This window comes from Peromyscus californicus, unplaced genomic scaffold (genome assembly GCF_007827085.1).
Source record: "Peromyscus californicus insignis strain IS unplaced genomic scaffold, ASM782708v3 Scaffold_12__1_contigs__length_115047231, whole genome shotgun sequence".
NCBI lineage: Eukaryota > Metazoa > Chordata > Mammalia > Rodentia > Cricetidae > Peromyscus > Peromyscus californicus.
Window position 1 is genome coordinate 72,384,601 of NW_026294413.1, and position 61,928 is coordinate 72,446,528.

The 61,928-nt window shown below is 44.9% G+C and overlaps 3 protein-coding genes and 3 non-coding genes across 7 annotated transcripts; 5 read left to right on the top strand and 1 right to left on the bottom strand.

Moving 5' to 3' along the window:
• Window positions 1-1,778: 1,778 nt before the first annotated feature.
• On the top strand, window positions 1,779-1,851 carry Trnat-ugu (transfer RNA threonine (anticodon UGU)). The gene has a single exon. It is a non-coding gene; the product is annotated as a tRNA-Thr (tRNA).
• Window positions 1,852-2,142: 291 nt separating this feature from the next.
• On the top strand, window positions 2,143-2,214 carry Trnap-agg (transfer RNA proline (anticodon AGG)). The gene has a single exon. It is a non-coding gene; the product is annotated as a tRNA-Pro (tRNA).
• A 1,549-nt stretch (window positions 2,215-3,763) lies between these two features.
• Window positions 3,764-3,845, bottom strand: Trnal-aag (transfer RNA leucine (anticodon AAG)). Its single transcript has one exon. It is a non-coding gene; the product is annotated as a tRNA-Leu (tRNA).
• On the top strand, window positions 3,766-11,784 carry Rnase12 (ribonuclease A family member 12 (inactive)). 2 transcript variants are annotated; one of them, XM_052733362.1, is made up of 3 exons: window positions 3,766-4,129; window positions 8,139-8,305; window positions 11,237-11,784. In XM_052733362.1, exon 3 carries the CDS (start codon window positions 11,275-11,277, stop codon window positions 11,710-11,712), a length of 438 nt encoding a protein of 145 aa, XP_052589322.1. In that variant the 5' UTR covers window positions 3,766-4,129; window positions 8,139-8,305; window positions 11,237-11,274; the 3' UTR covers window positions 11,713-11,784. The 2 variants fall into 2 exon arrangements, with proteins under 2 accessions (XP_052589322.1, XP_052589321.1); XM_052733361.1 differs by having other exon boundaries at window positions 3,766-8,305.
• A 7,016-nt stretch (window positions 11,785-18,800) lies between these two features.
• On the top strand, window positions 18,801-23,196 carry Rnase11 (ribonuclease A family member 11 (inactive)). The gene has a single exon (XM_052734310.1). It carries the CDS (start codon window positions 18,885-18,887, stop codon window positions 19,449-19,451), a length of 567 nt encoding a protein of 188 aa, XP_052590270.1. The 5' UTR covers window positions 18,801-18,884; the 3' UTR covers window positions 19,452-23,196.
• An 8,789-nt stretch (window positions 23,197-31,985) lies between these two features.
• Rnase9 (ribonuclease A family member 9 (inactive)) lies at window positions 31,986-33,359 on the top strand. Its single transcript, XM_052733363.1, has one exon. The coding sequence runs from the start codon at window positions 32,377-32,379 to the stop codon at window positions 32,950-32,952; it is 576 nt and encodes a 191-aa protein (XP_052589323.1). The 5' UTR covers window positions 31,986-32,376; the 3' UTR covers window positions 32,953-33,359.
• The last annotated feature ends 28,569 nt before the right edge of the window (window positions 33,360-61,928 follow it).

Sequence of the window (61,928 nt, forward strand, 5' to 3'; positions counted from 1 at the left end):
CCAAGGAAACCACGCATCAACCCCTCAAAAGTCAGAGCGAGTCTGGGAGGAGGGGAAACACTGATCACAAACCAAAACGTCAGCCCTAGAGGATGGGGACTTGACTAATGACCAACGGCCCCTCCAGTTACAAGTGATGCCCAACTAAGGAAAGGCAAAAATTACAATCTGAAACACGTAGGGTGCCTTCATCAGTATAACTCCTTCAGCTTCGTGTGCCAATAGTCACAGCAGACCCCAACTCTCGTTCTTAGACGTCTGCTAACAAGCTTCCACACTCTCGCCTGCAGCTACGCCCACCAATGATGGAGGCCGGGCAGCCCGCTGTCTTGCTGGACCACATTCTGAATGTTTTTTGTGTCTCCCTGTTTAGAAGATCTTTGCTTATTTCCTTTACTAGGATTAAAGTATTTCAGGATAAAAATGTAAGGGAAAATGGAAGCCAAACAAACAAGCAAAAACGTAATAAAATATTCTTGTGATTCCCAGCTAGGAGTCAAGTTGCTCAGCGGAAGCTTAGGATGTCCAGGCACACTTGGACACAGAGCGATGGCGCTGATCTCAACCGGAAGGGGCCGAAGAAAACGGTGAGCTCTGGTCGGCTAGGAAAACGTGGGAGTTTGGCAAAGATACTGGTATGATTCCTAGGAATAGGAAAGGCTGAATGTCGATAGGGTCTACTGGTGAAAAGTTTATTTGTTTTGGCAGACAAATGTCAGGCCCGTGGTTATTGCCCTGACTTCTTTTTTGGAATGTTCTTTTAATTATTTAAAAATTCTCTTAAATATGTAACAGATAATCAGTAAAGGAGAATGAATCAGTCTATGTAGAGAATGGAAATGCGCCCACCAAATTGTGACCAGGGGAGGGTGAAGGAATATATTCTAGGAAGAGGAGAGGCGCCAAGAACATGACCAGAGGATGATGAGGGAGAGGGGAAACAGCGAGGAGACGCAGGTCCACGTGGGCCACACAAAAACCCTGCGTGCCCTACTCTGTGCACAGGCCAGCTTGGTGAGGCCTCTTGGACTCAACCCCGGATCAAGAACTGCAGATGCCTTATTTTCCTAATTAACGGAGCTCATTCATTTCTTTAAAAAAAAAAAAAAATTGGGGTCAGCAGCATCATTTACACAAGACAGGAGGGAGGTAGTGAGTGTAACAAGTGGTTGTATTTTCCGTAGAGAACAGCTGTGGAGTTTTTCCTAAGTTAATGCATGTTTCTGTTCTTGTTTACCGGGTTATACAAACAAGGATTTGAAAAAGCTTCCAAATGCAAATCTTATTTTATTCTTTAAAGCAAAGATGTGTCAGTGTGCCCTTAAGGAAGGGATAAACTTGTGCAATGCACCGATTGCTCCTGCTCCTGAGCCTTCCAGGGAGGCATTCACTGCAAAAAAAAGCAGGGCTAAGCTTAGGTTTGCTCCATCCAGACAGGCGGGCGCGGGCTGAGCCTGGCCGCGGTCCTCGGGCGCTGCACCTCCTCGGGGTCAGTCCCCTCGTGTCCTGCAGCTCCCGTGAACACTGGCCGGGTCCTTTCCGTGCACTTCGGGAGGCCCCGCTTCAGTCACCAAGACTGAAGACGGGATGACAGTCTGAGGGCGGCTCTGCTCAAAGCAGAACACGTCAGGGACGAACGGGACAAGAGAACGTTCCCTGTGTTTGCATCGGGAGATCTTGGAACTTCCCTGGTGACGAATCCCGCTCAGTCCTGCAGACGGACAGGTTGACAATGCATATCTATAAGAAGAGGAGTAGGAAAGCACTGCTCAGGTGAGGGCTCCATAGCTCAGGGGTTAGAGCACTGGTCTTGTAAACCAGGGGTCGCGAGTTCAAATCTCGCTGGGGCCTTCGACTCTCCTTTTGTTTTCAAGTCAGTGCAGGGGCCGCCCTTGAGCAAACGTGCGTCCTCCGCCCGTCCGCCCTGCACCCGGGGTCTGCGGCTTCTCAGCCTCGCGCCTCGCGTCTGCCGCCGGAAGCAGCGGGGCCACCCGGCCGGGACTCCGCGCGAGGCCGGCGGTTAGCTTTGTAAGCGGGACCCGGCGCTCGGCCTGCCAGCAGAAGGCGCTGCGCCACCGCGGATCCCATTACCTACGACCGAGCATGAGCCTTGGGGTAGAAGGACAAACCCAGTGTGCCGGCGGCTCGTTGGTCTAGGGGTATGATTCTCGCTTAGGGTGCGAGAGGTCCCGGGTTCAAATCCCGGACGAGCCCGATTTTTGAGTCGTGAAATCTGGAAGTCACTCTAAGCAATCAACAATGAAAACTAAAGAGCAATCTACTTTTCTGGGTAAAGCCGAGTTACCGGCCTCTCCGAAGGGGCCGCTGTGCTTGTCACGCGTTAATGGGCGCCTGTCTCCGTTCTTTTGTCCACGACAACCCCTTCCCCTTTTCTTTTTTTAGCTCATGAACCGGGTCCCTTTCCTCACTGTCCCCGCGGCTGCCGTCAGCTCTCCACAGACTCCGCAGAAGCCTTTTAGCTTCGTCTCCTCAGGCTCTGTTCTCCATTCTACAGAACAACCGTGTGTCCCATTAAACAAGGGAAAAGGCAACATTCTGTTCGGATCTCCTCACCACCTTTAGAACAAAATCTGGGAATTTTGCCCTAAACTCCTGACACGCGCCCCCAATTCTAGCTATGCTGGTCTACCCCCCCCCCCCACACACACACACCCGCTTTTCAAATACAGGAGCCTAAATATTTTTCTGTCCTAGATTATAATCCCGTCGCATATTTATATGATTTCTCTTTACTCCTGTGTTCAAACGTCACCGTTTTAGAGACACCTTTTTGGAGCACTCCGTTCCAAGTAGCCCCAGCTGTCACTGAGCCCTGTGATTTTTCTTTACGGCACGTATCACTGCTGAATACTATTAATTAGCTTTTCTTTTAAAAGGCATGGTCCGACAGAACTCAGTATAGAGCCCTGACCGGCCTCAAACTCAAAATCCTCCTGCCTCAGCCTGCCCAGTGCTGGGGTGTCTCACCATTCCCAGCTCACTACTGGGTAGCGTTATTATATATTGTTGTCCCTTTCCTCCAAAGCGCTGACTTGCAGTCCTCTCCTCTCTTTGGATAGAGCCCCACGAGACAAGCATTTTATTACGCTGGCTGCTGTAATCCTCACACTTCGCAGTGTCCCCGACACATAGTAGGGGATTAGTAAAGAACGAACACCTTTGCTCTCCTCCTGGTCCTATCTACTGGTTTCTACAAGTCTTGGGTAAATAGTATTGATCTTTGGTCTTTCGTTTTCATAGGTAGAGGCTGGCGTAGGGGCCGAGCGTAGGGGCCATGCTGTGATGGGCTTGCATGAAAATGTGGAAGCCTAAACCTACTCTTCCCGACTCTGCTCTAAGTACCGTGCACGTAGGTGTCGAATCGGCCATCGGAGGTTTGTGCTGTTCTTATCCCCACTTGACGAGGAGTGTCCTGGACAGGCAGTGTGTGTTAGTCACCTTCCTGTCGTCCTTACCCCACAGGACACTGCCCATGGCAGAGAAGGGCTCGGAGTGTGCTCCTGAGTTGGGTCGCGTCCCCTTTTAGCTCGATGTCTTTGGGAGACCGAGCATTCAAGGACACCCGGCGAGGGCGCCACTGTCTTTAAACAGTTTGCATTAGGAAGGACCAGGTTAAGAACGTGCGCTCAAAAGGACGCCCACCCACCCACCCACTCTTTCTGCCCGCTGGAAACAAGCGCTAGGCGCCGAGGAAGGGAGAGCAGAGTTTAATTTTCAACACACGAGTGCAAAAGAAATCTGATGGCAGCGGTGGGATTCGAACCCACGCCCCCGAAGAGACTGGAGCCTTAATCCAGCGCCTTAGACCGCTCGGCCACGCTACCGATAAAGTAAGCCCCTGCATTCTCTCTACTTCTCCTTTCCACCGACCACGGCGCACGATTGGGTGTTGTGCCCCTTTTTCTTGTTTGTTCAGCTTTCGCCTTTTTTTGGTTTGTTTGTTTGTTTTTTGTTTTTGTTTTTTTTAGCCAAAGAGTCTGACACTATGGAAAGATCGGCGACCCAGAGCGGGGAACGCAGCCCCGCGGAAACACGCCGCGCCCTCGGAGCGTCCGCGCAGACTCCCCTTCCCGCAGCATCTCCATCCGGATTCTGAAAACCCACAGAGGTCCCGGTACCGCTTCTTCCTGGAAGGATTCGGGGTTTCGGGGTTCCGTGCCTTTGGATTTGGGCAAGGAGACTGCAGGGACTTTTTTCCTTCACCAGGGGGAGCCCCGTGCCTATAGTTATCAAAGGAAAACTGAAACCATCGGCGGACGAGGCCGAATCTAGTTAAGGTCACAGTAAAAACGGCATGGTTTAGGATGGCTGCTTGGTCTAAGGTTATGACCCTCGTTTAGTGTGCCAGAAGTTCCAGGTCCTCCTCTCGGGGTCAGTCCTCTCCGCGGTAAACCCAAACGTTTCTTGAAGCGAGACAAAATCATACTAAATAGGAATAATCTGATTTAGTGTAACCACGACGTAACAACTATGTCAGACGCATGTATTTCATCTTTAGGTAAACTCTCTTCCTGTGAATTAATAGCGAGAGTAACTACCAGACACTACCACCCACCGTTTATACACACTCTCGAGTATCGTTACACTGCAATCAACCCCCATCTCTCTTTTGCAGTTTTCAGAAAATGTTTTCAGGACTTTCTTAGAGAAGCGAGTTTTATGTCAAGGATTTCACCATGCCCTCTGATTGCCTCAACTGTGGTCGGAGCGAGTCATCTTTGAATACTGGAACATCAGGAGGCAGCAAATGGGAGGCGTCATGCTACAGGAAGCCTGGGCTTCCTCCCTCCCTCAGGCCCTTTTGTATGGGGATGAAAGAGTCCTAGGCAGTGTCGCTCCTTGGAAAGAGCTCTCACCAGAGCTTTCCTTACGAGGATTTTTAACCTCTCAATGCTGGAATTTCTGAAGCAGGGGTTCTGGGCACAGTGCTTTTTTCAGAGCTCTCTGGTGTGCTTAGGGGTGCCCGCGGAACTAAAGATGCTACCAAGTTCCTTGAAGCCACGCTCCTCACTGTACTTTGCCTTCTCTAGTTGAGTTCTAGGCCCAACCCTCAATCCAGTTTAGTTTCTCATTGAGACTGTAGTCTCTTCCCAAACCACAGAAATGCTGGGCCACGTCTCTTCCAGGTGCTAAACCAATCTGGATTCTAAGCCTTTGTGGGCAAAGAAGGTACTGTTCTGAACCTCCCATGAAAGGCCCTGAAGGGGTCTAAGTGGTCTGCTACGTTTTGCTCATTCCCCATGTGCAGGAAGTAGGAGTGGAATTTACCAGAAAGGATGGTCATACAATTAGATAAGTGTGTGCCTGTGTGTGTGTGTGTGTGTGAGTGTATTTTGAGTGTATATTTGTGAGTGTATGCATGTGTGTGAGTCTGTGTGTGTATGCATGTGTGAGTGTATTGTGAGTGTGTGCATGTATGTGACTGTGTGTGTGTGTGTGTGTGTGTACTCCTTATTAAGGTAGACCGCATTACACAGGCAGGGAGGGAGAACAGCACAGAGCTAACAGCTATAACCAAAATCTCTAAAGGGTTGCCAGCAAGTCAAGTGAGGGATTCAGAGGCACAGTAATCAACTTAAGGCCTTGCAGAGTGGGAAATCAACATGTTTCCCTCCTTGGTTTTGTTTTTTGTTTTGTTTTGTTTTAACTTTCTCATGTTATGAGCGTACAATGCTGGAGGATTTCATCAAAGCAATCCTCCAAAAAGATGATAGTAAAGCCCTCAGGGAGGCTCATCATCGGGGAAGTTGCTGATGCTAAGCCTGATGACCTCGTCCTGGGGATCCACGCAGTGGAAGAAGAGAGCTCTTACACGTTGTCCCCTGACCTCCCCCCAATCACCATGGCACAGGCACCACCCTCTCAAGTGCTAAATTAATACGTAAGATTTGAAATTATAAAATGGGCTGGAGAGATGCTTCATTCGCTAAGAGAGCTTGCTGCTCTTCCGGAGGACCCGAGTTTGGTTCTTAGCTCCCAATATAGGTGGCTCACAACTGCTTGTAACTCCATCTCCAGGAGATATGACATCTCTTGGGCACCTGCACTTAGGTGCACGTGCACATACACACACACACACACACACACACACACACACACACACACACACACCGAATAAACCTTAAATCCTGGCATGGTGGCACATGCCTTTAATCGCAGCCTTTAAGATGCAGAGGTAGATAGATCTTTGTGAGTTTGAGGCCAGCCTGGTCAATATATCTGATGTCTTCAGACCTAACAATATCAAGCTCCATGTCTGTCAGGGTTATATAGTGAGACTCTCTCTGGAAAAAAAAAACAAAACAAAAAAAATCAAAAAACAAATATCAGAAATTCTTACAAATTAAAAATAATGCAAGTACAGTTCCTTTAGACCAACCATTCACATGTTCCTCATGCAGTTAATGTTTACTGAGCTCAGGGGTCATAGCATCAGTTCGTGGGACAGGAACCAGTTTTAATGATTCCCAAGTGGCCCTAGTGGGTGCTGATGAGCCGGGAGAGATTTTTATTTGTTTGTTTTGTTTAAAACATATCTGGATTTTCTAGAGCCATGATGATTATTCTAGTTCATCTTTCCCAAGGATTTATCTTATTTTCTGCTCCAGAGAAGAAAGCAGACCCCCGGGAGTGCACAGAGGGAAGAATGCCCTGGGAGTACAGGGAGGAAGGTGGCTTTAATGGTCCTTCCATTCAGAAGGCTTGGGCGAGTGCCCAGGCTGCTGGTACAGAAGAGAAGCCAGGTATGATGTGATCAGAGCACCTCTTGAACTTGAACATAGAAGGGACTGTCCTACCCTTCGAAGGGTAGGCTTTGGGCAATTTCTCCTCATCTGGTCATTCTTGGGTTATTAGCCTGTGGCGGTCATTATAGGAACCCAAGGAACATCTTGGGACAAGAAATGCCTGCCCCTCCCACGGAAGGAATTTGTGTGCACAGCCTGGGGCTCTAACTGTTAAACCCAGGTTGACTGTCTCCACCTCAGAACACCATCGGTCTGAGGGCTGGAGCAGACTGCTCTTGGGTGTTTGCGCGGGGGCCACTCTGTTCACCTTACGAGGCCCTGGGAGGGGAGTTGGAATATCTCCCAGGAGCTTGTAGGGGGATCATCTCTGAGGAGGCGTCCCTTTGACCACATTGCCAGTTCCCTAAGCTGTTCCACAGGAATACTCCTCTACTCCCAAGTCAGACCCCGCTTTTGGATCCGGACCTAGCAGCTACCGCCATGCTTTCTCATTGCTTGTTTCCAGGAAAGGCTGGGAGGCACAGAACACCTCACCTCTCCTTCCTGGATAGCCAGTCATATGAGATCAGCCTGTGCCTGCCTTTAAATGAAGCCCAGTAACCTTGGTTTGTAAAAGCAGATTGGAGTCTTACTGTCATGCTTCTTTTTTCCTAGCACTCCTGTCGGAGATACAGAAATGGAAACCCTGGAAAGTGGCGTACATGGCTTCTCATGCTAACATAGGTAGCTGATGTCACTAAAGGGACAAGACATGACTTCTTTTACCCATTTGCCTGTTGTGCCCAGGTCGAAAGACCCCCAAGCAAGACCACCACAGAGCCAATATCCGATGCAAGCACACAGAGGTTTTTATTAACAAAACAAGCAAGCTTGGTCCACCATCCAGCATCCAACACATTGGGTGGAGGAGAACGCCCCGACCACTCACTTGAAGGGGTTTATATAGGAAAAGTTTACATGCAGCTTGGGATTGGATGAGGGGGCTAGGGTGAGGTAAGCATAAGGTTACTAATTGCTAACAGGATTCAGGGTATCTCTAGAGACATAAATTTTTATTCCCCATGTCCTGCTTTTGTTGACACATTCAGATTTATTGTTGTAGTCCTACTCTGTTCTAATGTCAACTTCTGGTCAGTTGAGTCCATTACTCCCCATATCTTGTTTTGCCAAGTCCAGGATACATAGATTGATTTTCCCAGCCTTAAGTTCAACTTCTGATCACTTCTAAAACTGCTGGTCAGCAAATGCCTTTGGAGGAGGGGAAGAGGAAGCATCTCTCAAGATGGCTACTTTCCCTTTCAGGTTCCCCTATAAACAGGTGATCTTAGTGGACACTGTGCTAAAGATGTGCTCTCTTCTCCATATGTGCAGTTTGTGGAGAGGAGGCTAGGCAAAGCCTCTGCAACACCATGTGGCCAGTCATCCACAGGAAACTCACTTCCCCCAGCAGTGACTGTTGAAGAAGACCCTCCAGGCCGGGCGGTGGTGGCGCACGCCTTTAATCCCAGCACTCGGGAGGCAGAGCCAGGCGGATCTCTGTGAGTTCGAGGCCAGCCTGGTCTCCAAAGCGAGTTCCAGGAAAGGTGCAAAGCTACACAGAAAAACCCTGTCTCAAAAAAAATAAAAAAAAAGAAAAGCCAGAAAACCCTAGCCTTAGGAGTAGCTGAAAACTGGTGCTGAGGTCATTGGCCTTTCCTGATTAAACTGTGAAGTTCCCCTTCGTTAGAATTCCTAGCCACTCCCCCAGCTACATGACCATGTGCATGATTGCACACACCCACAGTCCAGTAGCCAGGCAAGATGCTTAGTCATCCTAGGGCCTTACGTCCTACGTAATCCGTGTGCTGCATGCAGTGTGATCACGTAATCTATGCATGTGTGGCATAGCTACATAAGCCCATATGCGCATGTGCAGGGGGGCGGGACCTATAAAAGCAGGCTCCATCTATTCCTTCCCTCTCTTCCTGCACGGTCACTTCATAGGCCTAAGCACACCCCCTCTCTATTCCCTTAATAAACTCTTATAGTGGGTTTTGTTCTGCCTTGTGGCTTTTCTTGCATGGTAAATAGTGCTGCTTAATAAATAACATCACACCACTTAATATATAACACCCCTTCTTTCATATGGATAGCCGTGTATTTCAGTTTGATGTGAACTGATCAGATGAGGAATCTTCAAAAGGAGAGTGATGAGCCCTTAGCCCTTCTTAGGGCACGATTTCCATCCCAGGTGCTCTTAACCATTGAGCCATCTCTCCAGCCCAAGACCTGGCAAAATCCTAAACAACATTGAGATTTGTTAAACAGAAAGAAAAGGAAACTATTAATTTTCCAGGCCTACTCTGATTGTCCCATGTAAAACTGCACAGCGCCCATCTTCTAAAAACACCCAGTATGTTTACTTTTCATTGTCGATCAACATCTACCAGATGTAAACTCCACAAGAGCAAGAATTTAAACTTTTTACATAAATAGCTGCAGATATATATACAAAAAAAATGGAGAAAGGATGATGGATCCCATCATACTCGTTGTCTAAGTTATTTTTCTGTTTCTGTGCTAAGACACCATGACAGAGGCAACTTACAGAAGAAAGAGTTTACTGGGGACTTAGAGTTTCAGGAGATTGGAGTCCGTGGCCATCATGGTGGGGAGCATGGCGGCAGGCAGGCAGGCATAGCACTGGAGCAGGAGCTGAGAGCTCACATCCAGGTGGAGATGATAGAGACAGAGGCAGAGAGAGAAAGAGAGCTGGGAATGGTGTGGGCTTTTGGAACCTCAAAGCCCACTACTAGTGACACACTTCATAATCCTTCCCAAACAGTTCCATCAAATGGGGACCAAGAATTCAAATATACAGGGCTGTAGGGACCATTGTCATTCTAATGACCACACTTATCTTCCTAAAACAACGTCGTAGGCTGGAGTATGGCTCAGTGGCAGAGCAAATGGTCAGCACATATGGTGCTTTTGATCTTTTGCCCCAACCCCAACAGACTGTCTCTCCTTCTCTCTCTCTCTCTCTCTCTCTCTCTCTCTCTCTCTCTCTCTCTCTTCCTCTCTTACACACACTTAAACATTTGTGTATACACACTAACACAGACACATACACAATCTCACATAATACATACATTTACACACATCACACACATTTACAGTCACACATACATATACAATAACACGTTCTCACATATATGTACAACACACACATTCATACACACTCTCACACATGTACATTTTCACACATATATACCACTCCACATACTTATAGTCATACACACACATGCACCCTCACATAATCACACATTCTCACATACATACATCCATACACTCAGATACACATATACACATACACTTACACACACATGTTCATTCGCACACTCGAGCTAAAGGCTCAATGTCAGAGCAAGACTACATCAAGTGATGTTTTCTACCCCCACCTGCCCCCGCCCCACATCTATCCATCAGACGTTCTGAGATGGACGGTGACACAGTTTTTTCTGTTGCCTCAGTATCCAGAACCACACGCCTTATTAAGTGCTCATCCACTAATTCCCATGTGGAAGCTCATGGATGATTTGTGTTTTGTTTGTTTTAACACCTGATATGTTTCAAAGATTCAGCAGAGTCTGGGAACTGTTGCCACACTCTTCAGAAGCCCAGAGCTTTAGCTAGATGAACGCTCAGTCCAGAGAACTGATTTTACCCAGTCCCAGATACCATACGGGAATCAAACGTGCTGAAACAGGTGTTTGGAGCTGGCAGGATGGAGCTCTTGCTATGCTTCCTGATTTTATGTCCCTACCATGACCCGTCTAGAACTTCCATCTCTATTAGGGAGGAAAAGCAGCAGCTCTTTCACAGAGTTGTAGTTAGGACTGATTAAAAACTTAGATGATGGGCAATACTGTGGTTGGCATACACCAGGATTAAATGTTTCCACAGAGTCCACAACTGCTCACTGAGAACCTATCCTGGACCGGCCTCACCAATGTCTCACTTTGAAGGCAAAGCCTCTTCCTCCCCGAAGGCATCCAAGCACACTGTTCCACGGGTTCCTCCCTTTCTGCCCTCTCCTCTTCTGCCCTCCCCACAGTCAACAACTCCTTACCAGCTCTTGTCTGGGGACTGTGAGACGCAAAGGATTTCCTCACATACATGATTAAAAGGACATGTTACCTGTGAGAGCGAGAGCAAGAAGGGCAGGTGAGGGGAGCTAGCGCCACAGACCGCAGGAGAATCCGTGCAAGGGAAAGAATCAGAAAGAACAGATTATAGTAGATAGTCTGGACAGCGTGTGGAACTGGGTGGAAAGGAAGCTGATCGGTAATAGGATGAGAGCTTTCTGACGGGCAGCCCTTGCAATGGGGTCTTCCATGGCCAGGGTGATTTTAAGTAGCAGGACAGGATAATATATCCTGGGGGACTCTGATCACCCTCTGCTCCTTTCTGTTCCCTTTGTTTACTAGGAGTTAAAGCCAGAGATGTGAAGGGAATCTTGCCCCTGATGGTACTAATGGTGATCGTTTTCCTGCTGCTCCTGTTCTGGGAAAACGAGACGACTGAGGATGTTATGCTGACCTCCATAGAGCATTTGCACGTGGACTATCCTCAGAACTCTGCCCTTCTGAGGTACTGCAACTACATGATACTACAGAGAGTCATCAGGGAACCTGACCACGCATGCAAAAAGCTGCATGTCTTCATCCACGAGCGGCCTCAGAAAATCAACAGCGTTTGCACTTCCTCCAAGAAGATGACGTGCCCAAACTATTCTGACAGTTCCTGCTTCCAGAGTGAGACAAGGTTCAGAATGACAGTCTGTCAGCTCATCGATGGCACCAGATATCCTGCCTGCAGGTACCAAATTGCCCCTATAGAGGGCTTCGTTCTTGTCACTTGTGATGACTTGGGGCCAGTTAATTTTCAGGGATATATTGAATAGCTCGCCAGCAGCACAGAGTGTGTGAACTTCTCTCTGGTTAACCCGAACTGTGTGGCTGTGGTGTACTGCTGTGAGCGGAATGGGGCGGGGGGGGGGGGGTGGTGGTGGGGGGTGGTGGTGATTGATCCTCCCAGTGTGGCTGAGGTGCCACCACTGATTCTGTGTCAATAAAAACATCTTTGCTGAATTAAACCACAAACTCCGCATGTGTTTTCAGTTCTTGCTCCTTACTGGTGAGTCATTTAATGAGAACTGACGGGCATCTTGTAGGACTGGGTGAGTGAGTAGGAGTCACTTAGGTTTAACACTCAAGGGACCACCAACCAAACATCAGACAACCAGAACCCAATTATTAATCTATATAAACAACAGTAAGTCAATATTCTGAAAAGTCAAAATCATAGCAAAAATCCTTTTTGTGTAAAATATCTTTATCTCAAAGATCCAGTGTGGTAGGACAGGATTGGGTGAGGCAGATTATATGAACTTATCAGCAGAGAATTGGATCATTTTGTTTAAAAATTTTAATTTTGTGCATGAAAAATTATATATGGCATAAATTTTTTGAATCACGTTTTTATTTATTCTTTAAGAGTTTCATATTATGTCTGTTGTTTGTTTAAGACAGCATCTTATCTTGTAGCCCTGGATGGCCTGGGATTCACAATGTACAACAAGCTGGCCTCAAACTCATGGAGATCTGCTCTCCTCTGCCACCCGAGGGTTGGGATTAAAGGCCTATGCCACAATGCCTGGCTCATACAATGTATTTTGATCATATTCATTCCCCACCTCCAACTTTTCCTAGTTCTTTCTGATGTTCCTACCCAGCCCCCTAATTGGTTATCCACTGCAAAGTGATCAGCCTTGAAACTATATAGACATAAACAACAACAAAAATGACTCACAGCAGGATATATATATATATATGTGTGTGTGTGTGTGTGTATATATATATATATATATATATATATATATATGCGCAGTAATAATAAAAGAAGAGCCTATCAGTTTGAGAACGAGGAAACATAGAAGGGGTTGGAAGGAGGGGACATGGCAGGGGCTGGAGGAAAAGGAAGAAGGGGGAAAAGTGACATGATCCTGTTTTTATTAAAAACGGATTAAAAATATCAGCTTCATGTTCTTTCTTTCTCTTAAAAAAAACAAAACAAAAAAAAAACAAAACAAAAAACCAAACCATGGAGTTCAATTTGGGCTGGCCAACTACTCCTGAGCTTGGGGCCTGCCCTGAGGTATGGCTGCTATACCCAATGGCACTCCATTAAAGAAAACTGAGATTTCCTCTTCCAGCAGCAATCAATTGATAGATTTTTGCCGGGGTGACGGGGGTGGGGGCTGTCTCCACTTCCCCTTCAATTTCCTTGTTTTATTTTGTGTGTTTGTGTCACATTCACCAGAGAGGTGAAAAGGGACCCTCTAACACCCTGACACTGGAGTTACAGTTGGTGTGAGACTTTCCGTGAGTTCTGGAAACTGAACCGTGGTCTCTGCAAGAGCAGAAAGTGCTGTTAACCTCTGAGCCGGATCTCCAGCCCTCAATTTATTTTTTTTAAGAGAAAGCAATTGGGGTCACCTCTTAGGAACTTTTCTCCTTTAATATATATATATATACTTTAAACTTCTTGTTTGTTTTTATCAAATCCACCCAACTCGATCTCCTCCAACTCCTCTCATGCCCCCTACATCTCCACCCACAACTTCGTGCATTCTTTTCTTTCTCAACACAGAGCCTACTTTCCTGTGTGCCACAAAGTCTAATCAGAGCCATGTGTATCACCCTGAGTTTGGAACTAACCGTCAGAGCCTGAACCTGTGGGTTCCCAGGATCGGCCGTGTGTGGTATGGCCCATGAGTCCTTTCCCCTCCCTGGTTGACTGTTAAGAGGGCCTGACTTTGGTGCACCCATTCCCAGGGTGCCAAGCTGCAGTAAGTTCATGGTTGCCATAGCCAAGTTGTGTACAGAAGGTGGTATTTTGCAGTCCCTCTTCCTATCCCATGGCCCTTAGACTCTTTCAGTCCCCTTTTTCATAATGCTATGTGAACCTTAAGGGGTGATATAAATGTCTTGCCTAGGGATGAGCGTTCTTTATTCCCAGCATCTTGTTCAGCCATGAGTATTTGTGTGTACCTTTGTTCACCGCAAGGAGTGAACAAAGCCTTTGTTTAAGGAAGAGAGTACCCTTTGTCTGTAGACAAATAACAGTAAATAACAATAAACAGAGCTATTCAGAGGGTGGTTTGATGCTATGTTGATTCAGCTAAGCAGCCCAATTAGGGTCCCCTCCAGAGTCAAAGACCTTTTCAGTTGTGGTTTACAGTATTAGGCAAGACCAAAATCCAATCAGGAAGCAGTGGGTTACCCCCATAACAGTCATGCCACTGTTACATAGATAGGCACATCTTGCATGGTAGGTTGGTGTGTCAGTTCACATCAGTGTTGACTCATCAATGCCTTTGCCCCACAGCACCCTGCACAGCACTGTCTGGCACACTGAGAGCCAGCCAGCAAGGGAGAATCTTCCAATCAGTTCCAACTTAATTTCTCTACAACTTTCATCCAACAACAAGTATGTGTTGTCTACAGCAGTAGGGTGGGTAACCAAGAGAAGTGACAGGAGCCTATATTTTGTGTAGAGGGGTACTTCTGGGATCTTTAAGGTTTTTCTAAATATAGATTATATGACTTATACTGCATCTGTTCCTGTTTATCAGGTTCTCCAGGTTGCAAAAGAAAAGAAAAGGAGATTGGAAGGCACCTGACTGGTCAGAAACCATTTCCCACAAAGACTGTGGAGAGATTCAGATACCAATGTCCCAAGGAAGGACTGAGCCTCTCTGAGCTAATGTTTTTCCTTTTCAAAGTTTTGGAGGAAACAGAGGGGGCTTTGGAGCAGACTGCCAGCTCCTTCCCCTTTTGGTTCTTGCTGTTAAATCAGTGTGTAGACACCCCATGTTCAAGTATGGACATGACAACCTTACAGCCAAAGGAGAGAGGAAGACAAATAGAGGCATCCAATTCCGGAAATTTTATCAAATCTTGATCCTTAGTTTCCTGTCATTAGTCTTCTAGTTGTTAGTTTTTCCACCTATAAAGCTAGGTAAACTTGGAGGTTGTTTCCAAGTCCATTATCCTATAATTCTATTTCTTAGGTAGTGCAGAAAGCAGCTTTGCTTGAGGGAAGGCTTGGGGTTGGAAAACAGTAAGGAATATGGGCAATGGACAAGTAGGGGCCAGTTTCTGGGGCCATTAATTCTGAGGGATGTAGTTTCAGTCCTGTATGTGAGAAGCAGGACTCAGACAAGTGAGTGGGCCGGAGCAGGGTGAACAATTCCCAAGCTTTAGAGAGCTCGTTCTGTCCTGATCGTCTCAGCTGAGAGACTTCAGCTGTTGCCTCAGCCATTTGGACTTAACTCAAGGTCGTATCAGAAGAGGAGGTACATCTCTGTGGGCTGCTAAGCCTGTCTTTTCAAGACGTTAAGTTATAACTGAGTAGGTGGGTTGATGGGGAGGAGGGCGACCATCCCAAGCGAAGCACACTTCACACCCGTCTCATGGCTTCTTCCCCACGGGGCAGTCCTTCTCCAGATGAACATTATTTCCTAGTTCTCTGTTGGAACCCCATCGTCTTGGCTGCCCTGTGGAGTTTTGAGTGCTACCAAGTGAGCAGAGCGCTCAGCGTCTGAAGAGAAAGGGAGCCGCAGCAGTTGTACTGAGAAGTGACGTCCACAAGGGTAGCCTCGCCCTGAAGCAGACAAACTCGTCTGTGCTGCTGTTTTCTTGCGCCATCCCTAGACTTCAGTGTCCTTCCCTCTGTTCTCATCACATTTTCTTCCCTCCTTTTTCTCTGACCTACTTAAAAACAAAATTTGAAGATAAATAAATCCCCTTTACGCGATACAGGGATGGCATCCATCTATAGGAACCCATCTCATAGTATTTTCATTCAGTGGAAATCAAAGCCAAATTCAAATGAATTATGACATTTTAGATTGTAAGCGCCTGCACTTACTTACTGGGCCAACATCACCTGATATGGCTGAGAGGGATGAAATCAGACCAGGCTGGAGGGGCCGCAGCACAACTGAGGCTATGACAATTTTATTGAGAGCAATCCGACTTTTTATATCTTTATCAGAAACAGACTGTAATGCCAGTTTCCAGGATCGATACTGCTGCAGTTGCCAGGATACAGTGAAGCTTACAAGTCATACAGAGTACGCAAGATTAATGTCTAAGACCAATTGTCTTCTCGAGCTCCCATGCCCCCTTGACTACTAAGGGAACATACAGAGAAACACAAGGCAGCCTGAATGCTTTGCTACCTTAGGGAGTGCATCAGTCTCTCAGGAACCGGAAGGGACACTGTGCCCCGAGGAGCTATGGACTCTAACCTGAAAAACCTATGACAGAAGCCTCTCAAGGCAGCTAGGCCAGGCCAATTCCATGATTCCCTACATTAGATGCTTTACTTTGGGTGTCTGTGCATTTTTTAACGAATGTCTAATAATTTGAAATCAAGCACAGGCAGCTGTGAATCCTGCTCATGTGAAATACGTGTTTCACAAGGACAGGATCTCTGTACTGCTCTTCCTCATTACCTTTCCATTTGCTAATATCAGCTCATTAAGAAAGGCCAAAGCAAAGGATTTAAAAACATAAGAAAAACAGAAAAAAAAACATAAGTTATTTACAAATTCTTCCTCTATCCAAAATCTACCAAGTCTATGCCCAGAGAACAGTCTCAAGGAAGACATGTGGACTGAGTTCTTAATAATCTGCCAATGGTTGGGTGTTTTAGCACATGTCTATCATTTCAGCATTCTGGAGGCTGAGGCAGGAAGATCAATTATGGATATGAGACCAGTTTGGGCTATTTAGCAAGTTCCAGGCAATCCTGTTTTAAATAGTGAGGCCCTGTCTTTAAAGACAAGTGTGGGGCTGGGTTGTGACTCAGGGGTTAAGAGCACATATTGACTGTTCTTTCAGAGGAACAGAGTTCAGTTCTCAACACCCATGTCAGACTGCTTACAATCTCCTGTAACTCTAGGACTATGGAGTCTAATGCTCTCTTCTGGCCTCAAGGGCACCTGCACTCACGTGCACACAACTATGCACACACACACACAGAACTAAAAACAGTAAAAATACATATTTTTTAAAGTGAGTTATGAGAGATTCACAGAAACGAGAAATGGATTTGGTAGGTTTAAAGATGTGTCAAAGAAAGAATGCAATCTGGATTTGGCTTTGGGGGCTTTCAAGAGGCAGAAAAGGAGAGACCAAAGAGGGAGACACATGGGCTGGAGAGATGGCTCAGTGGTGAAGGGCATTTGTTGCTCTTTCAGAGGACCTGGGTTTGCTTCTTAGCACTCACATCAAAGGGCTCATAACTGAATGTCACTCCAGCACAAAGGGATCTGACATCCTCTTCTGGCCTCTGTGGGGACCCATATGCACATGACATATACAGACACATACCCACAAATACAAAATAAAATCTGGGGGGAAAAAAAAGGGAGAGGTGGAGGCTCCTGGTGTGTTTGGATAAGAGTTGGTCACCCTGACTGATTAGGGCAGGTTTGTTTAAAACACCTCCGAGCCTGGAGTGGGAGGAGAGGAAGCAGAGGCTTGGTTTGTGGGCCTCCATGGCTAGGCTTCCTCTGGTCCTGGAGCCAAGAAGAGACAGTGTTGTTCAAGTGGGGTTTTACAGAATTGGGGGGGGGCACAGGATGGTGATTACAAAGGAGCTAAAGTGACCCCGTGGAAGACACATGGCTGAGGGGAACTTTTTTTTTTTTTTTTTTTTTGGTTTTTCGAGACAGGGTTTCTCTGTGTAGCTTTGCGCCTTTCCTGGATCTCGCGCCGTAGACCAGCCTCGAACTCACAGAGATCCGCCTGCCTCTGCCTCCCGAGTGCTGGGATTAAAGGCGTGCGCTACCACCGCCCGCCCGGCTGAGGGGAACTTTTAAAGTGGGGAAGAAGAGAAATGAAAAACCATTCCAGTGTGAGAGCGTTATCGACGAATAACCAACTGTGCGGGGACTCTCGAGAGCGTTATCGACGCAAATAACGAACTGTGCGGGGACTCTCGCTGTGAGATGTCCAGCACTGACACTACTAAAGGGTTTTCACCCTGGCTAGACTAGCCATGCTCTGCCTCTGGCAAACGCTGCCGAGGAAGTGGTGTTTGTGCGGGCCCCTGTGAAGCTGTGTCTGCTGGCAGTGGCCAGAAAGGGTGTTTCAGGATCGGGGAGCTGTTAGCCTCGGACCAGTGTTCGTCACACGAATCACCTAACTAGATAGAGAAGATGAGATGTAACTGAACACAAGGAAAGGTGTGCAGTAGGCTTTCAGAAAACAAAAACAATAAAACACTCTGGGTTTGAGGAAATGGTGAGATTTGCAGAAGAGGAAGCAGGGTGCTTCTTGGTCCCTGATTCTGACTGCCGCACGCACGTTCTGTCCGGTTCCCCCTGAGCGTCCTTGGCTCCTTGCTTCCTCATCAAACCCACACACATCTCTCTACCCCTTTCTTGCCCCTCCTTCCCTTGGTTAGATCCAATAGCAGAAACTCGGAGTATGAGACACAGTTTCACTGCCAGCCCAGTAAGAAGCTGGACTCTTTCTCTGCAAGATCCACTGGCCAAAGGAACTGGTAAAGATGGAGATTTTGTGACTGAGAATGAGTGGGGAAAGAATTGGGAGATGGAGAAAGGTCACCGCCTGTGCTTTGTTTGTTTACGTGGCTGTCGTGTGCTGGGTCCTGTGTGGGCAGTAAGAGACAGGGATAGTGAGAAATGTGGTGGGTGAGATGACTCGGACCTACATGGAGACTGTAAACCGCTCTAATAAGAGCAGACAAAAGAAAAGTACTTGGCTCCAGCACGTTAGATTTAGCTCAAGTTTTGTTTTGTTTTTCTTCAGTTGGGTAGACTAGTGTTGAATGAGACAGACTGGACTGGTTGTAGCTGGAGATTTTAGCCTGGGTGCTCAGGCTCCTCAGCTGATTGTTATTTTACTATATCATATTTTGTTGATATATGTGTAGGAGTCTTATATCTGAGGGGTCATTACTGAGAATAACTGCCATAATGAAAAGGAAAACATCCTGTTTTATCTTTCCTGCAGACAAGATTACAGTGTGCATGAGATGGCGATCTTTGTGCTATTGCTTGGCCTCGGGGTGGTTCTCATAGCGCCTTCAGAAAGCACGGTGAAGGGCATCAGAGAAAAATTTTCACAGGAGGAGACGCATCCTGCTGCAAAACAGACTCTTGGGGAATCAGTGAACTCAACCCTGTCAGATAAAAATATCAGCCTCAGCATATCCAAGAATGGGATGGCTACCTCACCCCCAACATCCAGAAGGTTATATTTCCTCATCCCCAAGGGAAACACTTTGAGTAATGACCAAGACTGTCTAAACGGCCCGAGAGTCTGCAGAGAGGTTTTAGACACGAATGAGTCGTGCCAGTTGGGTAGTAACTTTAGGCACGGGTCCCCCAATGGGATACACGGAACTCTCAAGGCCACCCGCTGGAAATGTGGCCTAAGCTCCTGTGAGAGCCTAGGACTGGAGCACACCATGTGCAAGGTCACTGCAGGCCAGCGGTGCCCCAGGTGCCAGGAGCACAGTGTCACCTCCTTAAAGAGAATCTTGACAGTGCTGACAAGCCACTCCCTGATGAGCTGGCTAGTCAGCGGCTCTAAAGTGTAAATCGCGGGGCTTTGAGGGTAAAGAAGGACAAGTTCACGATCATTGCTGCTTCTACCCTTCTGCGACACACGTCTGTCCCCTGGTACGCAGTACACACTGTTTGTGCTAAACTGGATAAATGGGGGGAAATGGCCCAGTGCAGCACAAGTCAATTAAGAATTGTAACTGATCCTAGAATCCAGACTCACGCTCTTGCTCTCACTCTCTCTCTCTGGATGCCTTCCTAGTTCAGTTATAAAGCTGTCCCAACGCTGAGTCTAACCCAAGTGGACAAAGGAAAGAAACTCCAAGTCAGATAGTGAATGAGGGTGAGACGTATACTCAGTGCTGTTCCTCCAAGAAGTGTGAGCATAAGTGTGAGCATATGTGTGTGCCTGAGTGCAACTGCCTCCCACCAGTGGGTTGGTTGCCCGTCCTCCAGATGTCTCTGCAGCACTGTACCATCTGCATTCCTCCACCAGTATTCCTATCTCAGGGCTGCTGCAGAGAGATGAAACACAGCTCCTCTCGCAGCCAAGCAACGTCTTGCTGCTCCAGAACTTCGCCTGCGTAGTGGCAAACGATGGGAAATACAGGAGGTAGCGACGGAAATATGACGTTTCTGCCGAGTTCCAGGCAGGGTTGTCTTCGGACTTGATGCTTTCTCTGCCAATTTTAAGTCCTCGGAGTTAACAGAGCATGAAGCACAGACAGTTATCATTATTTGCTGTTGTGCAAATGTATGCTCCTGTTTCCCCTCTTATTTCTTTCCTGCATCCCGATCCCACTCTTTTTTTTTTTAAATGCTTAATTCTAAATAAATGCGTGCAAATGAAGGCCATGTTGTTGTAATGTTTTTCTTGCAGTGCATGGTTCGTTTTATCTTGATATTCCCAATGTTTTTACACTGATACAGAATTCTCAGACTATGGAGACTACAAGAGGCTGACAGTCAACCAGTACAGACCATTAGAACAACATTTGACATCTGGGGGCTTTTTAACTGGATTCTCTTTGTCGGCATGATGGCTGCTTAAACACTGCCCACACTCACTGTTAGTTTGGGTCACTGGTATACAATCAGAGTTCAATTTGTATTTGGCAGTAAGAGGAGAGTGACTTAGGGAAATGCCTGGGTTCTGAACAATAAATGAGGATATAGGTTGGCTGAGGTGCTCGCTCAGTGAGTCCATTCTAGGGTCATTTTCATGTGGCAGGTCTGATACTACACTCATTCACCACATAGAAGAGTGGATTCTCCAACAGCCCAAGTTGTCTCTTCGTGGTTCACATTCAGTTCATATATTAGTAACTTCATTTTTACACCATTCATTTATAGTAGAGGGGCCAGTCAGCCCTAGGGATAACTCGCTTTTGTTGTTTTATTTTGTTTTACAATATGCAAGAAGAAGCCAACCCATCTTAGCACGTATTGCTTCTCTCATCAGGAAAGAAGAGCAAAGACCCAGGACAGTAGCTCTTTTTCAGGCTGGGAGCATCTTCCAGAGAGGTGTGATCAAGAACACACCATCCACCTCTCTGAAGGAAGCAGGAACTCTGGCTTCTAACCGGTTCCTGCGATCTCCCAGAATCTATCACTTCATCATCGTACTGTGGTCTGGAAAAAACAGAAGTGCCATAAAGGCACACGTTTCTGACTCCAGAGCCCATCACTTCTTTGATGTATGTGTCACAAGGTTCCTTGCGAGGCGTTGAGCGGGGAATTTGAGCTTTCAAATATTAGGTTTTCATCACTTCCCATTTCTGCTCACCAAACCTGCAGGGGCTCCTTTGGTTTGGTTTTGTGGCTTTGTATCTAAGTTGATCAGGCTGGTTTTCCGGGCTCCAGAGTCCTCTTTCACCATCCCCAGTCTTCCTTCCTGCGTCTGTGGTTTTGAGGCTGCTATCCTCCTTGGCCATTGCTTCCCTCCTACAGAAAGGGTTTGCTCCCTGCCTCCCCGTCCTTGCTTTCTTTCCCTTTTCTTACTTATCTTAACCCTTGAGCACATGAGCCACACCTGCTAAGAACCAGTCCCAGCATCCCTGGTACTTGTTAGGGAAGTAACTGAAAAGTAAATATGCCTTTGTAGTTGAAAGGAAAAGTGAGAGGCAGATCCGATTCCGAAGCAGCCACGGGAGGTACCCAGAGAGCAGAGAAGGGGTTCAATATCCTTATCCGTGCAGTGTGGATGTTGGATGAGATCTGGCCCTGGGCATTCGTGAGGATCATTGTGGAGGAGTTTCAGGTCACCCAAGCCAACTCTCCTCACTGTCAGGGCACCCAGCCTCACTTCCTCTCTTAGGCTCTCTGAGCTGAAGTGATGTGAGCAGGGTCCGAGTCCAGGTTTCATCACAATGTACTGAAACACCTTGTCATTATTCAATAACTAGATCCCCCACTGGACTGCGTCTTCACTTAAATATTTTATATAATAACGATAGTAATGGCCCAGGAATAAGCTGAATTCAGAGGGAACCATGTCCCTAACAGCTGTGCTACGCAGTTGTTCCGCCCACCTGCTGTTGACAGGTTGTTATATGAGAGGGGAAAAAAGGGTGTGTTTTAAAGCCCTGCTCTCTGAGATTCCATCCCGTGAGTTTGGCCTTCACATAACAAACTTCCTAATTATAGAAACTGTTGTTAAGCGCAAGTCCCTAGGCTGGAGGTCTAGGAAGAACCCTGGGTTCTGTAGACAAAGGGCAGGATCGAGCGTGTGGTCATTTTGCAAAAAGCATCAGGGTTGCTGAAGGGCCCAGAGTTTCACTCCCACTCAGCCAGGCAGATCAAAAAGCTTTCTTCCTAATTCGAGTTTCAGTGAGTAGGGAAAGGTTGCTACTTATGTGTTCAGAGCCTTTGGGGCAAAATAATTCAGTGTCACCTCACATGCCTACCTCCTCGCCAGTCCCCCGGGGCAGCCAGGCAGTCTTTTTATCCTGAAAGCCTCTGGACAACCAGCGTTTCTGAAGGCAAACACAGGACCCTGGAAGAGCCACTCGCTTCTAAACAGTGAGTGAGAAGTTCAAAGAGAGACTGAACATCTGAAATGCAACTTCATTTCCCCCCAGGAGAGAGTTGGCAGCGCTGGGATAAGACAACTTGAAAACTCTTTCATCCTTCTTGTTTTGGAAGCCTGCTAAGGCTTTCAGAGTCACAACAATGATAATTGTCACACGATTGTTCGTGGCCATGGTAATTGTAATAACAGAACAGAGTACTTCCAGCACGTCAGAAAGATCTACAAATTCTCTTTTTACTCTCAAACAATCCACACGGAGTGGAGTCGATGACGTTACCTACAGACAGTAGGCAGTGTTGAAAGTCATGTGTATAACTGCTCTCCGCAGGGGCAGACAAGGACAGTTTGATTTCATAGGTCACCCTTCTAGCCTATCATCTGTATTTGATAGAAGAAAAACACACTTGTCAATAACTGTAAGGAAAGACAATTCTGACTGTTCCTGAATAAAATATACCTTACCACTTACCATTTGCTTTGACGATGAAATGGTAGCTGTCATCATTATTATTTTTATACAATTAGATTGTTACACTATACTAAGTAAACAACTGAAGACAGTTTTCCACATATTATTGTTAAGGGTTTACCATATATCTTAAACCTATAAAGCAGTCTGTCAGAAAGATGAAACATACTTACAGAAAAAGATAATCAGAAGACATTATCTGAAAATTAGCCAAGGAAGGAATAATCATTAAACATTTGAAAACATTTCTTTCTCACTAAATGGAGAAACGATGTGCTGTCATTTTTTAGCTATTTAAACAAAAGTCTGTGTATGTGTGTTTCTGTGTGTCTGAGCGCGGATCCCCGCAGCAGCATTAGATGCTCTGGGGCTAGAGTTATAGGCGGTTGTGAGACTTGTGATGTGGATGCTGAGAACCAAACTCTGGTCCTCTGCAAGAGCAGAATTGCTCTTAATCACTGAGCCATCTCTCCAGCCCCTATCACTCTTTAAATCAATCCAATCAACAGGCACAGATTAAGAAACTAAGAGTGTTGGCATGAACATAGATGTGCAGGCTCTCTGCACATCTGGAGCTAAGTTTCTGGAGCAGGCTCTCTGCACATCTAGAGCTAAGCTGCTGGAGCAGGCTCTCTGCACATTCAGCTGCTTCACCTGGTGGCTGCTGATGTTCCTTCTTCCTCTCTTATGTCCTCTAGGTAAGGAGCTCAACTCGGCCATCCCTGGCTCTGGGGGTCTTGAAGGTCAGGACGTATCTGAGGGCCTCAGGAGGCCCTGGACTTTTCTTGCATGGGCCATAGTGCTGGGCAGGTAAGAGTTCTGGGCTCTGCGTGTCCTCTCTTTGCCCCCAGCTCAGACTCTTCAGGAACCCCATGTTCTGGATGAGAATGTAGACAGAGACCCCTGAGACACTCCTGGGTATGGGAAGCAGGGGCCTGTTAGAGGGAAATGGGTGAGGACAATGGCCAACATAACCTAACTACGCTCAATCCCACTTTCTTTCCTCCCGTTCCATTTTTATATTTTTTCTTCTTGACCAGTGTCTTAATTAGGGTTTTTATTGTTGTGAAGAGACACCATGACCATTGGCAGCTCTTATAAGGAAAGCATTTAATTGAGGGGACTTACTTACAGTTTCAGAGGTTCAGTCCATTATCATCACAGCGGGGAGCATGGCGGTGTGCAGGCAGATGTGGTGCTGGAGCTGAGAGTCCTACATCTTGAGGCAACAGGAAGTCGACCGACAGTCACACTGAGGGAAGCTTGAGAAAAGAGACTGCAAAGCCCACTCCCACAGTGACACACTTCCTCCAACAAGGGCACATCTCCTAATAGTGCCATTCTCTTTGGGGGTTGCTTCTTGGAGGTGGGGAAGGAGAGTCATCTACCTCTCCAGAAAAGAGGACGCTCCAGGCTCACGAAGGTAGAAGTCAGAAGTTGGATTTTGACTGTGTTAGAAGCAGAACCGACTTAGTCTGTTTTCTTATTAAGCTTGCTAATTATGCTTTAATTAACGTTAATTGTATTTAATTAATACTAAAGTTTGCTATTGTCCTTTCCCCCTTCAGCATGGATGATGGCTCAGGAAAACTGGAAACCTAGGACCCTCTGCACAGGCTGAAGGCAGCTTAACAGGTTGGAGAGTATCACTTATAGGCAGCTCAGCTAGTCTGAGTGCCCCTCAGCAGCCTTTGGTATTTAGATATGGTTCTCTCGAGGACTAGAACTGATAAAATGAATATAGGGATTTATTAGAGTGGCTTATAGGCTGTGGTCCTGCTCGTTGAACAATGGCTGTCTCCCAGTGGAAAGTCTGAGAATCCAGTAGTTCTTCAGTCCACAAGGCAGAATGTCTCAGCTGGTCTTCAATATATACCCGAAACCCAAAGAGGTAGGCTCTAATACCAGCGAAGGAATGGACTTGCCAGAGAGAGCGAGGGCGAGCGTAAGTATTTACTCCAGCAAGGACAAAGTATCGCCCTTTCCATGGAGGAAGTGGTCTAATGTAATCAACCTGCTACCTGGTCGCCGGCTGGTCACCCCGGGGAATGGTGCCATACTGAGTGCTCAGTGTTGATCTTTGCTGTTGGCAGATCTGGCACTCACCAGCAGCTCTATCCAGTCAGCCTTAATGAGTGGAAGTCCATATTGTTGAACCCATGCATAACCTCCATCTCCGCTACTGTGGTCATATTGTTCATGGGCCCATTGGGCAATGACAGGATGACTGGGCAAAGAAGTTGAATATCCATAGAATGGGTCATCCTATCTACTTGATAATTAAACTCCTCAGCTGAAATTACCTTTTGATGAGCATTTACATGTGACACAAGTAGCTTCACATCTTTTGCCCACATAGAGATCTAGCCACATACTTCTTTCCCAATGTCTTTCTCATCAATGTCCCAATCATTCCCTCTTCAAGTTCCTGGTCATCCAGCAAATCCACTGGCTACATCCCATGAACCAGTGAATAATTGTATATCTATCCATTTCTCCTTCCAAACAAAATGTGTGACCGTGTGCACTGCCCAAAGTTCTGTCCACTGTGAAGATTTCCTTTGGCTGGTGTCTTTCAGGGTTGTCCCCAAAAGGGTTGTAATAATGTTACAGCGGTCTGCTTCTGGGTGGTGCCTGCATAATGTATAACCCAGGCCCTAATTTTCTCTGTGTCTGTCAACTGATCATGGTGTGCACCCCATTACACACGCTGTGGCTTCTACTCCTGTTACAACGCCTTCTGCTACCAAGAGTGGACTCAGGGGGTCAGCTTTGTGCAGTAAGCCTTTTACCCTCTGAGCCCTCCCACTGGTCCCCATGGAATTGATCTCAGAGTAATGCCTTTTCTTAAAAAAAATTTCAAGGTTATTATTTTCATGTACTTTGTAGTAAATAATGCAGAGCAATCACCATACCTTTAAATCATTTTCACCAATGATAACATGATGCAAAATTACAACACGGTATGAAGACCTGGGTATTTACCTTGATACAGTCAAGAACATGCCAAACATTCCCTAAACAGAATATTTTCATAACCATAAGCATCTTTCATGCTGTCTTAATGTAGTCAAACCTGTCCCTTTTGTCTCATTAGCTTCATTTTTTACGTCAAGTCACACACACACACACACACACACACACACACACACACACACACACACAGAGTATACACATATATGCACTCATGCACACACAAGTGGTATATACATACAAACAAACACACACAAACATATATTCACATACACACAAAGACTGCCTGTCTTTTCCCTAAATTGAGAAGTAAATAGTATACTGTATGCACAGTTACAAGCTCACACTTGTGTTAAGTTTCCCTCTTGCTACCTATTGGCCGTTAGAGTATTTCCTGTTTTTGCCACTTACTTTTGATGTGATGTTTTGTGTCCTTGTCCAGAGAGGTATGTGATTCCATACTCAAGTATGGGATATCATCTACCATAATTTCTTTTATGCCTAAATTTTTTCTTATGTAGTAAGGGTATTTCTTACCTTAAATTATGAAAAAGGTTTTGTTTTGTTCTAAAAAAAAAAAACCCAATTTTTATCTTTAAAAGTTACTTTACGGCCAGGCGGTGGTAGCGCACGCCTTTAATCCCAGCACTCGGGAGGCAGAGGCAGGTGGATCTCTGTGAGTTCGAGGCCAGCTTGGACTACCAAGTGAGTTCCAGGAAAGGCGCAAAGCTACACAGAGAAACCCTGTCTCGGGGAAAAAAAAAAAAAAGTTACTTTACTTTCTAAGCTACATAAGTTGAGGAGTGAGTGTGTTCATATGGGGTCTGTGTGTGTGTGTGTGTGTGTGTGTGTGTGTGTGTGTGGTGTGAAGTGATGAGTGCATGTGAGCATATCTGTGTCTGTATGGCATGTGTGTGTGTTATGTGAGGTATGGAGGTCTATAGTACTTTTTTTCTTGATATATCCATGATTTAACCATATTCACTATTCTTTTACAAAATAAAATTTGTCAGAATTTTTGACCTTATGCATTATATATTTCATCTTCATTCCATCTCTGACTTCAGAGAAGAATGAAAATATTAAGCAAAACATAACTAGGAGTTGAATAAATCAGTCTATATTGTCCAGGATCATATTGACTTACAGGCAAAACGTAGCAGATTTCTATTTACCACAATCTTTTAACATGTTATATAACCTTATACTTTAAAAGGCTAAACAAAGCACTAGTAAAAGTTAATTTGTAGAAAACCTTAATCACTTGTGAAGAGGTTTCTGTCATTTGTTGGAGTGACTTTGTTTTTCCAAAATAAGATATGAAAATTACTCTGTGTTTGGAAAGCTGATTTTCAATTAATGAGAATTTTTTTTTTGCTCCTTGTGGTGTATCCTGTATGCTGCTGGAAGCTCCAGCACTGGGGCATTCACCTTAGAGGAAGAAACGCTCAGAATCACATAAACAATGTGTTTGACTGCCTTGTTATCCACACTGGTGTGTCTGTCCAGATTTTCTTGACTCAGTGTGGTCCTCACTTAGGTTATGAGGTGAATGTCCAAGTGCCTCAAAATGTTTGTGAAAAGAATACATTTGGTGCAACTAAAACCTGGAATTTCCTCATCAAATTGAATCAGGAATACTTGAGGTCTTGAAAGTATATTGTACTATTAAAGTCTTTTTTGAGTTGCAAAATTTTTAGTTGTAAAACTAAGATTAAGAAACTATCAAGATGCCACGCAGTGGTGGTACACACCTCTAATCCTAGCACTTGGGAGGTGGAGGCAGGCTAATCTTTGAGTGTGAGACCAGCCTGGTCTGCAGAGTGAGTGTAGGACAGTCAGGGCTACACAGAGAAACCCTGTCTTGAAAAGCAAAAAACAAAACAAAACAAAAGAAATTAGCAAGAAATAAATTATTCATTAATAACACTTTACTAAGATTTTTTTTTTTCTTTTCTCCTATGTAATCTACATTTTCATTAATTAAGATGGTGAGGTGAGGCTGGTGAGGTGACTCAGTGGGTAAGGGCACTTGTTGCCAAGTCTGAGAACCGCAGTTCAATTCCTGAAACCTACGTAATGGAGAGAGAGAATCAACTCCCACAACTTGTCCTCTGACCTCTACGTGTGCACCATGGCTCACATGCACCCATACCTTGCAACACACACAATTAAAATGTAATAATAATTAAAGACGATGAGGTAGACAGAGGTCAGTATTCTGATTTCTCCACCCACACAACCACACTTCTTTTGTCCATGGTCCTTGTTGCTTTGCCGTTCAGTCGGAGCAGCTCTTTTATTAACAACTGAAGTACAGCTGGGTTTTAATCACAGGGCTTTGCTTTTATTTCTCCAATAAAAGCATGTGTTTCTGGCTGACCAGTCAGAAGTCCCCACATCTCTGATTTACTCAAGTGATGGAAGCTAGGCCAATCAGAAGAGTCATTTTCCTTGATGGAATTTGGTGGGGGAGGGCCGCACAATGGGAACACTGTGACCCTCTGATAGGGTAGAAAAGTGACAGTGCCTGGCCCTGCCAGTCCACAGAGCACCCACACAGGAGCAAATCTGGTCTGCACAGACGTGGAGCGGAGTGGGTGGCAGGAGCCGGGGAAGACCTTTAACTTCCGCCTTCTGTGCCCAGTGGACTACCCTCTTGTGTGAGTCAATACAGCCCCTCTGGAGTTTAAGATAATGTGTTGAGGATTTCTCTCCCTGTTACCTAGACACTCCCAGCACTGTGCTATAGAAGCACAAAATTCTTCACCATATGTCTCTAAAATGCCATAGCTTCGTGTATGTACAAAAACTGGAAAGCGGTCTATCCAAAGAAAGCATAGCTCCATGAACATAAAACACCGTCTCAATAATAGATACCCATTTACAATTATTATTACTGGTGTGGGTAATTGTTACCATTCTGAATATATTAGACTCTGTTTAATCTTTCCCACACTAGTAGACTTTCAAATTTCGAAAGTTTTCTGCTTATGTAAATGGCTGTTTCCCATGCATGTTACTGTAATCCCCTTTCTTAAATCATCCATTTAGAAGTTTAGATAGTAAAAAACTGCCGGGCGGTGGTGGCGCACGCCTTTAATCCCAGCACTCGGGAGGCAGAGCCAGGCGGATCTCTGTGAGTTCGAGGCCAGCCTGGGCTACCAAGTGAGTCCCAGGAAAGGCGCAAAGCTACACAGAGAAACCAAAAAAAAAAAAAGATAGTAAAAACCTTTCTACAAAAGCTTTATGACCTTTAACCCTTTTGTCTGCCACCTTTTCTTTTTTCTCAAAAGTATTGTAACAATTTCTTCCTGATCAAAATCTCATGAATGCTTAATATATCACATTCTCACCACATATATATATATATCCATATATATATCCTATTATATATGGTGATATCTTGTAAACCATTTTCTCGGTGAGTTCTCAGTAAGTTAAAGGGTAGGTCCTAGAGCTTCAGACTCCACTGGCCATGTGTGTGCTGACTTTGCTCACTCTAACTCAAAGTGCTGAAGAGGCTCTGGGTTCTCATTATAGAGGCTCTGAGTCCTCACTGCGGAGCTGTGAGCCAAGCTCTCTGGCTGTGACAATGTGATATTGATGGAAGTGTGAAAAATTATGGAGGGATGGGTTATGAACATGTTCACATGGGATGAGTAACCACTCAATACCACCAGTTTGGAATATATCTTTTCTTCTTCTCTCTGTACTTCTGTGCTCAACATTCCTATTCTCTCCATTTCCCACTGTGTGCCCCCAACTTCTGACTCTCTCTCTCTCTCTCTCTCTCTCTCTCTCTCTCTCTCTCTCTCTCTCTCTCTCTCTCTCTCTCTAATTCATAAGAACAGAATCCAAACCTGCAATTAGCTACAATCGTCTTCCCATCTCCCTTCTACATGGGCCAGAATTTCTGGGTTATGACAATTATATTCCAGAGTGAGAAAATGCTAATAACAGTACACAAAGTAAACAATGTTTCTATCCTTTGGTTGTTTCAATGTTGGTAATATATAAGAAGTCTTTGGCATAGCTTACAGCATAGAGCTTCTTACACTATATCTGTGTTACCTTTTTAAGAATTAAATGAGCTTCAACAATGTGCTTCTGAGCTGCTCAGATTCATTCTCTGTTCCTAATTCAGAAGGATTTCTTCTCACTGAAGATCAAAATCTCTGGTATCAAGTTCTAAGTCCAGCAACCCAAACACCCATTCTCTGAAGAATAGATAACACAGGGTATAGATGAAATAAAGAGGCGACAGACACAGTCAGGCTCTGAAGCCTGCTCTGAGTTCAGATAAGGTCATTGCTCTCGACTGAAAGAAAGATCTTGGAGAATTAATGAGAAACAGTCAGATTTGGGATAGGGATGCAGAAGACAAATGAGCCCAGAAATTCTCTACAAAAGATGATTCGCTGGACTAAAGCATAGACTATGCCTCATTGCTTATTTTAGTAAATGGGAAGAATCTCTGGATAGATGTTGTTGGTCCTCAGTTTCTTTTTTTTTTTTAGGTTTTTCGAGACAGGGTTTCTCTGTGCAGCTTTGCGCCTTTCCTGGATCTCGCTCATCTAGACCAGGCTGGCCTTGAACTCACAAAGATCCGCCTGCCTCTGCCTCCCAAGTGCTGGGATTAAAGGCGTGCGCCACCACCGCCCGGCTGGTCCTCAGTTTCTTATAAAAAAAAAGACCTTTAAAACTTAGCACAGTTAACCAGACAGTTTTATGATATGCACCACCAATATGGGCACAATATTTTCTTTTTAAATTATCTTCTGCTCTATGTCATTGGCTTATCATTGAATTGATAAGCAAAGACATTTGCTCAAAAACTTGTAAAGACCTGTATGTACATGGAAACAGTAGGCAGCAGATTGGGGGCCTAGGGTGGGGTGAGTAGTAGATATAGAGAAAGCCGAGCAGTGTGGTAGCTGTGAACTCTCTACTGATGAGATCAGCATAACTGTAGACAGTGATTCGAATTTGGAGTGAGTTTAGGGAGGTTAAAACCCAATCTAAACAGGAACCATCAAGTTCACCTAAGGGGCAGGAGGAAGCATCAATGAAAACACCAGAAAGTAAATGATGTACTTTGGTGGAAGAGCGGTACAACATGGCAAGAGGCTTAAAACGGACAGAGCAGTTAGAGACATGGACGTGGAGGTACATGTTAAAATTCTGCCCTCACTCCAACTACGTGACTGCACATTCGCAGTTCAGGGTCTTATGCCTTATGTCATCAGTGTGTGCTGGCGACTATGTATGTGCGGCATGGTCACACAATCTGCACCTTAAAAAGCCAGACGCAGACCCCACCCTCTCTCTCTCTCTCTGCTCTGCTCCCTCTCCCACCCCACCATCTTTCTCCCTCTTTCCTCTCCAGGCCTGGTTCTCTTGTACCCCACCCCCTTCTTCCTCCCAATAAAGCTCTCTGTAACTAGGTAGTTGTGGCCATGGCTCATGATTTTTCCACGCAGTAACCAGCGCTACTTATCATTCATTTCAGTACAGTCAGCCCAGTAGCCAGCTTAGTGTATGTCTGCTGTGCCTCTGTGGACATTTGCTGGACTCTTCAAGGACATCTGTGGCCAGATGTGAGCAAGATGAAAATGAAAGCCCTAAGACGGAGAGTGCTCCTTGTCAGAGCAAGATCAACAAGGGGGGAAGCTGGTTCATTTCTGTGCACGTTATTGATTTCTGGGAATGAGTCAAATGTGTTTGTTCTAGGCAAAAGGAGCAACGTGCTGCCTGTGGCCCCTCTCTTCTCTCACTGTGGCTATGATCTCCCCCAGCCCTTCTCCCAGCCTTTTATTGGTTTCCTTTATCCCACCTCCACTTCCTCCCACCTCCCCTCACTTCTTCCCTCTCTCCTTCTCTAGCTCTGTCTCTCTTTCTTTCACATCCCCCACTTTACCTACTATCCCCAAGACTAACACGGTTGTTTTAGAGTCAATATTAGGGAGGTCTTCTGTGGGGCGTTTACCCAACCACCCCCACAGTTCCCCAGAGTTTTCTTGAGTGCGAGCAGCAGGAAATATTAGATAGAAGGATTTATTGCGGAGAATATCGTGGAGATAAACAGATGGAAAATAAAGGATAGCCTCGGGAGGGCCTGGAACCTATTCCAACGGGCCCCGACTGTCTCTGCCCCAGAGTTTTTATAGAGACGCCAGGGGGTGGAGCAAAAGACCTCCTCCCCCAGCACAGCCAAGTGCAGACCATCTCAGACTCCTGCACTCAGGCCCGTGGTCTAATCATCCTCTATTCAGACCTGCTGGGTAAAGCCGCGAGGAACCCGAGAACGGGCTCCCACAGTCTTCAAACAAATTCTGAAGTCTCACCTAACGGTTTTCCAATGGGCCACCTACTCAGAAGTGCAGAGAACAGTGAGAGTTGGTCTAAGTGGCCCCTGTGTGTAGAATACAAACATTGCGTCATAATAGAATGTCTCTCTTCACTGCTTTGACTCTGCAGGGAAAGAATGAAGTCTCTGGTCACCAAGTACCCACGGCCGTTGACGCTGCTGCTGCTGCTGCTGCTGCCGCCACTCAAGCTGCAAGGGGAAAAATGGGATTACTCGGATTATGAAATGATGCCAATATTAGGTGACTACCTAAGGGAACTCCATAGCACAGGACCTACCAAGCCACCTACCAAAGAAAGAATCATAGAAAAGATTATTGCTGATCCCCAGCGACCTTTGGTTGGCGATGATTACTGCGACACTGAACTCGTGTTTAAAAATATTCACAATAAGCTTCTCTGCTATTCGGAGTACTACTTTGTAGCTGAGACCTATCAAGACCTGCAAAAGGCCTGTTATGGCAAACAAGTAAAATGTAAGAAAGGGGCTTCGTTTTGCAGAAGAAGCACGGAATTAATGAAAGGAGTGAAGTGTGCTTTAGTAAGCGGAGAGAGGATATCAGAGTGCTCATACGAAAGCATCTTCCTGACAGGTTACCCGGTTGTCACTTGCCGGTGGGATGATGAAACCCAAGAATTTATCCCTAACCGTGTACTTGATATATTGATACCTAGGAGCAGGAAAGTATCATAGGCCAGGAATATGACTTCCCCTGACATTCCGGGTTTCTCTAAGTAGTTACATTAGATACGCTAAGTGGGTACGCTTTAGATACTGATGGATGCTGTTAGTTAAAAGTGAGAATGGCAGTTCCAGGCCATTCACTCTGATCACCCCCCTGCCTCCTTTCCCGTCCCCAAAGCATCGAATGGCCACGTGTGCTATGCTCACAAGACTCCAGCAGTTGTTTTCATAAAGGTCACAGAATGTGTCATGACAATAAAAGTCTGCAGCAAACAGATGGTCAGCATGAAGAACAGCAGGGGGCCGGGTGTGGGAGCTCAAGTTTGTACTTTCAGCACTTTGGAGGCTAAGGCAGAAGTTCATAAGTTCAAAGCCAGTCTGTGTTACCAGGCAAGAAAACCCTGGCATAAGCAAACAAACAAAAAAACAACAACAACAAAAAATATAGTTTGGAATAGCTGCCTGAAGGATCATCAGAATTTTCATGTGATTTTTCTGGCTCAGCATCAAAAATCAAGTGATTCAATCTTAGTGACTGGCTCTGGGTGCCTATGGGGAATTCCCAGGGCTGGGCAGCAGTTTTATATCAACAACTTACACTCCTTTCAGACTTTTATGCAGTGTATCTTTCCAATGTTATGTTGGTATATATTTCACTTTTCATGTTCTCTGTATTCAACACAATACATGGTACCATGAAGGAGGAAACCACAGGAAGGAACATCTCAAGATAAAAGGCGTTAAGGACCTAGGAAAGCCAACTCGTCAGAGCACCTGCCAGTTGTGAGCATGTGTGTGTGAGAAACCCCACCGTTTTCAGAGCTCAGCCATCAGTCTTCACAAAACCAAGCACAATTCCTGGTTGTCCTCTGGCGTTTTCACAATTCCCCACAGCTCTTCCCTTCCTTTCTGTTAGGCGTGGCTCCATCTGAGTATACTCCGCCTCCGAACAAGGCTGGAGATGGTGATGAAGGAGATGTCTATTCACTTAATCAGTGATTTTCTCCTTTCTTTCAAACTTTTAACTATTAACTAAAACTTTCTGAAAATTCTATTAGAATTAGTAGCAGGGGATGATATGGGTGTCCTGGCCCACTTCACCTCAAATCAATCTTCTAGGCTCCTCCTCAGCTCTTTACCACTATTTTCAGAGTCAAAGTTGAGCTTCTAATTTACTCATTAGTTGATATACATTAAGGCCTGGGTCTGAAAGTCCTTTTTCATTATCCAAATCAGGGGGTAGGGGGCTGTCAGAGGAAACTGATGGGTGATGTTGCTCTGTATGCTGTGAATGTGTTGCTCTGATTGTTGATCAATAAAATGCTGATTGGCCAGTAGCCAGGCAGGAAGTACAGGTGGGATAAGCAGAGAAGGAGAATTCTGGGAGAGGAAGGCTGAGTCAGCAGACACCAGCCGGTCATCTAGGGAGCAGCATGTAAAGGCACACAGGTAAAGCCCACAGAACATGTGGCAACATATAGATTAACAGAAATGGGCTGAGTTTAAATGTAAGAGCTAGTCAGTGGTAGGCCTGAGCTAATGACTGAGCAATTTTAATATAAGCTTCTGAGTGATTATTTTATAAGCGGCTGTGGGGTCCATGGGGCTGGGCAGGACCAGAGAAAATACCAGCTACAAAACCATGCTTCTGAAAGCCTTAACTGGGAGGCCTTTGACTATGACGTTGAATGAGTAAAGGTCCTCAGGAGCTCTTTTGAACCTCCATGACACTGCTACACTACAACACAGCCCTGACAGTGAGCTGCAGAAATTCTATACATGGTGGGCCTGGTATATTCTATGAACCGTATCATCTGGGCCATGATCACATCATTGATCTTTGAATTTTATAATGTACACACAAACATATTTATAGGAGTATAGTATAGCACAACTGAGGCATAAAAAGAATCCTGTAGCTTCCACTCCAGAGTTGCCAATCTTATCCAAATACCTTCTAAAAATATAATCATAGGGCCAAGCATGGTGGCACATGCCTTTAATCTCAGCACTCAGGAGGCAGAGGCAGGAAGATCTCAGTGAATTAGAAGCCTGGTCTACAGAGAGAGCTCCAGGACATCCAAGACTAAATAGAGAACCCTGCCTCAAAAAAGAAAAGAAAAAAGAAATGCAATCATGGTTATATGGATTTTCCTTCTTATCTTTTTTTCTTTATTAAGAAATTTTTTATTCATTTCATATTCCAACCACAGATCCTCCTCTCTTCCCTCCTCCCACTCCCCCCCCCAGCCTTCCCCACCCCACCCCACCCCCCATCCCCTCCTCTGACAAGATAAGTTCTCCCATGGAGAGCAGCACAGCCTGGTACACTCAGTTGAGGCAGGTCCAATCCCCTCCCCCTGCACCAAGGCTGTGCGAGGTGTCCCACCATAGGTAACGGGCTCCAAAAAGCCAGCTCATGTACCAGGGATTCCTTCTTATCTTATACAACAGGAGAAATTCAGAAGTGGGCCTCTACTTACTGAATGCCCTCTCAATGCCTGCTGTGCTTTGAATGTGTCCCCACAGGTGTTGCCAATGCGATATTATTAGACGGCCAGGGCTTGAAAAAGTTATTATGTGATGAAGGATCACTTCTCATGAATGGAATTAAGGCTACTATAAAAGAAGTTTCGTGTAGGCTTCAGCTAGCTTCTTCTCATGCTTCCCACCCCTTGAAGATAAAGTCCTCTATAGATGCTGGAGACTAGACATAAGACTCCCCAACTGAATTATGAAAAACATGTTTCTGGTCCTTATAAATTATTAAGTTATTTTTTAAAACCCCATTTTTTTCATTTTGACAATTACAGAGAGAGAGAGAGAGAGAGAGAGAGAGAGAGAGAGAGAGAGAGAGAGAGTACAATCAGAACATACATGTGAAGGCCAAAGGAAAACTTGTGGGAGTTGGTTCTCGGCATCCAACACATGGGTCCTGGAGAGTAACTCAGGCCATCAGTGGTGTAGCAGCCACCTTAATTTGTTGAAGCACCTCACTGGTGCAGCCTATGGTATTTTGGTATGGTGACAGCAAACAAATGAAGACAAGCCTGCACTATGATTTTCAGTTTTACTGAGTAAGATTTCATAAGCATCACGCTCCAACTTCTATTAGTAATACCTCTCCAAACATGGAATTCCACTGGTTTTTATTGTTTTGACAACTTTTTATATGCATACAATGTATTGGGATATAATACATTTATATTTAATATATTTACAATTATTTATGTGCATATTTACCCCCATAGCTCTCCTTTACCACCCCACCCCCACCATCTTAGTTAGTTTCCTATAGCTGTGAAGATACACCAAGACCAAGGCAACTCATAGAAGAAAGAATTTGTTGGGGTTTACAGTTTCAGGGTGTGAGTCCATGACCATCATCAATGGGAGCACGGCAGTAGACAGGCAAGTCTGAGGGAGAGAGAGAGAGAGAGAGAGAGAACATGCACATGTGAGCTAACCAGCTGGGAATAGCATGAGCTTTTCAATCAGCCAAGCCCACTCCCAGTGACACACCTCCTCCAACAAGGCCACACCTCCTAATCCTTCCCAAACAGTTCCACCAACTGGAGACCACCTATTCAAATGTAAACCATCAGACCCTCCCATTCCTGCTGACCTCCTTTTTCCTCCCAACTAGTCCCCCTCCTACATTCATCATGTCTTGTGTGTGTGTGCCTCGCTGAGTTTAATTAGGGTGGCTTCTGTGACCACGGGCAGGAGGCTATTTACTGGAGCATGGGCAACTTACCAATAGCTAGCTCTACCACTAAAGAAAATGAGTATTCTTCCCCCAGCAACCATTAACTGTGAAAGCCTCCTCAGAAAGGAATGGGGCCTCATGAGTCCCTCTCCATCCACGATGAGATGCTGAAAGGCCCAGTCTAGTCTAAGTCTTATGCAGAGATCCATAACTGCTGCGTTCATGAATGCAATAACTCCAATAATAACTCTTCTCTGTACTCCAGCTCCTACAGTATTTCAACCCCCTGTTTCATGTTCCCTGGGCCTGGGAGGGAATGATACAGATGTCCTATTTACAGCTAAGCACTCAGTAGTTACTTATTGTCAACACTTTGACCAGTTATGGGTCTCCACAATAACTGTTACTTTCTGTCAAAAGAAGGTCCTCCATCTAAGGGATGGGGCATGTGCTAGTCTCTGGGTACAAACAAATGTTTAGAAGGCAGCAAGGTTACATGTCTCATTGGTAACAGATTTCCTCACAGAGCCTGTGACATCCTCAGGGTTAGACTTTTGGCCAGATTGACAGTACCAGGGATGCATTCCCTCTTGAGTCTCAAATCCAATCAGAAAGTGATTGGTCTCCCCATCCCCCACCCACAATCATGGCACTATTTCACCAGTGGGCATACCTTGCCTTGCAAGTTGGCATTTGTTGATTAACAATTTTCTCGAAGGAAAGACTGTCTGTCCACTTTGGAGTGAGGCTCATCATTAAGACAGAGGATGTTCTAAAGAGAGGTAAACCATTCTATCCTGCAAGGAAGCTCCTTAAGACACAGGACAACATGTGTTCCGTTAATATGGAAAGCCAGCCAAGATTTTCTTACATTCTGAAGGCTGCCTCTTCAATCGATGGACAGTTTTCTTTACCATACAGCAGCCTTTTAGTTTCATTAGGTCGCCGAATTGGGAAAAAAAAATGAGGACATGACTGCTCCCAGGTACAAGTTGAGGAGAAGGTTTATTATAGATATGAGGAAGAAAACGGCCAGAGTCATCTGGAAAGGTCCAGATTGAACTGGACCTTGAGCAGGGGAGGGAGTAAAAGAGGGAGAAGAACCAGGAGCCAAGAGGGGTCCAGGAGACCAAGAGCACCAAGAGAATTCGTGTCCAAAATGGCTGAGGTTGTATAGGGATCAGAGGCTGTGGGAGGGAAGCCTAGCACAGTCTGGAGACTTTAGGTTAGGGGGCAGGGTGAGAAGGGCTGAGGAGCCAGGACTCTAGCAGGTATTGGCAATGCTGAGAGAGACTGGCAGGCAGTGTCCACTTGGATATGTCAACTAGGCACCTTGGTTGGCCACTTGTCCCAGGTGAGACCTAACAGTGTCATTTGTCAAATGTTGGTTTATTTCCTGAGTGACCAGAATCCTATTTAGATAATTTTCAGCTGGGCTGAAGAGAATGCTCAATGGTTAAGAGCACTTACTGTTTTAGTGAAGGACCCAGGCTCCTTGGCAGCTTATAACTGCCTGTAACGCCAGTTCCAACGGGTCTGCCACCCTCTTCTGGCCTCAGCAGGCTCCTCCTCTGATTATGTGGTACACGATAATCACACAGCCTCACACACATACACATCATTAAACGAATCTTCAGAAAAGTTGAAAACACTGCAGGCATGTGAGAGCACGCTTGCCTATCTTTCTGTTTATGTTCTCTCTTCAATATCTGTCATCTAAGTCTCTGTGAGTAGATCACTCAACTTCTCTATAAATGTATTTAGGCTTGTCTTTTTAGAAGCTACTGTACATAGAAACATGTCTTGGTTTTTCTTTTTTTGATCATTGATAATATATCCAAACATTACTAACCTTGTGTATTTACTTTATTTCTGCAAGTAACTGAATCAGTGTATTCTAAAATGTTTCGTAATGTTAGAGTTTTCCATATATGTGATCATACCATCTGAAGAGGACATTTAATGCCTATTTCCAATGTGAATGTCTTTTGTTTATTATTCATGCTTTATAGAGCTTGCTAGAAATCCTACCACCTTGATTAGAAGTGGTGAGAGTGGACAACCTTGTGTTATTTCTAATCTCATGAAAAGTGTTTCACCATTTCTCTGTTGAGTATGATCTTAACTGTAGTGGGTAGCCATTCCAGCTTTGATCTGGAAGTTCCAACCCCCATTGAGACTTCGGCAACTGTCACGCCTACAAGGCCGGGCGAAAGGAGGTGCCTGGGGACCTGAGATCTGGATCAGCGGGTTCTCTCTCTGTTGCGGGACCCCGGACTGGAGAGGTGTACCAAGCAGAGCTCCAGAGAACACCGCTGGACTGCGATACACCTTCCCCAGACTCCGCGACCTACCTATCCCTTAATTTGTAAGTTACCCCATTAAATAAATCTCCTTTTAACTACGTGGAGTGGCCTTAATAATTTCACCAATACTTAACTGTACACTTTTCGTGTGGGGTCTTTACAATAGTGAATCACATGACTTTTACACCTACTTTGTGGAGAGTTTTCATCACGAAGGATGCTGAGTTTATTAAGTGCTTTTCCTTTGCCTACTAGGACAATCGCATAATTTAAACTATTTCTCATTAGTATATTATAAATCGTATTTATTGATCTCCTTGTGTTGAATCATCTTTGCATTCCAACTGTTGCAGTTGGGATATAAAATGTCTTCACGTGCTCTTGTATTTGAACATTTGGCCTCTAGCTGATGGCCCTGTTTCGAGAAGTTGTGGTCGCTGTGGGGGTGCTAACTGAAGGAAGTTAAGTGAAGGCACTGAGGGGCAGACATTGAAGATTACACTCCATTCTCACTTCTGACTCATCTCTTTATTCCCTGTCACACTGCCACCCTCATGAACTGTATCCCTTCAAGCCTTGATTCAAAGGAAGTTGCATTTGGTCACAGTACTGAGAAAAGTAACTAAGACGAAAAATTGGTACCAAAGGTTAGTCATTGTTGTTAGGAAACCGTTTTAGGAGGACCATGAACTACAGAAGAGCAAGAACGTTGTAAGCAGAGCTTGATGGACTCCCTGGTGGAAGTTTATATTAATGGAATTGTTACTGTCTAGGGGTCTTAATCAGGTTCATTTACTCAGCCAGTTAAAGAATTAGAAGGCAGAAAAAACATCTCCAGTGTGACAGGTAGCAGCAGGGAACCCCTCAGACACAGCAGACAGAACCAGCTGTAAAGAAAGGGCTTTGATTAGGGTGAGGAAACACACATACCTCAGATACATAGAGAAAGACTCTCCACAAGGCAGAGGGGTACTTGGGGAGCTGAAGCCTGTCCCATTCTCTAAGCCTGGAGGATTTTTACGTCTTTGGAGGGTCTGCCTCCCCTAATTTATGGGAGGTCAGTTTGAAAACAGGATGGCTGACTGGTGTTGTGTAAGCGTCTTCCGATCTGGCCTTGAACTTGGTGAGCCAGTCCATCAGCAGGGACCCTGACTAGCTGGAGAAAATGTCTGAAAGGCCATTGTTTTAAGCTGCCAGGCTTCTGTCTCAGGTCAGGAGAGTGAGGAAGAAGTCAGTCATTTTAGAAGTCCGCCATCTTTATTACCTATCATGGCTTCTTTCCCTCTCTGCTTGTCTGTCAGGGAATCTGTGTGACTTTGAGTCCCTCCGACTGTGGAGACAAATGTGGACAGTGGAGGCTGAGGTGTTACGTTGTAGAGGGACAAGGTTCCATCTGGAATCCAACTGGAGGGCATTCATGTTACGTTCTGGCAAAGAACCCATGACTGCTTTCTTTTGTGAGAGTTGCCGTGGTCATGGTGCCTCTTCACAGCAACAGGACACTGACTGGACAGCTATCTTGTAAGGGAAACTCAGTGTAACACCCTTCATGTGCTGTATGTGACTACAGATTGAAGGGTAGCCTTTCTATTTCTACCATCTGACCACCCAGAGCCTCCTCTTTCTCTCCAAGAAGACTGAGTTCCACACTGACACGGTGAAAGTCCTTCTGGAAGGCTCCTCCCCACCCAGCACAACAAACGTGGGGCCCTTCTGAGTGAAGTCGCATTTTCTGGAATGTTGATGCTCTGATTGCAGAGAGTGGTCTTCATTCTCACAGTAGATGCAGCACAGAAGGAACATCTTTCTTCCCAATAATTCAGTCTTGGCTGCTCTTTCGCGTGTTTACCATACATCAAGCATCCTGTGGATGTACTTGGGAAAGACAGTCCTTTTTCTTATCCTCAAAGTAGAGGCATCAGGCAATCTAATCCCTTGGAACAACAACCATTTCATTTACAATATGATCAGGTCCCAGTCCGCTGGAGGATGTGACAAGTCACAGCAGCGATAATTTTGTTGTTACTACACAGTGAGGATTGACTTGTCCATGAATCTTTTTGGTGGTCTTTTAATTATAATTTCTTATGAAGTCAGGGCAAATAGTAAACTTTACTACAGTATTATATCCACCACAATCACAATATCACACATTATATTTTTCTATTATTATAGAAATAATTCAAAGTATTTTCATATGCTCTTTCATTTTGTTCATTGTAAGCCTATGTTACAATAAAGGATTTCGGGGCTGAGATTTGGCTCAGTGACAAAGCACTTTCTGGGCAGTTGTGATGCTCTGGATTTGATCTTCTAAACCATAAAATTTTAAAACAATAAAGAGCTAAGCGTGGTGGTGCTTGCCTTTAATCCCAGTAGTCAGGAGGCAGAGGCAGATGGATCTCTATGAGTCTAGTCTACATAGTGAGTTCCAGGCCAATGGGGAATATAGTGAGACCCTGTGTCAAACAAACAAACAAACAAATACAACAACAAAACCACAAGTAAACAATTCATAGTCACTTCCAAGTCAAACAACAAATCAAGGTCAACAATAGAGCAATACATTTTATCCAAATACTTCTTTGTGTCCTTGGGATCTATCTCTTAAGGGCTAAGGATGTATGTCAGTTGGTAGAGTACTAGACTAGCATGTACGAGACTCTGGGTTCGAGTCCCAGCTCTGCATAAAACTGGGAGTGGTGGTGCATGCCTGTAATCCTAGCACTCAGGAGACAGAAGCAAGAGGGTCAGAAACTGAAGGCTATTCTTAGCTACATAATGAGTTTGAGGCCAGCACAGAGCATACAAGACCATGTTTCAAATAAAGCAATTAATTAAGTAATAAAATTAAAGATAGATCTTTCTGACAGGTTATATCTATAATCTTGGGTATATGTGGGAGGATACGGCTGGTGGATTGCTGTAATCCTGAGGCCAGCCTGGCAAGTTGCAGTCCAGTCTTATCTACCTACACACAGTTTCCGCCTCAAAATAAAATAAAAAACAGAAGAGAGATATGAACATTTCTCATGTCTTTGAGACACAAAGAACTTGACATTTAAGAATTGTCCATGGAGAAATATCACCCACTCATTACATCTGGGACAGTCATTCTTTGATGTGCTCAGACTTTGAGAATACATATCACCCTGCGGTTTTTACAGCTGGAAGATTACAGAAGCTGGTGAACACTATTAAGCTCCCCTTAAGAGATCAAAGCAGGCATCTCTGTCAGCATAGAGCCCTTGGAGAGTGCCTCTTGTCATATCAAAAGAAATAAATAGGCTCCGTGCCATATGAGGTTTTCAATTTGAGGATATCTTCTCCCAAAGCCGGGTTTCTGAAAGACTTACATGTTTTCTAAGCATTTGGTTATAAATACCAAGAGAACAAGGGTGCTCACAACATTAACACCTGAGCGTGCTTATCTACTCCTATTGCAAAATGAGCAAATATTTAGGCCACTGAGGCCTTATGAGGCCTTATAGCCTCTCTTCCTGTCTTACTAAAATACACTGGGTTTAAGTAGGGTAGAACTAAGCTGCCACTTTGCTGTATGTGCTGGTATCACAGCCTGGACATTGATCAACTGAAGCCAAGAAATTTTAGGTTTTTTTTCTCCTATTTCACATTCTATCCTCACTTCTTGCCACTAAATATTTAAATATTTAGACCATCATAAACGAAAAATCTTTGAAAATCTTTAAATTCTGGTGAGTTAATTCTTTTTTTTCCCCACACACACTTTCCAGCACTGACATTGTTGCCCAGGTGCGAGGTAAACAGAAAGAAGAATAAGATATGTTTTGATTTAGATCAAGCTAAAGCCATTATCAGTATTGGTTCGGTAACCTGCGTAACAAATATCTAACAGAAGGGGGCCATGGATGGTCACTGATAACACAAAAGGGGAGAACTTCAAAGGGAAAATGGACGTAAGAGAAAGGACCTCTCTGCATTGAGACACAGACATGAAGACAGGGCTGACCATGAAAAGCTGTGCGGAAGAGCAAAAAAGGGTCAGTGCAGGAAAATGTTCCGGGGCATCGTTGGCGTGCGGGCACTAAAGCACAGTAAATTATGTAAAATACCCGTGCTTTCATATTCCCAGTATCTTTGTGCTCTGAGGATGTGCTGGGAAGACAGGTCTGCGTCCCAATGGCAACATGTCCACTTCTTCCTTTTTAATAGGTTGTTGAAGGTTTAATAAGGGATACATTTGCCAAAATCGATTCCGAACTGAGATAATGAAAGAACATCTAATCTATGATTTATTTTTAGATAAACAGACATTGAACATCTACTTATACCTCACATGTAGAACGTCTGTTCCCAACAGTTTAAGGAAGACTGTAGTGTGAACTAGGTACAGCTCTTAGACTACGGATGTGGTAGCCTTCTTCAGGGGACCTCTCTCCATTGAGGCACAGCACACGCAGACAAGGGCTGAGCGTGAAAAGCTACATGGAAGAGCAACAGTAAGGTGAGGGAGGTGCTGAGAGGGTTGTCTGGATGAGAGCCTGGGCTCCAGCAGCCACCGTAAGCAGGCCCAGCCCGTTAAACAGTCAATGCCAGTGAAAAGCAGAGAAAAGAGAGCCATTCGTTGTAACCACATTGGGAAGAAGAAGACAGGAAGAGTTGGGGTAGCCTTCCAGGGCCATCTTCAGGATTGTGACGTGAGGTTTAGAGTTAAACAGAAAACAGAAGCCATGCCTAACCAAACAGTCCCACCCATCATCATCCCCATCATCATCGTATTGGCTCTGGTCTCTCTGGCACTGTGGAGTAAATCACCAATCAGAACACTGTGAAATCTCTTTCTCAGAGACAAGCTCTCCCTTGAGGTGCCACCAGGACCCCAGACTTCCTTTTTCTAGCACGAGACTTTCTAATTTCCAGTTTCTTGGGGCCTATTGATTTAGAAGTCTGTTAGCTGAAGGCAGAGGCAAATGGGTCTGCTTAGACTCTCTTCTTCCACTCCAGGACAATGCACAAACTATACACATTCCCACTCTTTAGCCTTTGGTAATCTCTTTCAATAAATAGACTGGCAAGTAGCCAAACTACAATATTGTATTTTCAAAGAAACGGACATTAAACCTACCAATACCTCACTTGTGGGATGTCTGTTCCTAGGACTTTTGAGATGATTTATATAGATAAAAATTCAACCAGTGAAAACCTTAGACAGTTAACTTTAGGTAACTTCTGCAATAACTAAGGTGAATCTTACAAAGGCTGAGCCAAAGAAGGGTCCCAAATATGGAAAGAAGTCAAAGTCTCCTGAAGAGATGAGGGGGCTCTAAAGGCTGCATCAGGAAACTCTTAGAAATGATAACACTTTTATTGAAGTAATAGGACACAAAAGCAACATACCAAAGGTGACAGTTTTCCTAAATACTAGTAATGAACAGGCTGAGAAAGAAATCAGAGGGGAGAGAAATCTCACTCAACAACAGCTTCAAAACAATACGTAGGATAAACCTAACCAAGGAAGAGGAAGACCTCTGCAATACATTTTCAAAATAATAGTGGAGAAAGAAATTGAGAGAAGACACCAGTGGGTAGGAAGACCTACTATGCTCATGAATTGGCAGAATTAGCATCATGAAAATGCATGAATTACGAAAAAAACAATGTTTGGGTTCCCTGCAATCCCATCCAGTATTCTTCACAGAACTAGGAAAAGGGGTCCTGAAACTCATCTGAGAGTAAAAAGGACCCGGTCAATCAAAGCAATCCTGAGCGGACAGCAAGGCTGGAGGTATCACAATACCTGACTCAACTAATATTACAGAACCACAGTAGCAAAAACTGAGTGACGTAATCCACGCTGCGACAGAGAAGTGATGCTTGTTCTCTCTCATACATCCTTCCCAACTTTGAATTTTTTTTTTTTTTTTTTTGGTTTTTCGAGACAGGGTTTCTCTGTGTAGCTTTGCGCCTCTCCTGGAACTCACTTGGTAGCCCAGGCTGGCCTCGAACTCACAGAGATCCGCCTGGCTCTGCCTCCCGAGTGCTGGGATTAAAGGCGTGCGCCACCACCACCCGGCCCAACTTTGAATTTTTAGACTAGTATGTTTAAATTGGAGTGCCCATAAAGACTAGGAAGCTAGAAAGAACCATTAGAAGGAGAGGACAAAACAGAATCCTTCAGAGAACAAGGATGGCAGAACTCACATGATATAAAAGAAGAGCGGGAATCCTAGGGGTGAGAAAGCTTCACGTGACAATGGGGGTGGGGATGAGGAAGGGTCGGAGGAGAAGCTAAAACCAAGGATGTAGGAACAATTGCATGGAAAATTACTATATTTTAAGTCAATTTAAAAAGACAAATTTTGGGGGGGTGTGTGCTTTTTTCGAGACAGGATTTCTCTTTGTAGCTTTACGCCTTTCCTGGAACTCACTCTGTAGACCAGGCTGGCCTCCAACTTAATAGAGATCCGCCTGCCTCTGCCTCCCGAGTGCTGGGATTAAAGGCCTGTGCCACCACCGCCCGGCTAAAAATATAATTTTAAAGAGTTTGGGGGCTGGAGAAATAGTTCAGTGATTAAGAACACAGATTGCTCTTTCAGAGGACCTGAATTCAATTCCCAGCAACCACGTGGCAGCTCACAACTGTCTGTACTCCAATTTCAAGGGATTTAACACCCTCTTCTGGTTTCCCTGAATACTAGGCACATGTGGAGTGCACAGACATACATGCAGACAAAACAAGCCATACACATAAGACAAATTTTAAAATTATTTAAAAATAGTGAATAAGAAAGTTTAACAAAGGTTGAATGAAAGCATCCTGCGTAGTGGATAACGCTCCTCTCAGAAGCCTAAGATCATTAAATGGCAATCCTGTACCAGGTGCGGGATACCTCCCTGTTAGCTGCTAGCCACAGAGACCCCAGAAGCCTCCAAAACATCATAGGGTATTGCTAATGCTCTTGGTTGCTTACCAGACCTAGATCATAAGATTCTGTTACTGAAGACACCACCTATTTGGAATGCTGGAGACTGTGAAATTGATGGACATTTCCTCCCTGCTGGCTAACTTCCACAATTCTAGAAAGTGCTATGCAAGCTGTGGGCGATGAAAAGCCACCAACTGTCCTACCCAGCTGTGTACCCCACAATCTACAATAACAACCTGCCTGGCAAGCTCTGCCCATTGGCACAGCAGTGGCATGACTATTTTGGGGGGGGTCATCAACCACTTTCTAATTGGATTTGAGGTCTGCCATACATGGGTGGGAACTCAAGTCTGGTACTGTAAACCTGGTCAAGAGCATGCGATTGGGGAGGTCTTAGGCTTTAGGGGAGAACTTACTGTTGTTTTGCTAAATAGACAAAATGCCCTCTAAATTCTTATGTGTATACCATAGGTTAGTACCAATCTCAATCTTCGTCATCAGAGAAGCTTCTTTTTTTTTAAATCAGAGCAGTGCACTGATGTCTATTAAATTAGTAAACTGAATAATAAAACTGTGAGTTAAGATCTGCAAAGTGAGATCCTGTCAACACAATGAAGAATTTAAAATCCTATCTTTGCTGGGCACAGAGGCAACACCTTAAATTCTAGTACTTGGGAAGCAGAGGCAGGCAGATCTCTGCATTTCAGGCCAGTGAGGGTGTTACAATGAGATCCTGTACCCCTCACCTGCCCCCGGAAAAGTGAGTTAAATTTAGAAGGCTAAGAACAATGAGCTGAGTAGATTTGTTCTATTTCCCTCTCTTTAAAATCAAAATAAACTTCTGAGCTTTGGGAAAAAAAAATGATTTTAAATGCAAAGAAAAACAACTTCGAGCCTCTGTTCTGCACACATTTAACAATTGATTGTTGCCATCAACGCATCTTCAATACTGTTTCATGTTTATTGTATAGAAAAATCTTGATAATACCTGGGTCTAAAGTTTGCTGTGGGCCTTCTGTCTCTGGCTGAGGGCCCAGAAGAGTAGATTAACGGCCCTGTGCCTTACTGGCAGAACCAGCGATATCCCTGAGGGCACACCACCTGAGGGTATGATCAAAGGATGGAGTTGATGGGGATAAGGAAAAAAATGTAGGAGGTGTGGAACACTCTGATAGGCACTGTCCACGTACACACTGACCTTCTTCTCAACATCATCTACAAGGGAACAGGGACTAGTTTAGTTCCTTCAAACAGTAATGCAAAGATCAAACATAGAAGGTGCATGCCGGGCATCATCATCCCCTAAGTATAAGAGGGAAGTACACCCCTCCCCCCCAAAAAAAACAAAAAAGATTTCAGTACTCTGAAGACATAGGCAGTAGAGTTAAATTCATGGGGACAGCTAAGACGAGGGCCACGGTAGCCACATTTTTACAGTGTGCGGAAGGCCCAGCACCAGAAACTTGGGCTACACAGCGAGAACTTGTATCAAAAAATGTAGTCGAGAGACTTCAGAGACAACAAACACCACTCAGGTGCATCTGATGGGGTCTCCAGAGAATAGCTTGTGGGGAGCCGGCTAGCTGCAGTGAGGTTTGCGAACAGTATTAGCAGAAAGAGAAGATGGGAAAAGCATTCTGCCGTGTACAGCTGAGAGAGCAGGAGCAAGACCGCTTCAAAAGACCACTGATGCTGTGGTGGCTTGGCAGCAGGACACCCTCTGTGAATCACACTCTTCAGAAATGCAGACCTGGTATCGTGGGGCCAGTACATTGAAAACAGACAGACAGAATGCTACAAGTCTGCAGAAAATGAACTTGGAATCAGTGACAAGAGCACCTGTGAGAACCGAAGTGTGCATGGCAACTCTCACAGACCCCACGCAGTGCTCAGGACATTGGCAGGGCTGCACAGGAGTGGGTCCTGCACTGGAAACTGGATCCTTGAAGAACCCAGAGTGCGCTGAACATCTGAGCTCTGCTAGTGTAGTGCTACCCACACGCTGGCATCACACTGGTCATCTGAACATCCAGAGGAAGACTCAGCATTGGAAGGAACCCATTTCTTTCTCCACTGACATCTCTGCACTCTGTAGTAACCTTAAGCAGCAGTCTCGCAGCGCGGCTGGTCCGCACTCCGCTCTTCCCGGGTGCCGCTTTCTCCCTGCTTACTCTCTTCAGCGTGTTATAGTTAAAGCACTGATTGTACACAATGACACAAAAGCACACCAAGAGCTGGAGAGACAGACAGACAGCGAGTCACAGACGGAGGCAGGCCCCTCAGAGTCACAGCTGACTTCTTATCAGAAACCTCAAAGGACACAGTGACTTGGAAGGATGTATTTCAAGTTCTGAAAGTCCACAAGTGCCAGCTAGACTATTATATGGAACAAAAATGCCAAAACTGGGGTTGGGGTGGAGGAATGGCTCCACCGTTAAGAGCTCTTGCTGTTCTCACAAAGGATTTAGGTTTGGTTCTAGCACACACCTCACAAATCTGTAACTCCAGTTTCAAGGAATCTAACACACTCCACCAGCTTCCACAGGCACTGTGGTACACTTAATATATATTCAGGCAAAACATCCGTACACATACAATAAAAATAAATAAGATCTTAAAGAAATCTAAGAAAAGAAGAGGAAGAATTTTTAAACAGCCAAAACTGACAAAGAAAGAAAAATAGTCCATGATTGAAAAATACACACACACACACACACTAAAAGATTCATGAACACTAATCCAGACCCAGAGAGTTTATCTTTCATCTGAGGAGAGTGATAAGCATGTCTAGGAGGCTATAGGAAATACTAAACCACTCCAGAACAACAGTTGAATAAATGAAAAGTAGGGAAACAAGAAACACTACAAAATCAACAAAAATAACAAGAATTAATACATGCCTGTCAATAACTGTGGACATTAATAGTCACAACTCCCAAATCAAAAGACACAGACTAGTGGATTGAGTTAAGGAATGGGAACCACTGATTTGCTGCCTTCAAGAAACCCTTCATCACTGAAGGTTGACCCAGCTCTAGGGCAAAAAGACAGAAAAGGCTGATCTAAGCAAATCCCAGCTGTAAGATGAAATAACCTCCCCTCATGGCGTCATGGTGTTTTACTGCTGCAACAGAAACCTACCCCAGACAGTGTGTGTTGTTTGTTCATCAAATAGATAAGTAAGCACAATTTGTAAACAAATAAATAGATGCTCAGCCATTAGACATGCCTACTCCTGTCCTATATATAACAGCCACATGTTGCTGGGTGTGGTGGCACACACCTTTAATCTCAGCACTCAGGAGGCAGAGGCAGGCAAATCTCTGTGAGTTCAAGATAGTTCCAGGAAAGCCAAGGCTACACAAAGGAAACTCTGTCCTGAAAAACAAAACAAAACAAAAAAACAAAGAAAAAAGTGTCACAAACTATTTAACTATAGTTTTATTACAAATATAACTTAGGAGAAAGAGTTTGTTTTAGTCAATGTTCTTTTGCTGTGAAGAGACATCATGGCCATGGCAACTCAAAAAAGAAAGCCTTTAGTTGGGGCTTGCTTACAGTTTCAGAGGTTTAGTCCATTTTCATCACGGAGAGGAGCATGACAGTGGTGTGCAGGCAGACATGGTGCTGGAGAAGTAGCTAAGAGTGCTACATCTGGATCAGCAGGCAGCAGAAAAAGAATACTTGGCTTGAGCTTTGAAACCTCAAAGCCCAACCCCATCAAGGTCACACTTCCTAATGTTTTTCAAATAGTGACACTCCCTGATAAATAAACATTCAAATATTAGGAGTTTTTTGGAATCTTCAGTGAAACATTAGGAAAACCCTGAGTATCTAGGAAAGTGTGCTTAGGATTAGGCAAGTATCCTAAAAAAGAGACAGAAAGATGTGGAATATTCCTTTACACTGTATGAAGATATGTCACTGTGAATGGTTTAATAGAAAGCTAACCGGCCAATAGCTAGGCAGGATTTTCGGGGCAGAGAGGACACTGGGAAAAAGAAGAGTGGAGTTGTGAGGAGATGCCAGGTGTGCAGAGCAAGCAGCATGGGCTTTACAAAGTAAAGGTAAACAAGCCACATAGAAGAACATAGATTAAAAGATATGGGTTAATTTAAGTAAAAAAAAACTAGTTAGAAACAAGCCTAAGCTATCTGCTGAATTTCATAATTAATAAGAAGTCTCCATGTTGTTATTTGGGAGCTGGCAGGTGGAACAGAAAAAGTCTGACTACAGATAGAAGTAAAATTACAGGCAGGCTTAGCAGTGAAGACCTTCAAGCAACTGCCTTTAGCTGCCTTTAGCAGCCTTTAGCTGCTGGAAGATATAAGTACATTACCTCATTAAGGTGATAATTATTCTTCCCATTTCTGTGGCATGTCTTCAGGTAAATTAGCTTTCCCAAGAGGCAATTGTTATAGAATATTAGTTTAATGATGCAAAAATGTGTTGCATTCTTTTATGTTGCATTTGTTTAACTCTGTAAAGCTGTGTTACTTTGCCTGTCTAAAACATCTGGTTGGTCTAATAAAGAGCTGAACAGCCAATAGCTAAGCAGGAGAGAGAAAGAGGTGGGGATGCCAAGCAGAGAGAATAAATAGGAGGAGAAATCTAGGCTCAAAGAAGAAAAAGGAGGAGAGGAGGACACCAGGGGCCAGCCACACAGCCACACAGCCACACAGCCACACAGCCACACAGCCACACAGCCACACAGCCACACAGCCACAAAGCCAGCCATGGAGTAAGAAGGAAATAAAGATATATAGAATAAATGAAGGTAAAAAGCCCAAAGGCAAAGCATAGTAAAAGAGAAATAGGATAATTTAAGTTAGAAAAGCTGGCTAGAAACAAGCCAATCTAAGGTCGGGCATTCATAAGTAAGACTAAGTCTTCATGTATTAATTTGGGTGCTGGTGGCAGGCCCCCAAAGATTAATAGTCCAGGTGATTGATAGTCCCAGGTGGATTAATTCTTCAAGTAGAAAACAATAGTATGCTATGTTCTAATCTGCTGGACATGTCAGAGTGTTATATCTCTACCCATAGCAAAAGGTAGAACTCTGAATCTATTCCTTTGACTAAGAGGAAGTAGTTTTCCCTTCGTAAAGTTTTACCTCAGTAAAGCCCTGAAATCTCAGCCTTCTTATGTGATGATTTAAATCTTACAGGGCCGGTTATAATGCCCTCCCTTTTTAACATTTAAAAAAACTTTCAAATTGTATGTATGTATGTGTGGTCTGTGGTCATGTGAATGCAGGTGCCTGTGGAGGCCAGAAGAAGGCATCAGAACCCTGGAGCTGGAATTACAGGTGGTTGTCAGTGGGTGCTGTGAATTATATTTGAGGACTGTGTTTGAGTCCTCTGGAAGAGCAGCAAATGCCCTCACTGCTGAGCCATCTCTCCATCCCCATGTTGCTCTCCTTTCTAATATTACCAGGGAAATGATCAGGGTTCAAAGTCAACCATGAAAAAGGGGTCCATCCTCAGTGGCCTTCAAGGGTGCTAATATCTGTTGAGCTCCTAATATAGCTTATTAACACAAATACACACACACACACACACACACACACACACACACACATACACACACACACACACACACACACACACACACACACACACACACACACACATACACACATGTAGTTTATGGCAGTTGCCTGGTTAATAAAAAGCACAAATGTCCATTAGGGAAAAGTCATCAACATTTCTGTAGTGGTTGCTCCTGGGAAATAAGAAGTTAGGTGAGAAAATCATTAAGCTACATCCACACCACTTTAATTCCCTATTAACACTGAAGAACAGAAAGCTCTGAACCAGGCTTGGCAAGATGGCCCAACAGGTAAAGGTATTTGCCACCAAGCCTTAGGCTGGAGTTAAATCCTCAAGATCGCCATGGTGGAAGGATACAACTGACTCCTGTAAGTTGTTCTCTGACCCCCACAGGCATACCTAAGCAGTATTGTAACACAAGCATGTACATGCATGCACACACTTATGCACACACACAATAAATAAATAGGTAAATAAGTGTATTTAAGTAAACAATTTTTTGGTTGTTTTATTTTCTCTTCCAGTGTGGGAGGCCAGCTGGGAGACCGGCTCCCACATTTTACCCCAGGGTACTCTTGGAGGAGTGAAGGATAAGAGAATTACATAGAAGGATAGAGGGGAGAGAAACAGATAGAAACACAGGATAGCCTCGGGAGAGCCTGGATCCTTATCCACCGGGCCCCTCTGTCTCTTCTAAAGGGCTATTTATAGGAATGCCAAGGGGTGGAGCAAAAGACCTCCCCCTAACTCTTCCAAGTGTAGACCCTTCCAATCACCTAGAAACTATGCACATGGTCAAGCACTCCTCTAATGCAGCTCTGCTAGGTCAAGCAAGCTCAGATCTCACTAGGAAACCTTTGTGGGTCTCCACATTCCAGTCTCAGGCACTTCGGCAACCGCAAGTTACCATGCAGACATGGCCAAGTTCAAGAACCCACATACAACCAATTCTGAAAATGGCACAGAAATGACATCAAGAAACCCTGGTCGCAAAGATCTGAGTCTCTTAAGGGGTGGGCCCCAAGGTTCTAAGGGATATGCACTTTGCCAAGAAGTACAAGAAAGGTCTGAAGAAGATGCAGGCAAACAACGTCAAAGCCATGAGTGCATGTGCTGAGGCCATCAAAGCCCTGGGAAGCCCAAGGCCATTAAGCCCAAGATGCCAAAAGGACCCAACTCCAGACTCAGCGGTCTTGCTTTATCGCTCACATCAGACTTGGAAAGCAGATCTGAAGCTACACGGCCAAGGGTCATAGGCTCTGACAACCAAAGTCCAAGGTTCAAACCAAGGCAGAGGCCGCAGCTCCAGCTTGGGCTCCCAAAGGTGCTGAAGCCTCTGTGAAAGCCCCGTAGAAGAGGCTTCTGTCTGTCAAGACGAAGACAGATGGGCTGGTGTGACACACTTAGACACTGTTTGCAGATAGTCAGTGCCCAATGTGTTTTTACAGATAAACTTGAAGCAAGATCTATTAAAAAATTATAAATAAATAAAAATGGGAGCTAAATATGACCAGATATTCAGGTTTGTAAAATACCAATGGGAGACGTAATGTGCTTTATGCGACTGCTTTTATTCTTTGCTCGGTTTGATTTGTGCCCTAGTTTGCCTTCTGTTGATGTGATGAAACTCTACCAAAACCAACACAGGAGGAAATGGTTTGTTCAGTTTACATGTTACAGTCCATCATGGAGGGAAGCCAAGTCAGAACTCACGGCGGGAACCGAAACAGAGACCATGGAGGGCCCACTGTTCACGCGCTTGCTTCCCATGGCTTGTTTAGCTTGGTTTCTTGTATAACCCAGGACCACTTGCCAGAAACAGACCTGCCCATAGCAGGCTGGGCCCTCCTACATCAACCATTCATCACGAAAATTTCCTACAGTCATGCCCACAGGTCAGTCTGAGGGAGGCGATTCCTCAACTGAGAGTCTCTCTTACCAGATAACCCCACTCTTAGCTATTGACAATAGCTATCCAGAACAATTTGTATTATCAGTTTTAAAAAGAAATCCAAAGGACCTAAGTGTACAGTCTTTAAATCTGAAGAAGAGAGAAGGAGGAAGTGTGTCTAATTTTTAGTGTGATGAAATTCTGATTGCAATAGTAACCTTGGAGTAATAATTTAAAATACCCACAGAGAAATAAACATTATGCCTCTATGTCTTCATTTCTTTCTCTTTCATATGTTAAGACATATATATTATAACACTGATTTTGAATTCAACTGTTTTATATATATATATATTTATGTTATTTTTCATCATTTGAATAATGATTTTAACTTTAAAGAATAAAATGAAGTAATATATAAACCATATTCCATTATCCAGAAAATTATAACTTAATTATTGGTCTTTACAGTCCTATTTCAGTAAGATCAATACCAGAATACTCAAATTTATTAAGAAAGCATGGCACATAGATTCTGTGAAAGTCAAGCTGTTTTACAATTCCAGTTAAGGGCCGATGCACTGGCGCCATCTGGTGGTATACATCATAAACATTGCAGCTGCTTGAGCACGTAGCGAGAGGAAGTGCTGGAGCTATCAGTTCAGCATCTAATATCTTAAGCTTCTAAATATATATGCATGCATTTAGGTCATTTAGCGACACTAATTATTTGTCCTTTAAAGAAAATTTTAGGCTGGATATGCTGCCTTATGCTTGTAATTCTAGCAAGATTCTGGAAAGGGAGGAAGAGAGAAAAATAAAAGATAACTAGCTGTGTTTCTTTGCAAAGCCCGTATCATTCACCTACTGAATTGCCTACATAATTTTTTAAAGATAACATTTACAAAATACGAAGTGAGCCAGGCATGGTGACACACAGGTTTGTAGTCCCAGAATTCTGGAGGCAGAGGCAGGAGAATCACTCTACATGTTTATATGCCAGCCTGGGCTCCAAGGTAAGTTTCAGGCATGTTGGGGCTATATAATGAGATCCTGTCTCAAAGAATGGGGTGGGGGAGGGGGAGAGAGAGAGAAAAAACACACACATATACATATATAAAATGAAAACTAGGGTCAAGCTCAGTAGAGTGTTTTTGATTCCCCAGCACCACAAGGTAATAAATAACGAGATGCCATGGGAACTAGAATCAAATAGTCAATAACCTTTTATTCAAATATCCTGTGTTACTTGGAGAGCTATTGTTTCATACATCCAAAGGGGAACATTTTAAAAACAATACACGCCGGGTGGTGGTGGTGCACGCCTTTAATCCCAGCACTTGGGAGGCAGAACCAGGCGGTTCTCTGTGAGTTCAAGGCCAGCCTGGACTACCAAGTGAGTTCCAGGAAAGGCGCAAAGCTACACAGAGAAACCCTGTCTCGAAAAACCAAAAAATAAATAAATAAATAATAAAAATAAAAACAATACACAGTTTTCAGCTACAGCCACTGTTTTCCAGTAATTACCCAAAATAACAAAGGGGTAGAGAGGACAGGCCCTCCATATGTGTTCTCTAGACCTCTGTATGATGGTTTGGTCCCTTGTATCAGTGGTGACTTCTGTATGACTGTTGGGTCCCAGACCTGTATCAATGGTGACCTCTGTATGACTGTAGGGTCCCAGACTCATATCAGTGGTGACCTCTGTATGACTGTTGGGTCCTAGACCTCTATCAGTGGTGACCTCTGTATGACTGTTGGGTCCCAGACTTGTATCAGTGGTGACCTCTGTATGACTGTAGGGTCCCAGAAACATATCAGTGGTGACCTCTGTATGACTGTTGTGTCCCAGACCTGTATCCACGGTGACCTCTGCATTATTGTTGAGCTACAGATCTATGTCAGTGGTGATCTCTGCATTGTTGAGCCCAAGGCTTGTGTCAATGGCAATTAGTGGATCACTGTTGAGTTCCAGAGAAGTTAATTACCCAGGATTTTATTATGAATGGCTAGACTTCAAGGATCAAGAATTGCCCAATGAAGTCCCTAACCCTTTATGAGTTAAGTACTAGTTGTGAAATACTCTGACCATAGAACAGGACTAAAATATAGTGGTGTAATTTTGTCTTTGGCCTAATAAAACAAAAAACTAAAAATCTCAAAATAAATTAATAAATACTTGGGAAATAAATGTAGAGGAGGGAATAATTGTTACTAGGGTCTAGGGTAGACTTAAAAGATTAGTTCCAGAGTGTAGAAAAAAGACATAAAAAGGAACCCACGCAACCCATTTTTTTATAGCACTCCAGAGAGAGGACAGACAAATGCTTCCTACAAGCCTGAGCCCCTGAGCTCCACCTGACTCACACAACTTATCCTCTGAGCTCCACATGCACACCATAGCATGTGAAAATTTAAAATTTCCCAACAAAAAGTTCCCAGACATGGTATTTTAAAAACCTGTGTAATTATTATTGTGTGTGCTATGTGTACACACATGTGCCACGGTGCGTATCTGGAGGTCAGATGACAGCGTCATCTTTGGGGTCACCGTTTGAGTCAGTTTTCTTGCTCCACCATGGATTCCGTTGAACTCAGCTGCTCAGGAGGCCTGCATAGCAAGTACGTTTATCCACTCAGCCATCTCACTGGCCTCCTCCATACCTGAACATGTGAGTTTCCAAATTAAAATCTCTCTGCTCCCAGAGCCAGATACCATGACCTATGAACCCTACCACCTAAGCCCATGAAGCTGAAGACTGAGAACAGGCGAAAGACGATCAGAAAATCTTCCAAGACGAACGAAAACCCTACTCACAACAGCTGTCAACAGATCACGGAGAGCCGGCTGGCAATGACTTTTAAAGCAATGTGTTTTCACAGCTCTGTGGCAGAAACTCAAAGCCAGTCTGCAACGGCATCACCAGATAAACTATTCCTCGAGTCAAAGAGAACACCTACTGTTCAGTGTGCAACACACACTTTCAGCCGTGCCAGAGCTTACAGAATGCTCCTCTTTTTTTTTTTTTTTTTTCCGGTTTTTCGAGACAGGGTTTCTCTGTGTAGCTTTGCGCCTTTCCTGGAACTCACTTGGTAGTCCAGGCTGGCCTCAAACTCACAGAGATCCACCTGCCTCTGCCTCCCGAGTGCTGGGACTAAAGGCGTACGCCACCACCGCCCGGCTTCAGAATGCTCCTCTTAAGCACACATTCTCATACATTTACTTGAGGATGTGCTTTTGAGGAGGGGGAGGTGCAGAAAACAAAAACAAAAACAAAACAGGTGGGCGTGTGGAGTGAGAAAGAGACTACCGGAAATCACTGAAGACAGAGTAACCACTCCGAACAGACCTCTAGCAGAGGCCCCAGGGAAAAAACCTCCGGTGAAATGATTGCTGTCTAGGGGCCTCGATCTGCTTCATTTTCTCTGCCAGTTAAAGAATTAAAAGGTAGGAAACAGCCACGGGCAGTGGACAGAGGGTAGACCTCAAGAACAGCAGATGGTGAGCCAGTAATAGAGATGGCTTTCATTAGGGGTAAGAAACGCACTGGGGGTGTGGGGGGCCTGTGCAAAGCAGATAGAGGAAAGCTGAACCCTAAAAATCCACTCTCTCCTAGAGGGCTGGCGTGTGTGTGTGTGTGCTGGGGGGAGACTTTAAGTCCTTGATGGATCCCCCTTAATTAATGGGCGGTCAGTTTGAAAACAGACAGGATGGCTGACTGGTGTTGTGTAAGCGTCTTCCGATCTGGCCTTGAACTTGGTGAGCCAGTCCATCAGCAGGGACCCTGACTAGCTAGAGAAAATGTCTGAAACGCCTTTGTTTTAAGCTGCCAGGCTTTTGTCTCAGGTCAGGAGAGTGAGGAAGAAGTCAGTCATCTTAGAAGTCTGCCATCTTTATTACTTAGTCATGACTTCTTTCCCTCTCTGCTTGTCTGTCAGGAAACCTGTCAAACTCAGTCCCTCCCAAGTGCAAGGACTTGTGGGGAAACTCTAATTAAGAGCATCCGTGTATTTGAGGATTACCGTGGAGGAGGAGGAGGTAGAAGTGGAAGGAAAATTGAAAGGCAATAATGAACTGCAAGAAATACATAATATGGCTTTGTTTTCAAATGTTGGGGCCACAGCCTGTGCCCCTAGCCAGATTCAGCCACCTGTCCTCAATAAGCCAATCAGGAGTCACAGTAATCGTGGAAAGCAGAAAAAGGAGATGTATTCATGGGATGAGGGACAAAGAGATCCCATGAAATCTCACAGCCCTCTTAGGTCCTGAAACGAAGCTTGAAGTCTAAATAAGAGGTATAGATAAGCAGTCCCTGGTGCACACCTCTAATGCCAGCGCTCAGGAGGCAGAGGCTGGTCAGTCTCTGAGTTTGAGAGGCCCAGGGCTACACAGAGAAACCTTATCTTGAAAAACAAAAGAAACAAACAAAATAAGCAGTCCAAGCATGGTCCTGCTCACCCTTGAGTCATTGGTCTCATCCTGTAAGGTGGTCTGACAAGCTGTCCCAACTGTGTGACTTATCTTCCCTGGGAAGATAAGCCACACCTCTGGCTAGGACCTTTTTCTTCTCCTGCTTGAGATTCCTGGGGGAAGTACCCATTTCTTTGGAGTTTATTGTTTTAATAGTCTGATAGATTCAGTGGGACAGAAGGTTTCTTTAGAATGCCTGTATCTGCCAGGCCTATTACATGGGTTGTAAAATTATAGAAAGGAATGATAAGGATCACTTTATAAACAGGAACTCATAAGAGAATTTCAATAGGCACTAACAATGCATTCTTGGGCTTGCTGGGGAGTGTCACCTCCTGGGGTTCCTCCCCACCCGCTTCTGCTGGCCTCTCTCTGCCTGCCTGATCTCCAAGAATTGTAGCTTATTTCTTGTTGGAAAGGGAAGTTTTAAATCTTGCTTTGGCCCGTCCAGGGAGGCTGTAGGCAGGAATCTTTATCCCAGTTTGTACAGTGCAATGTGGACTCCAGAATCCCCAAGGTAGTGATCGTAGGGCCAGTGTGGGTGGGAATAGTAAGCCTGGGTCTCCATCCCTGCCTGCCTTGGGTCTCCCTTTCCTTCCTTTGGTGGCTCCTTCTTTTAGAGAAGCAGGCCCTGGGGAAGGGATGGGGCAGAAAGGGCATTGGGGAACTAAACAAAGAAACATACAGCAAAGACATCCTAAAATGTTCATATATTACTAAATTAGAAAGCCAAGAAAGGCGAGCTGAAATCGGAGCAAGGGAAGTGATGGGGGACAGCAAGTTTGTCTGTCTGTCTGTTCTGATGCAAAGTCAGCAGGTAAGTCAATACATAGAAAAGACACCATTTCTAAAGTTGTGGAGGAGAGAGGGCTGGCTGGCTCTTGGGATTGAACTGGAGTTAGAAGGTGGTGGTGGCGGATCTCTGAGAAAGCATAAAGAGACAGAAGGCAGAAAAGGAACAGAGTCTGACCTTCAGCAGATGGAACTGTCACCTCCAAGGGCAGGTCTGTTTATGGCACCTTCAGAATAGGACACTTAGGAAAGGCTGGCTGCAGCCTTAATGCTGGTGTCTGAGATCCCCGTGAGGTGTCACTGGAGCCCTGGCTCAAGTCCGCGTGGTGGGCACTGCTGGTTGTTGTTACTGTCTGCTTATCCGTGCGCTTCTGTCAGTTCTGCTGGCTAAAGAAACAGACATAAGGGGAGTGATCAGTCCCAAGATCCTTGTGGTTTGAAAGAAAATGGCCCTCATAGGGAGCGGCACTATTAGGAGATGTGGCTTTCTTAGAGTAGGTGTGGTGTTCTTGGAGGAAGTGTGTCACTGTGGGAATGGGTTTTGAGGTCTCCTTTGCTCAAGCCATGGTCAGTAGGGGACACAGTTCACTTCCTGTTGCCTGTGGACCAAGATGTAGAACTCTGTGTTCCCTCTCCAGCACCATGCCTGCCTGCATGCTGCCATGCTCCCCGCCAGGGCAATAATGGACTAAATCTCTGAAACTGTAAGCCACCCCAGTTAAATGTTTTCCTTTAGAAAAGTTGCTGGGGGAGGGAGGGAGGCTGGAGAGATGGCTCAGAGGTTAAGAGCACTGGCAGCTCTTCCAGAGGTCCTGAGTTCAATTCTCAGCAACCATATGGTGACTCACAACCATCTATATGATGGAGTATATGCAGCCAGATTATATACTGTATAATAAATAAATAAATAAATCTTTAAAAATAAAAAAAAAAAGTTGCTGTGATCATGGTGTCTCTTCACAGCAATAGAAACCCTGACTAAGACAACACTGTTGAAGTGCATATTAAAACACTTCAAAGAGGGTATGGTGGTTTGAATGAAATTAGCCCACGTAGATCCATAGGGAGTGACATTATTGGAGAAAGTGTGTCACAGGGAGTGGGCTTTGAGGTTTCAAAGGTCACTCAATGTCAGGCTCAGTGTCACTCTCTCTTCCTGCTTCCTGCAGATCCAGATGTAGAACTCCCAGCTACCTCTCCAGCATCATGTCTGACTGCATGCTGCCAAGCTTCCCACCCTGACCATAATGGACTACTCCTCTGAACTGTGAGCCAGCCAGCCCCAGCTGAATGTTTTTCTATGTAAGTGTTGCCATGGTCACGTTGTCTTTTCACAGCAATAGAACCCTAACTAAGACGGAGGGTTTTGTGGACGAGGATGGATATGTTGTTTGTTTTCTCACCCAGAAAACTCACAACCTTCTGTGACCCTCTTTAGGAGTCAGGTGGACCAGTGAAGCACCTCTGGACCCCCAAACTGTTCAGGCCATCTGGAAAATGATGACTGGAGACTCTGGCCACCCCAATCAATTTCCCTATATTGATTGGTGACTTTCTCTGGTACAAGACCCACACTCCTGGCTTAAGACCTTTGCCCTCTTGTTGGAGATGCAAATCCTCTTGGTTTGGTCAGAGAAAGCCAAACCTCTGTCTGTTCTCTCAGCCCCACAGAGGATGTTGACTTTCCCACTCCCTATGTCTCAGCATGGACTCTGGCCGTGACCATTGAGAGGGAAATACTTCCCCTGGCTGTGCTCAGGGGGAAGAGGTAGTCTCTTACACCTCATGGCCCCTCTTTCCTCTACACACTAGAATGGCTCTGGCTGGGTGGAGGAAGCCCCCATCCTCTCTCCAAGGGAGGTGCACCCAGCAGGCCCAAGACCTGAAGATTCCTTCTCTACCCTAGTCATGGCTTATGTCTTCTTTTCAACCAATGACCTGTATAATTGGAAAACTCGAAATCCACCATTCTCTGAAAAACCTCAGACTCTCATTAGTCTCCTGGAGACAGTCTTTTACACCCATCATCCACCTGGAATGAAAGTCTACAGCTCCTGGACACCCTCTTCATGACCCAGGATTGGGACAAGATCTGGTTTGAGAATAGAAAAGATTCTCTCCAGCCAGGAGTGGTAGTGAACACCTTTAATCCCAGAACTCGAGAGGCAGAGGCAGGGGAATCTCTGAGTTTGAGGCCAGTCTGATATGCAGATTGAGTTCAAGGATGGCCAGGACTACACAGAAACCCTGTCTCAAAAAAAAAAAAAAAAAAGGAAAAGAAAGAAAGAAAGAAAAGAGAAAAGATGCTCCTGAGTAAAGGATCACTTGAGGACAATGCATCCCAAATAGAGAAGATTTTCCTCTGACTGGGACCCCAATACCAACCTAGGTAAGAAGACTCTAAACAGTTTCTGCATGCCCTTGTTAGAAGGATTGAAAGCAGTTGCTAGAAAACTCACCAATCTATCTAAGGTGAATGAGGTTATTTATACAAGGTCCCCAAGAATCGCCAGTTGGATTCCTGGAGTGCCTCTGTGAGGCTTACTGGGTGTTCACGCCCACAGACCCAGACATGTCAGAAAACCAGTGAGGAACCAATGTTGATTTTGTTATATAGTCGGCCCCAGACATTAGAAAGAAACTTCAGAAGGTAGAAGGGTCTGAGGGTATAAATATGCCTCAATTATTGGAGATTGTGCCAAAGGTTTACAATAACCATGACTCTGTAGAAGAAAAACAAAACAGAAGGCAGTAGTGACAATACTCAGGGAGACCACTAAGAGAGATCCCACAGGGGGAGCCAGAGGTACAAGGAAAGGCGGAGGCTGGAAGGACCAATGTGCTTACTGTAAACAAAAATGACCCTGGAAGGAAAAGAAAAAAAAGAGGAAAAAAAACACCCTGTCCTTCATTTGGATGAGGACTGACAGAGCCAGAGCTCCATTCCACTGAGCCCCCAGGAACCCAGAGTAACATTAAAGGTAGGGGGCAAGTCTGTTAAATTCCTGGTAGACCCAGGAACAGCCCACCCAGTCCTGACAGAGGTACTTGGAACAGTGCTGTCTCTATGAACAGCCAGTCAAGGGGCAACTGGACAGACTGTTCTCTTTCCCTGGATGACTCTCTCAGATGGTGGACTTGGGACCAGGTACTGTGACCCACTCCTTCTTAGTCATGCCAAGACTGTTCCTGTCCCCTAATTTGGGAATACTTATTACAAAACCTATGGGCTACCCTATCCGTTGGGGGAGGGCACAGCCCACTTTACTTTGAATTCTACTAAGCCCCCAACCCATATTCTTATGATCTGCCCTCTGTTGGAGGAATAGCTCCTCCCACCAAAACTGTTACCTGAA

What these genes read in the sequence shown, in the direction of transcription:
- Rnase12 (XM_052733361.1), top strand. Translation starts at nt 11,275, where the DNA reads ATGGTACTAATGGTGATCGTTTTCCTGCTGCTCCTGTTCTGGGAAAAC.
- Rnase11 (XM_052734310.1), top strand. Translation starts at nt 18,885, where the DNA reads ATGGCGATCTTTGTGCTATTGCTTGGCCTCGGGGTGGTTCTCATAGCG.
- Rnase9 (XM_052733363.1), top strand. Translation starts at nt 32,377, where the DNA reads ATGAAGTCTCTGGTCACCAAGTACCCACGGCCGTTGACGCTGCTGCTG.